This window comes from Solanum tuberosum, unplaced genomic scaffold (assembly GCF_000226075.1).
Source record: "Solanum tuberosum cultivar DM 1-3 516 R44 unplaced genomic scaffold, SolTub_3.0 scf00283, whole genome shotgun sequence".
Classification (NCBI taxonomy): domain Eukaryota; kingdom Viridiplantae; phylum Streptophyta; class Magnoliopsida; order Solanales; family Solanaceae; genus Solanum; species Solanum tuberosum.
Genome location: NW_006239207.1, coordinates 330,654 through 402,227, shown reverse-complemented (window position 1 = coordinate 402,227; position 71,574 = coordinate 330,654). Strand labels below are relative to the sequence as shown.

The following is a 71,574-nucleotide window of genomic DNA, read 5'->3' as shown; positions in this document are numbered from 1 at the left end:
TTTAAGCTCTCTGACAGAACTGAGATCCTACTTGATTTGTGGGATACGTGAAGTTTAGGTGAAGACTTAATAATTTGGTTTGGCATCTTGAGATATACCCTTCATGACTAGTGAATTCGCCAATGATCAGTTAAGGTGATTCTGAATGCAGAAAGAAGAGCTCGCTAAGTCTCCCCACACCATATTTATCTGGTTCATTATATTCACCACACGTAACTACTATAGGAAAAACATTCATGAGTTTTGTGGTTTTATTTTTCATTAGTGTTTTTATTGAGGTGATGATATGTGTTACCCGAGCTCAATTTTTCTGAATCAAAGATGTAATTCCTAAAGATCTTGAATAAGAACTGCTAAGTTCTAGGTTCAATATTGAACTTCACTTATTGGGATGAACATGGAGAAAGATATTGAAACAAGCATCCATTGATCTAGATGTCCATTTACAAACAAAATGATTATCAGCTGGCCATCTATCAAGTTTATGCAATTTCTTAGTCAATGATGTTATTAGGATGCAGTATGTATTATAGCTTGTTCTCCTCCAAGCAGGCATCACCCCACAACATTGTAACCACGAAGAGAGGCTAAAGGAGCATGTCACACGGTAATCGCATAATTGATATGGAAGCAGATCAGCAAGGTCAAGAGTTTTTTCATTCAGCACCTTGCATGTTTTATGGGAGCATAGCGACTTTACCACAGCCTACTGTTCATGCAGTAGTACCAGCTCCCGTAAATGCTGGTAATATATATTTGCACCATGTATCAGACCATCAAGAGGGTACCTTAACATATGGCTTGACACAGTTCAATGGGATTCAACATCAGCATCCTGCCAGCAATCCTGACCTAGCTATTTCTGCTTCATCAAATCATTATAATCCTTACATGGCTGTTCCATCCGCTTCTGGAGATTTCCCTATTCCAGTAAATCATGGGCCACATGATCGGCTTCATACAAGTTCTCACAACATCCTTGGAATGAATTCAGATTATGGAAGGAACAATCATTACATGGACGATGTCAGAGGCTCATTTAAGAGAAAGAATGCTGAAGGAATTCCTGCAAATCTTCAATATCATCATGCTTTGGCAGGTTCCAGTTCTTCTGTTGCTCCAATGATTGCAAGGGCACATGAATCTGATGTTTCAATGGATGCTGCATCATTTACACCACCAGATTATGGAGGCAATTCATCATCATACATTGAAGATGGAGCACTGAGAAGTATGAGTAACAGATCTGGTGCTAGTGGTCCAGAAAATATCGCACGACATAACCACAATCATTTATTTCAAGGGAACTATATAAGTCAGACCCATCAGTTGCCTGGCAATCCTTGGTTGGATCTGCAGTTCAACAGCAATGGTAGTGAGACTCAACCTTGGGCCTGGAATCAGGCTGCTCCTTTACCCTATGTACCTGGTAATTTATGTTCATTTTTTAATTGAAATTTAGGGATCTATTTTCTCTAGGTTTGCTGATCTTCTCCTTGTTTAACTTTTTCTGAAAGTCTTTTGTTTTAAGATTTGTTTTCTTACCAGCTGAACAATGAATCTTTCAGCTTCCTTTTGCCCGCTTATTTTAAATGGAAAAATCCACAGAAAACATGTCTTATTTTCCTTTTGCCTTGACTACCATTTTGTTAATTTATCTTGTATTGACAAATGACTTGAATATGTGCCCCCCTTAGTTCTATATCTCCAGTGAATCCCCCTCCCCTTCTTCAAATCTTCAAGTGATGACATTTAACTTCAGGAACTGATTGCAGCTGCTTGCTTTTCTTTATTACACTAGGTGGCATTGGGGGATGTGTAGATGCTGGAAACATGGGCTTGCGAGGTTATCATATGACATCCAGCAATGGAGGTTTGACTAGTTTTCTGCATCCACCCATTCCTCAAGGGCACCCAGGACTTCATCACCTGCCACCTAATATTCAAGGAATGAGAGGCCAGCCTATCACCTTCCCTCCGCAAATGACAGCATCATCCTCACACAGACACCTACCAAATAATTCGTCCAATATCACCACTAACCTAATGCAAGGCGTTGTAGAGGCAGGCCCCAGATATATGCCCTCCCTACCAAATGGCTTTGGGTTGTATAGACCTCATCGAAGGGCTATCGTGCTTGAAAGAAATACTAGACATCAGAACCTTCCTAACATGAGAGTTCTGCCAGAAGATGTAAACTTTTCTCTGTTTGACCATATCTCGTTACTTCCTTTGTCATCATTGTTGTCTAATTGATGCATTTGTTTGATGTTAATAGAATTGAATGCTAATGGGTTTATCTCTTCATGGTTGTTATATGTAGGGAGTGGCAATGCTGGATGTTTCGGGCTACAATGAAGTTAACAATCCCATTGATCAGCACAGAGATATGCGTTTAGACGTAGATCACATGTCCTACGAGGTGAGCAATAGGTTTCTTGATTATATTATTGTCTGATGGTTAATCAGTACTTGCGAAGTCTCTATTTTGTTTGTATGTTATTTACTAGTTCGGAGTTATTGTCTGCTCTGCAATTAATTTGCATGACATCTAATAATAAAATTTCTTCAACTTTAAAATTCTATTCCAGGAGCTTCTTGCACTGGGGGAGCAGATTGGCAATGTAACAACTGGATTGTCAGATGAAATAATCGTTAACCGTTTGAAAACAAGATCATTTTCGCCCCCCGTTATTCCTTGCACCCTGGAAACTGCTGCATGTTTGGATCACGAAGCTGATTTCTGTGTCATATGCCAGGTATTAACACTAACTTATACTTTGAGTAGGATTAGGTTTGCCTGTGACTTTTGCAGGGATCACTCCGGGGATGGCTCTACTTTAGTCTCCTTTTCTCCCGTCCATTTTTATTTTAGGTGCTGATTAAGTACACTAACCAAAACAAATCAGATGGGTGTAAGCTCTTGCTCAAACAATCGCATTAGTAGGTTTTAGTCTGTTACTTCTTCTGTTTCAGTTTGTTTGCCTTTTCTTTTTAGTCCGTTTATAAAAGAATGCCTCTTCCCTTTTTTGATAATTCTTTAATTCTAACTTTCCACATGACATATTTAAGACCACAAGATTAAAGGGCATTTTGGTACATTTTACATATCTTTAGTTTAAGACCACAAGTTTCAAAAGTCTTCTTTATTTTCTTAAACTCCGTGTCAAGTCAAAACCAAACAAATAAATTGAAACGAAGGAGTGTTAAACTTCATCCAAATAAACTTCCTAGGAAATGTTCTTATATCTCTTAATTTATGTTCTTATATCTACTAGTTATTCTTGTTTTCAGTATCTTTGATGAAGATATTTCTGTTTTAACTCTCTGATAATCGTCAATCTCTTCTATTCACACTTTTCTTTCTCGAAAATTGTTTTTTTCTCTCTTATTGTGGTTAAAGAAATTTCTTTTGATGCTTCATATAATAAGTCAAGTTTGGGAGACAATGTATTAAGCAGAAATATGAAGTTGGCACAATTGTCCCCTTATAATTCTTTCATTCTTCCTCCTAATAAAGAATTTGATAATTTTACAAATCATTCCACTTGGAAAACTTTTGCATTTGGAATTGATTTCTTTTTCTTTTCCTATATTTGTTGCAACTCTAGAAGTGACGGTATAAAATGTTATGGAGAAATAATAGGTTGACATCTAAGTATAAGAGCCATGCGTTCTCTTGGGTGGTGGTATGAATCTATTTAAGCAATAGCATAGCGTAGTCTGTCAGCTGAATTATTGACTAACAGTTTACTATTGCATTGTTTCGAAATAAACTGAGGAGGATGCTTTGGACTCCTTCCTCAATCTTTATAAGCTTAACTATCATCACAGTAGGATGCCGTCAATTATTTTTGGATTTCCACCAGGCAAAGTATTGCCTCGGCTACTAAGATGTTTCTGTCCATCTTCTTTTTTTCTGTTCACATAGAATGCTGTCTATCGTAATTTATGTTGTCTGGATTTGTAATGCATGATTATTTTCCAATTATGCGCCGTTAATGCTTTACTGTGCTTTCCTATGGAGCTACATTTCCTTGTTTTCTTTCTTTTAGTTATCCTTACATCTCTGATGGCTTGCAATGTATATTTTGCCTTCAATTTCAGACTGATTACAACAAGCAAGAAACTATCGGAACTCTTGATTGCGGGCATGAATATCACGCGGAGTGCGTAAAGAAGTGGTTGGTTGTGAAGAACACTTGCCCTATCTGCAAATCCACCGGATTGTCGGTAGAAAGAAAAGATTTGTGAATACAGGGAGTTGGTTGGTTGGTTGGTGGATGAATAATTATAAGAGTGGGACATTTTGTTCTCTTGTTAAATATTTGTTCTCTAACAAGAGGAGACCTGTATAATTATATATATATTTTGTATATACTTTGGCTAGATGTTAGCATATAACTTGGTGACCTTAATTTGTCACCTGAATTTGTACAGACCTCTTAATTTTGTTGGAACCTGTGCATGTATTGTGAATTTTGTATAGACATCTGAAATTATCTTGTTCTACCGCGCATGATTACTGTATTCTTTCTGGATTAATGTGCCATCTTTGTTCTGCAGATGGTATAACTAGTTAGTGATATTTTCTGAAGCACACAGTACATTAATGTGCTCTTTAACTTGACATCAGTTAGTATGTGTGTCCTCCAACTTTGGTTGTGCATAAGAAGGTACGAGTATTATAAAGTAGACACATGTGTCTTACACAGATTGTGTGAGATGCACACATTCTAAATGTCAAATCACATGAGATTTGTCATATAGGACGTAAGTGTCTACTTTTTCAATTTTATGATAGCGTTTAAGTGTCTATTTTTTGCACACAAAAAATTGAAGGATATAGATATAAGATGATGTTAAGTTAAAGGGCATGTTTATGTATTTTATCTTTTTATAGTGTGGAGCATGCTTATCACTGTTGGTATAGTACCACTACTTGGGAAAATATTTAGGTGTTTACACCAAACTAAGCAAATTTACTCTTAAGAGTTACAAAGTAAAGTGATGATATATAATTATGTACACATAATATGTCCTTTAATTCGATCTTAATTCAGATTTATGCTCTTCAAACTTAAACTTTTATAAAATTAAACAAATAAACACACATTCTAAACAAATCCTACATGACAATTTGAGTCTTACGTGTATTATACCATGTAAGACTCATGTGTCTACTTGTTCAACTTTGTACAAGTTTAAGTATCTACTTGTGCAGACCCAAAGTTTGAGAGCATAAATGTAAAATGAGGCCAAGTTAAATGACATATTTATGTATTATGCCTTCAAAAAACTTAAAGAAGACTCGTGTAAAAGTGAAATTAAAGAGGTTTCATAGAAAAGAAAAGAATTTTTTTAAAAAAAATAGACTTAAAAGTAAAGTAAAACAAACAAATTAAAACACAAAGCGCATAAGATAAAATGGCAACTAATTAACAATCCTAAGAGACATTATTCTTCAGAAAAAACCCAAAACCACTTGCTCTTCTACATGTCAAACATAATAACAACTAAGCTACAGTTTCAAACAAGTTGCGACGATTATATATAAATCATGTTTCTCCATTAAACTCATCTCATGCCATAAACATACCAAATAAAAATATAATGTAAAAGTATATAAATAATAGTAAAAATCTTTTCAAAGAGTCAAAAGACTAGCAAAATAGGGTACAAACTAAAGGTAAGTTAATGAAACAATACAGAGGTGGAATATTTCCTAAGATATTCAAAACTGAGAATAATCAATGCGACTATAGGAGAAGCCATTTGAAAGCTTAACTTCACTGATTTCTTGATTTTTTTAGCTTAGACAGAGCAGCAACCAACTTTTTTCACAGCTGAAACATCATCCTTGCCAACATTTATAGTCTGCCCCTTTGGCAATGTAGTAGGATCATCCCCAACTTCGAGTGCTTTCCGACAGACCACCCTGTATATCTCGGTCAATACTTCTGTAAACGCATTCTCAACATTCAAGGATTCAAGTGCTGAAGTTTCCATATAGAAGGTACTTTCTCTTTCAGCAAAGGCCTTGGCATCCTCTGTTGAAACAGCACGCAAGTGACGTAAGTCGGCCTTGTTCCCAACGAGCATTATGACTATATTTTGGTCGGTATGGTCTCGAAGTTCTTTTAACCATCTCTCAACATTTTCAAATGTGACATGTCGGGTGATATCGTACACAACCAATGCACCGACAGCCCCTCTGTAGTATGCACTTGTAATTGCACGGTACCTATTGTCCGACATGGGAAATGGAAGTTTTAATTAGTCTCCACATCTAATAAGGTGCCAATCTTACCGTGACAAAGGAGAACCAAAAAGATTTCAAACCAAAGATTTAACAGAGCTCAAACATAAGTTCCACACTTGAAATAAAAAATCAAACCCGAAAATGAACTTATCAGGAATTAGGCTAGCTGGCAGAAGAAAGTCGCAGGTTAAGCAATAAAACGGCAAAGGAGGAAAGCAAGACATATAAAACTAACCAACGAGAACCAGAACAGAAGAACTACAAGGATAAACACCCATTCTCTTTCTCTTAGGATGGCAGTTAACTATTTCGAGTACATGAGCGAAGCACATCTTTCATCCATGTATACACATCTATACTCTAGCGTCTAGTCCGAAATTTGCAACAGAACCACCACTTAAAATGGCATTATAAGGAGATTATTTCTGACACCTAAGCTGATGAAGTAGATAACAGTCAAATGTCGTGATTAATTAAGTGTGCGACAACTAATTAATGGAAAATAGTACCCATTCTTTAAAAATGTCGTGATTAATTCAGTGCATGACATTTTCCTTTCTCTTTTTGATAAGTAATACTCCCTCCGTTTCACAAAGAATGACCTGGTTTGACTTGGCACGGAGTTTAAGTAAATTAAGAAGACTTTTGAATCTTGTGGTCCTAAATTAAAGTTATGTCAAATGTACAAAATTGCCCTTAATCTTGTGGTCTTAAACATGCCACATGGAAAGCAAAAAGTAAAATGTTACCAAAAAAGGAAAGAGGTCATTCTTTTTTAAACTGACTAAAAAGGAAAGGAGGTCATTCTTTGTGAAACGGAGGGAGTAGTACCTATTCTTTAAAAAAGCCTCTAGTCTCACCTGAAAAAGAAAGTTTTCTAGCAAAAGTCAATTAGTACTTGAATGAAGTGATGTTAGCTAGGAGATAATTAATAGACTAGTACTACCATACATGCACAAGTCCAACTTTTCTAGCTAACTTGCTATAAATATATCATTGCCAACATGCCAAATTTTGGTCCTTTTTATTATAAGCAAGGAATCCACGAGGGCTAGTGGCGCACCGCTTGGAACTCAGTGGATAATGGATCCACCTCTCTACCCTTTTCCAATTGAATACAGTGTACTACGCTTTTGACTGCAGTAGGCTTTGAACCTTTGACCTGCTCCTAACCCACACATAATGCACTGCCTTCTTACCACTAGCCAAAGCCTAGGGACCACATTTGCTCCACTCCTTAGTTATCCGTTTCTTTCCTTTTCTTTAATTATATCATACCCATATTTGAAGCCTTAAAACTCACAGATTTATGAATGATCGGGAATGCCCAACAACTCAATTTATCCGGTAAACTACTAGGGGCTCATGTAGCCCATGCCGGATTAATCATATTATGGGCCGGGGCAATGAACCATCACACCTATGGAAGTTTAACGTGCAGATGTCATTTGTTTTCACCTCTAATTTACAACTTCCGAAGAAAACAAGAAGAAATCACCTTTTAGAATAAGTTAGAAGTAAATTGAGGTCTACCAGTGACAACTTGATCCATAAAATTACACTTGCTTAGACACTAATGGGAGGCATTGACCCATAGGAAAAATCCATCACTGCTAAGTGTTGTACTTGCTAGCTAACAATCGAAAGCATCTCTACAATACCAAGCAAGACAGAGCAATCCTATCCTTCACATCCTCCTTATATATACAAAAACAAAAACATACCGAATGTAATCCCACTCATGGAGTCTTGGGGAAGGTATGATGTTCACAAACCTTATCCCTACCTTTGTGAGGTAGAGAGACACGTAAGAGATAGATATATACACACAAAAACAAAGTACCACAACAACAACCACCACCACCACCACAACAACATTCCAAGTGTAATCCCACAAAAGTGCGGTCTGAGCGGATAAAATGTACACACACCTTACCACTACTTTGAAGTAGAGAGTCTGTTTCCGATATACCCCCAGCTCACAAAAACAAAGTACCACACAGACACAAAATCTAGATGGCAACATAACATACTAAGTAACACGACGCCTTCTAGCTTTTACATATCTGTAACTGAATTAGGGAACTTCATCCCTTAGCTATGAAGCAACCAATCCTTTTCAAATCTTGCCAAAAAATCAAAACTTTTTTTTGGGGGCAAGTTTATTAACTCATTAATTATCAGATTCTAGCAAAAATTGAAACAAATCCCACTTTAGAAAGTTAAATTAGCAACTTATACACAAGTTTCAAGAGTATGGGATTGCCAGATCAAACAAAATTCAATCCAATTAGCTCAAAATGTAGAAGTAAAGAGAAAAAAAACACCTTTCTTGTCCAGCAGTATCCCAAATCTGGGCCTTGACGATCTTATCATCTACCTTAATGCTACGGGTAGCGAATTCAACGCCAATAGTAGACTTTGATTCAAGATTGAACTCGTTTCTGGAGAATCGAGAAAGGAGATTGGATTTTCCGACACCAGAATCTCCAATTAGCACCAACTTGAACAGATAATCGTAATCATCCTCAGCTCTATATCCACCTGCCATCTGCGATTAATTCAACAAATTAACTATTTGGTTTACTTAAGGGGATAGTTGAGAGCTCTAAGAAAAAAAGGTTGTTGCTGCTACTACTGCTAAAGAGAGGTTGGTGGCAATAAAGGGTTCATTTGACGAAGACGAGGCAATGATAAAATCTGCGTAGATTCTGTTATCTTACATTTCTGAAATTTACCCTGTTATGTTGTTCAAGGGTGGAGCTACCTCATGGTTATTTTTACTGACGAATTATACTATTTATATTTTGAGTAGTATAATTTTTAACGTACATAGTAGATATCGAACCCGTCTCAATTAGCTCGTATGTCTATTTCTCTGAATATTGAATATTGGTGAAAATTCTGACTCCGCCACTGTTATTGTTGTTGTGAAGTCCAGTGGAGTTCAAGAAAGCTTTTACAGCAGTGAAAATGGGAGATGATGGTCACATATGAGTCTTGACACTTGGTGGATTTGGTTAATACTCAAAATGTTTTTTTTTGGGAAATAAATGGGGATTTTATTTATTTTTTAATATATTTAATAAGTAAGTAAAAAGGTATAATCTCAAAAATAATTATATGTAATTTGGAGTAGTGCATTAAAGTCACATAGGCACATACACAAATAGCAAAATAAGTTTTGAGCACATGCAGTAGCAAATCAAGAATTAGCACAACTTTTCTTTTTAAAAAAAACAACAGTGCATATAAGTCAAATAATTGTAAAAGAGTATTGTATTCACAATGCAAAATATTTACATAATCAAACTGTTAAGAAGCTAATTGCATGTAAATGACTATACTCAATATGAGTTGGTGGTAATAGAAAAAAAGTAAGCAACTTATTATAACTAATTAAACTACATAAATAATGTAAAAAGAAAAAAATCTTACTATATCCTATATGTATGTACTTATTCATATATCATGTATATGTAAATGAACATGCAATGCATAAATAGATAATAAATGGTACAATAACTAAGTTCATTTAAAGATACATGACCAAAATCCTGAAACTATTAAGGATGAATTTGAATGATTCATCTATTATACACAATATATTCATATTAAAATTGTGAATAATAATTTATGTATATAATAATTAGTATGGATTAATTAAGCTACATGAGATACATTTATAGATTCTTAATGAATCACCCACTTTTTAAGCCCTATGATCTATTGAAATACTTTACTATTGAGCATTAAAGAGTGATAATTTATGCATGTGTCGGTTGAAGTAATGATAAATGAAAAAGATTTTGACCCAATTAAAAAAACTCATTTTATATTTTGAAAATATTTATTAATAACCTAAAAAAAAATATTCCCATCATACCAAACGCACAAATTAATGTCAAGTATTATGGTTATGTTTGAAAGGTCATTTTGCAATTGGAAATTAGGGTGTAATTATATAGTTTGACGTGTTTATTTGATCAACATGACATTAAGTTTAATTGAGAAAAAATAAATCTTTTCTTTTTTTCATTTTTCATATTTCTTGTATACTCGTATATTTCTCGCACATTAAAATTTATTTTTTAAAAGAATATTATTTTCTTATATTTACTTTTTAATAAAAATAAAAGAATACTCAAACATATAATTACACCTTTTATTTTATAGCTATATATATAAACAAATAAACATGACATTTAAAGAGAATTTAAGGGCTTGTTTGGGGTTTGACTTAAGGTCGGCGGTATACATTAATAAAGGTGCAACATCGGTAGTTAGTGAACATGTGGGTGCAAAGGTCCCCTTGTCTTTGGAAATTCAGTCACATCCTTATGAATCCTTTTTCCCCACCCCAACTTTATTGTATTAAACTATTAGTCATGTGAACTTAAGCTCCAATTTTTTTTACGATTAAGACATTTAAATTTGAATAATTAACCTGTTGTATTTAGATGTGTAATATTGAATAATTAAGATTGTTTATTTTTTAGCATTTGAATATGTATACATTTATTTTTAAACATATTGAATATACAATTCAAGTAAAATAGTAATTAGATCATTATTTGATTAAAAAAAAAGGAACCATTTAAAGATATAATCGAATAGATTATGTCCACTAGTGAACAAACAATAGTTTATCGAGAATATGCAACAAAAACACTTCAATTCGTGTTAGTTGAAGAAAAATCCGTCTTTTTTTACCTACTCTTGGTGCCTAAAGGCAAAGAGCTTTTTCAATAGCCAAGTCGAGCAGTCAAGCAGCAGGTTGAAGTCTTTGACTTCATAGAGTCGATGCGCACAACACTTAGTATTCATCGTTTACAGCTAGGACTACTGGGATATCGAATCTCATTCACTCCCCTAGCTTAATACCCATAGATTCAATTGGCTTCATATAATTCAGAAAACACTAGTTTTTTCGAAACTTCTTGTTCATATCTCTCATCAAGAGGTGCTATTTGATAATGTATGTCTAATAGATATATTGATAGTTATGAAGGTGGAGATGGTTGATGTTATAGTGATTAACACGATTGTGGCAATTAGTGGTGATATCAATTGGTGATAGTTATAATGGTGGAGATGATTAATGTTCATATTTGGCAATGTTGGTTGACCATTGTGTAATTTGTGATGGACTGATGGTTGATGGATGATGTTGACGGTAGTTGGTGACAGTGATGGAGGTGATTGATAATAGAAGTTGACGGCGACGAGAAATGGTGGCAACGGCAATTGTGATACTAGTTGACAGTGAATATAAGATGGATACTCTACTATCTAATTTTAAAAAGCTAAATAAGATGGAAAATATTTTTAAGCTAAACAAGATGAAAGTTTTATTTTAAAGTTAAATAAGATGAAATTATAATTTTAAAATCACACGGCACAATCATGAAAATGCACACCCAAAAATATTTAAGCTAAATAAGATGAAAATTTTCATTTATAAGAACGAATAACTAAAACTTACATAGAAAATGTAAAAAAACAGAAAATCTAAATAAGGTGAAGGGTGTTTTTGTAAACAAACAACTTATTCTTAGAAATTATGCCATGAATATAATTTAGCGTTTGGCCATAGATTTCCAGATATATTTGGCAAATATTATTTGGATGAAAATTTGGGTGAAATTTCACTGTGTTTGGCCATAGTATTTGGAAAATATATTTCACCTTTTTAAGAAATATGATTTATACTCATAAGTTTTAAAAACTATCAAAACTAACCATAGGTTTGTGTAACATAGCACGTGACTTTGTTACCCTATGCCAATTGTTCATCATTTTCATCAATAATCATATCATCACTTTCATATTCACTTTCATATTTCATCACTATTTTGATGTTTATGTAAAAAATTATATAAAACAACGCAAACAACTACTATAGATGGTGTTCTTGTAAAACATAAAAGTTTGGTGTAGAATTTGAATTATTAAAAGTTTCCAAATAATGAGATTTGACCCAAATACTAGTTTTTCTAGTATTTGGAAATTTGGGTTATTTGCCAAATAATGACAAATTGTATGGACAAACACTATTTGCCCAATTTTTCCCCAAATTTTACTTGGGAAATCTATGGCCAAACGGGCCCTAAGTTTGAATATGACAAACCAAACAAGCAACAAAAATTAATCCTAGTATAACTTATCTCAACATAACTAATCCTACCATAACTTGTAGTCAAAACCAAACGACCCCTTATTTCTTTAAGTTGAAGTAAAATCCAGTACAACTGTTGGCATGCATGCGCAATATGGAATACAAATTCTTGTTAATTGGCTCTCCTTCCAAACACTCCCTAGCTTTCACAGCATACTTAAATTCTCGCCCATAAAGGTAACATGCCACGGCGGCCTTGTAAGTCAGCAGTTCCCAGTCACCTGCCATCAACAAGCAAATCAGAGTATTAAAATGTAAAACCTTTGCTGGAATACAAAGATTGAATAATACTCCTATATATAATAGCAATACCTAAAAAAGACCATCTAAGATGACGAACAACCGTTATAAACACCACAACAGACCCGTTTTAAAAAAAAAATAACGGGTCTGTTGTGTTTTGATAGCTTAGATTCTTTTTCCCCCTGAAATACTGTGTTTGTTCAGTAGGTTGCTTTGAAATTTCTCATTTTGTAAGGATTGGTGTAAAAATTGTAATCTTTTGGCATTCTGTCTAACTTGTACATTTAACTAGACTCAAACTTAATTGCAAGAGGCAGAGGAAACCAAATGTTAGCCTGGGTGAAGTTGGAGATATCCCTGCTGCATGTGGCATTTCTAATCTAATATATACAAGAGAGAGTTTGGTCATCACAGGTGGAAAACTGAACTTAAAGAAGGCAGCCCCGTGAACTAAGCTCCCGCTACGTGCGGGGTCGGGGAAGGGATGGATCACAAGGGTATATTGTACAGTCTTACTCTGCATTTCTGCAAGAGGCTGTTTCCACAGCTCGAACTCGTGACCTCCCGATCACATGGTATGGGCAAGAGAAAACTGAACTTCTACAAGTGTAAAGACTCAGAGAACAAGGATATTTTTTCACCCCCTCAAAATGGCCCACGCCCATATTTGGGGCCTTGGATGCAGGCATCTTGCCAAAGGCATCCATCCATAGATATGCAAGAAAACGGAGAAAACAAGAACCTAATATCAATCAAAGTCAGTTTCTAATTTGTCTAAGACCTGACACTATTAACAATGCAGTATTATGTCTTGGAACCACATGAATTTTTTAATAATTTGAATTTTAACTCTTGTACATCTATACTAGTACTAACTATTAAAGCCAATTCTTGACTTTTGCATCATATATATTAGTTTTAAGAAACTAGAAAAACTTAGAAGCTGGATCAGCAAACAGTTCTTTGTTAGGATCCATGCAGTTTTCCACACAACTGTTTTCAGGCAAATATAATTCAAGGTGGATCAGGTTCTTCAGAAATTTGTGAACAGATTATTTTCCTGCTAGAAAGTTGAGCATAAACAAACACAATAAAACTGCTACACGTCAAACGTTATGGGGAAAGATGTGGTGGGGGATCAAACCAAACAGCTAATATACAAACCTTAATCACCTCAAACCAAGATCAAGCCCACAAAGCTTTAGTATTTAGTATTTGGACCTTTGTTGTGTGGTAAACAAGTGAACTTAGTTGCATGCTAAAAAGAAAGAAATGAAGTTGTACCTGAAGCAATATCTGAAGTGAGTATATTCTGGCTGAAGTGACGAGTCAGCCACCATCTGCAACGGAGCCTCCATGATTTGTTAGACTCATAATCGCTAAATATTTTTGGAATCTGACTATTCCATTTTGAGAATTTATGCTTCTCACTATCTTCACCGTTGGAGCACACAGACATGCAATCTTCTTCACATTGAGAAAGCCTCAGGAAACAACAAGCCAACTCCTTCCATGTGTCACATTTTGCATAAGTAGCATCCAAATGCAAAGCTATCATTTCCATCAGCTTTTCAGTGCTATACTCTCCTGATGATGATATAAACCAAGCCCGAGGAAAAACAGAAAAAAACTCAATATACAATGCATAATGCATCAATTACAAAACTAAGGTATCATTTGGGGGTTCTAGACTGTTTCCTTACTAGTATTATTATTTTTCTGTTGGCATTATCTTATCCTTCGATTTTATTACAATTGTTGTTTCATTTATTTTGGCTATCTATACTATTTTATTGTCAGTACTTTTCTTTCTTCATTATTTTCATCATTGCTTTTTTACACTTGCTCATCTTTCAAGCCTGTTCTCGAGCCGAGGGTCTATCGGAAACAACTTCTCTACTCTCTCAAGGAAAGGGGTAAGGTTTGCGTACACCTCACCCTCCCCAGACTCCACTCTGTGGGACTATGCTGGGTATGTTGTTGCATCTCCTAAACTCAACAAATCTAAAACTAGGGTAGTATCTTGCAAGCATAGGTCCTAAGAACTTCCAGTAAATAAGCTAAGCTAGTTTCCTTCTATTTTGAGATCTGGAACTCGCTGGTATATACATATTTTTGCTTTTTGTAATTCCAATGCAGATTGTTCAGTTCTCCAGGGGGTACATCAATAGGCCGAGCACATTGCCTCTAACTTCAAATTTCCTGATTTGCTTGTCTTAAGAGTTGGGACTGTGAAGGCAACCTTGTAGCAATAGCTCCTGTTTATATGGTTGACCAGGGTTCGAATCTTGGACCCAACATCTCCAATGAGGAGGCAAGGCTGCTACATTTGCCACCCCCAAGCCTGTCTGAGCAAGTGCCTTTGGAAGATACAGCAATAAAATAAAGACACTTCGATTTTGATCACAAATAATCAAAAGAAAAAGTAAAAAGCTTGTTGATCCCCCCAAAAAAGGGAAAAGAAAGACCAATGATCCAAAAAGACAAGAAAAAGTCTTGAGAAAGAGAGGAAAAACTAGAAGAGCAACAAAAAAAAGGAATGAAAAAACAAAACTAAATGAGCCATTTGAAGGCATTTAACCGACTGAAAAGAACTGTGAAATACACATTGTGCCATGTCAAGGCATCGTGCTTAATAGGCATAGCCTTAAGAAGTCCCACATCGGTAGAGAGATGAGAAATTGGTCTCCTTATATGGACTTGGACAAACCTCCCCCCCAATGAGCTAGTTTTTGGGGTTGAGTTAGGCCAGGTACTATATCTTTCCATGGTATCAGAGCAGGATCTATCTCACCCAATGTTGGGGCCCCCAAAATCAAAAATTGCCCACGCACCAAATGCTAAGCACTGGACGTGTGGTGGGGTGTTAAAGAATGACAAAAGTCCCACATTGGTGGTTAATGAGATGGGTGGACTCCTTATAAGACTTGGGAAATCCTCCTCCCTTTGAGCTAGCTTTTGAGGTGTAAGTTAGGCCCAAGACCTAATTTAACATTTCTTATAAGGCTTGGGCAATCCTCCTCCCTTCGAGCTAACTTTTGGGGTGTGAGTTAGACCTAAGACCTAATTTAACATGATATCAGAGTCAGGTTCATCCCAATTTGTTGTTCACCGATGTTGGGCCCCCATTTATAAGTGTCCACGCTCCAGTTGGGGTCTGGGCGTGCGGAGGAGTGTTAAGAAGTCTCACATCGATAGAGGGATGAGAAATTGGTCTCCTTATATGAACTTGGACAAACCTCCCCCAAATGAGCTAGCTTTTAGGGTTGAGTTAGGCCATGGTACTATATTTTTGTAGTTTTCATAAACATCAGGTGTTCGACAGAAGCCATGTCATTAATTGAGGTATCTAAATGGAAATCCCGAGCAAGAACTCAGATGTGCAGAAGATGCGGATGTTGAGATGGATGTGCGAGTATACTAAAAGCAATAAGATTAGGAATGAGGTTATCTGATATAAGGTGGGAGTGGCTTTTGTGACAGACAAAATGAGGGAAGCAAGATTGAGATGGTTTGAGCATGTGCAGAGGAAGTGTGTTGATGCCCCAATGAGGAGGTGTGAGGGGCTGGTTGTAGAGGGCACGCGCAGGGGTAGAGGTAGGCCGAAGAAATACTGGGAAAGGTGATTAGGCAAGACTTGGCGCAACTTCATATTACCGAGGACATGGCTCTAGATAGGAAGGAGTGGAGGCCGCATATTAGGGTAGAGGGATAGTAGTCGTAGTACTAGTCATACTCTTATAGTTCTTGCCACATGTGGTTTATTGTGTTTTCGATTATCACACTATTTTGATGTTTGATAGTATTCCTTTCTTGTAGACTTGACATTACTTTTCTTATTAATGACTATGCTTTCTTCATTGTATTCTTCTCCCTCTACTTGGATTTGATAGACTTGAACCGAGGGTCTTTCGGAAAACAACCTCTCTATCTCCATGAGGTAGTGATAAGGTCTACGTACACTCTACCATCTCCAAACCCCACTTATTGTGATTTCCCTGGGTATGTTGTAGTAATTTAAAATTTTAGAAGGTTAAGCGTCCACATTGGTTAGGGAGGAATGGGTTGTGTTGTCTCCTTATACGGTCTTGGACACGTCACATTTCATGATTTACCTTTTGGGGTAGATTTACGTCCAAGGTTCAATATCAAGATCAAGTTCATCCTTATTCGTGGTCTATCCAATATTGAGCCCACATAACGCTCCAAATGTCCAAGCTTGGATGTGTGAGGTTATGTTCAAGTGGTCCCCATTGGTTGAGATAATGGGTTGCTTTTTCCTTAAATGGCCACCTCATGAGTCAAGAGCTCGCTTTTGGAGTTGAATTAGACAAGATTCATTTCTTGACAAAATAGATAGTTTTGTTTAAGCCAATTATTGAACATTATTTCTTGCATGTCCTTAAGACAATACTTCGGAGTGATGCGAACCTTGAGGAAGTACTAAGATTTTGTCTCTCTCATCTCATCAGGATGAAGTGAATAAATGATTTTTCAGGTTAGGATGTACCCCTTCTATGCAAGCTGATGAGTCTCCCCAATGAGTGGCTACATGTAGGATCCTTCTCCAAATTTTCCTCATGGATTGCTGAAAGTTTGACATAGTTACTGCTGTCAAAATGCTCCAAGATAGTAGCTTTCAACCTGCATGCCACATGATAAAGAACAAAGAAACCAGAAGAAATTAGACATAGTAAGTAAGACCGGAGAAAAAGAAATAATGATCAGTTGTACAGCAAGCACTCAACTAATGACACGCCAAGAAACTCATTACGGAAAATTGTCATATGTTACTGAACAATCTCTTGTAAATTTTGGATAGATACCTATGATTTCTGTTATCAAAACAAACACTAAGGTGGAATTGAAGAAAATGGAATATAGCTTGTATATAGAAATTCCTATGTCAGTCCTTTCCTTTTTATCTCCTTTTTGAAATTCTGCTCGGAATACCTTGTAAGCTTTCCACATAATGTCTCATAATTTAGAATATAACTCTAATTTTAGATATTTAAATTATTTTTAACCGAATCCTCACACCTATATACTTACCTAGATTCGTACCCTCGAATCTTAAAATTTAGATCATAAAGGATCTGACCTCTAGATCCACACCTGTATCAGACACCCACACCCGAGTCCGGGAAACTTGGATAAAAAAGAACTAAACATAAGGCATACCGACCTTTTGAACATAACCATTGAAAGTGTTACCAGGACAGAGATCTGTCACAAATGATCAATACACGAAATTCCAGTTAAATTCTTTTAAGAATTGGGGGCTTGATATTGATACAGATAAAGTTAGCATTGGAATCATATCTTTTCATGTAAATACTGTGTCAAATGCATCTTGATTTAAGAATTGGAGCTTCACTTGATAGATATAGATATTAGTGTTAGTTAAGAGAAACTAGAAGGTTATCATTCCATAAAAGATCGCTAGTAAATAGTGAAGAAAAGTTTAAGTGGCAACATCTATAAGTAGTCTGTCACTTCAATCTTTGATCATTCCCTTCACATCAAAAATCTTGATATACTAGTAACCAACACTGTTTTATCAGAGAAGTTCAAAACTCATCATGGTTATTATCTTTTAGGTTTATATTCAACTTTTTTCATAAGGAAGAAGCAGCTACCTCAACTGAAATGATGTGTTGGAGTATGGAGTAAATTTTTCCACCTCATCAAGAGCCTCCTTTACCTGATCCCCGAGCAGCAGCATCTGCTAAGATATTAACTTTCAAGTACATGAAAAGCATATTATATATTAACTTAAATATATCACTCAACACCTGATAGAATCAATGGCGGACCTATGATTTTGAAGTAATGGGTGCTCCATTACAATTAACATACAGTTGCTACAACCATCAAATATAAGTGCACAACTATTTGAATATTGAAGGTAAAATTATTTAACAAGTAAAACTATAATAAATATTCATTTAAAATTGTCATTCTATTCACAATTATTCTAGACACTTTTCATATTATTCAAACAATGAATAATAGCATCCATTGCTTACTAGATTTATTTCCAAAAATATTCAGTGTGAGATTAGCCTTAGATTTGAATATTTTGATTTTAATTACACAAAATTAATAAACAAAAAAAGTTACATAAGATGCTAATCTGAAAAGTCATATGAGAAAAAGAAAATTGTAAGGGTGTCCTGGAGAATGGATAGAAAGTACAAATGGAAAAGAGAGAATAAAAGGAAATGTAAACAAATAAGAAAATAAACGGAAATAGAAAATGAACATCAAAGTAAGAGCTTTTATGAGTGAGAACAAAAAAAGAATTCCTTCTGTTTTGGAGGAAGATGAAGTTTTTTTAGGAGGGGAAGTAAAAAGAACTAGAGTTCTTTGTTCTGGAAGAGAATGTATTGTCTGGAAAATGGATGGAAAGTAAAAATGGCAAAAAGAGAGTAAAAAGGAAAGGAAGACAAATAAGAAAATAACAACATTACCAGTTTCAGAAATAAACTGAGAAGAAAATAAAAGGAAAAAGAAATGAACATCATCAGAATAAGAAAAAATTGTAGAAAATGAGAATCGAACTTGAGTCACGGAGGATTTGGTCAACATTTCACCTGCCATTCAACTGAAGCACCCAGTGACATTTTGAGTCTGTCGATGCTAACTGATGAAGTTTAACCTTTTCTACAAATTGTCAATGTAAATAGAGTATCTAGATCCCAACTTGGAAGTAATGGGTGCTCGAGTACCCACAAGATCCAACGTAGGTCCGCCTCCGCATAGAATAAATAAGATGGAATATTTGCAAAGATATTCTTGAAGTATATATTTACAAAACATTCATAAATATTAGAATTTTTAACATTCTTGAACACAAACAACTTGAGATGAAACAAATTTGAGGTGGTGCGTTTAATATACCAGCTTAATTTCGAGCTCAAGCTGTGTTCAACAACTTGACTCATTATGAGCCCTAGGGTTAGGTTTCTCACAAAAAGGAGTTCTCCTCTATTGGTTTTACCTGATGAAGCTAACACAACGATCAGCATGCAGAAAATAGAGATACACAAACAGATACATGTAACCAACCAATATGAGGTTACGGAGTCCTCTTTCAAGAGCTGGGGATAATGTGAACATGCATGAACTTCCTAGCACATCTACAAAAAGCAGTTCTAAATACAATTTGAAAAATTCTGTGTGAATTCTTTCTTGGACATAAGCAATTACCTGTATTAAAGGATGAAAAGCCTCGAGCACTGGTGGACTCGAATGCAGAGCATGCCGTAAATACTTTATTGCATTCTTATAGTGGTCATTACGCAGGGTCCGATGCCTATTGAGATCATCCTCTAAATTTTCATTTGAGGAAGGCAATTGTAAAGGCAATAACCACAGTGGAAGACCTACATTTGAATAGAGTAAGAAATATATCATGATTAAATCTAATCAGCATGAAGAACATGACGTATATTATATTATTGTTGGGAGCTGGGAGGTGGCAGTTATTTTGTGGAATTAGTCGAGTTACGCGTATGCTGGCCCGGATACCGTAGTTATCTAAAAATAAAGGACATAATGTATCTCAATTGGACCTCAACAAAACCGGAACCTAGTTGAATGCACAATACCCACCTTCACAAGGATTAAAGGGCTTAGAAATTCAATATTCTATACACCTCATGTCAACTGCCTTTTCATCCTTTTGAGAATATTCCAAGAGGACGTTCTCTCTCCTAAAGTAGTAGCTTCCTCATCTTCACATCATCCCTTCAAAAAACTGAAGCATATACTCCAGGCACATTTTTCCACCATCAAAAGAATTAAAAATTTAAGAAGTCCACACTTTTTTCCCATGTTCCTTGCAGGTATGACAAAATGAGGGGAAGCTTGGCTGCTGTTGCCATTAGCCAGCTGCTGCTCCTCCCACTCATTTTTTTTGAAACAAGTAACATTTGTATTTCATTTAGTACTTAGGTAGTACTGAAAAACCATATTTACAAAAGCAGAAAGGAGTAAAATCTATCCAAAAACTGAACCAAATCTAAATGGATCCTAAAACATCTATGATTGACTCAGTTTCATTGGAGTAGACATTTGTACACCAAAAGCAGAACAACAAAATGCACTTAAGCTTTACTTCCTGCAAGTTGTTGTTCCTATTCTCAAAACATCTCTCGTTTCTCTCCCTCCATATAGTCCACCAAATACTAGCAGGGATCATCCTCCATCTTTCTCTGTTTGTAGCCCCAACTCCAGCCATCTCCCAACTGAATAGAGTCTCATCAATCTTGCTAGGCATACACCAAGATATGCCTCTGAGATTAAGGAAAATCTGCCACAGCTGCTCAGTAAAGTTGCAATGTAAGAAGAGATGTCTCACTGTCTCATTAGCCTTACCACATAAGGAACATCTGTTACATAGAGAGATTCCTCTCTTGGCCACATTATCCAACGTCAAAACTGCTTTATTGGCTAGTAGCCATGTAAAGCATGCCACTTTGTGTGGCACTTTGTTCCTCCAGATTTGCTTCCAAGGCCATTTGAAGTCTTGAATGCCACCAGTACTTATCATGGCACTTTGTTCCTCCAGATTTGCTTCCAAGGCCATTTGAAGTCTTGAATGCCACCAGTACTTATCATGGCACTTTGTTCCTCCAGATTTGCTTCCAAGGCCATTTGAAGTCTTGAATGCCACCAGTACTTATCATGGCACTTTGTTCCTCCAGATTTGCTTCCAAGGCCATTTGAAGTCTTGAATGCCACCAGTACTTATCATGGCACTTTGTTCCTCCAGATTTGCTTCCAAGGCCATTTGAAGTCTTGAATGCCACCAGTACTTATCTGTTTGTATCCTTCTTTCACCTTGTAACTACCTTTGTTGTGCCCTTGCCACCATAAATAATCCTCGCCTGTTTGTATACCTTGAAAATTCTCCAGAACCTTAAACAATTCAAGTATTCTGGGAATTTCCCAGTCATTCAGATTTCTTCTGAGGATCAGATCCCAGCCTTGTTGTGTCCACATTTCAGCGACAGTCTTCTGTTGGTGTTGAACCAATGTAAAGATGTCAGGAAAACGATCTTTGAGGCTCATACCATCCGACCATTTATCAAACCAAAAACTAGTTTTTCTTCCATTTTGTACCTTGACAGTAGACTGATTACTGAGAAAAGGCCAAAATATTCTGATGGATTTCCAAAGGCTAATCCCATGGGGGGTATTTACCTCTTTGGTTACCCATTTATTTAGCTCCTCATACTTGTTGTTGATCACCCTATACCATAGTGCTTGGTCCTCCTGATGGTACCTCCATAACCATTTCACCTTCAGAGCTTTGCTATGGTTTTTGAGATTCTTGATACCTAATCCACCTTGCGTCTTACTTCTGATGATGTTCTTCCACTTGACTAAGTGAAAGCCTTTTCTTTCCTTATTTCCTTGCCACAAGAAGTTTCTTCTAATTTTGTCCAAACTCTGAACTACTGATTGGGGAATATGGAAGATAGATAGCATATATGTAGGGAGAGCATCCAGAACAGAGTTTATCAGAGTTAATCTACCTCCCAAGGAGAGGTACTGTGATCTCCATCTGGCTAGTTTCTTTTCACATTTCTCCAATATTGGGTTCCAAATGTCTATGGCTCCAGACTTTGCCCTGGAGAGTTCTTGGAAGAATGCTAGTGCCATTCATTTTAAATTGAACAAAGAAGTCCCAGACAATACGTGCTATAACTACATGCCTATGCAATTATATGTAACTTTTTTTTTTGGCTAAAGTATACCCTATGCTAATACTTGTAACTTACCTAAACCCAAAGCAAAATTAGAGGCTAAATTCATATTATAGAATGACCAGTACAAACTAAAGGTAATTATTCAAATGATATATGAACATGTTCATTCTTGAAATCAACAATATTCAGTCACCAATAGCCCCAACTTCAATTAAGACAAGGAGATAAAGGGTCTCGTCTGACCCCTTCTCATAAGAGAGAAGGAAAAAGAGAAGTGAACTTGTTTTTTCAGCCCATACTACTTATTGTACCTCAAGTCCAAATCCAATTGCCATAAACCAGGCTCTAGGGTTTTCTGCAAGTAAAAGCAAAATTTGCTACTCTTTTGAATTCATTTTTGACTATACAGCAACATAGACAAATCTTTAAGCCATGAGTAACACTCACCACGATTGCAGAATATGGAATGATAGGGAACATCACCACTCTGATCCATAGAAGAACCTTCATGATCACTTCTTTCAGCAGAATTCAAGTAAAAGTCTTGTGGCTGAAAATTGTCATTTTGTGTTTCTCCCAGCACATTATCATCATTGACCATGGCGACTTCTCTCTGTTGACTGACATCAACTCCCAAGATCTCTTTATCGTTCCTAATAGAGGTGTTTGAATCACAATGGAATGGAGAATTAGTCTCTTGGCCTTCAACAGCATCATGCCCCTCTGAATTTAAAATGGACATAAATATTCTGTCCTCAAAGGTCTCTGACTGCACCGTGCTATCAAATCTGTCCAACTCTTGCAACTGCAACTCCTTTGGGATAGTAGAATACCATAACTGATAAAAGGCTAAGCCCACAACTAAATTAGAGACTGGATCACTACCAAAACCACGTTGCTGCATGAGCCTGATACAAATCACAGCCAGGGGAGGTAACATTAAGCCTTTGGAATTTCATATACAAAAATGCTACCCCAGACCCCACATGTGTGTTTTCACTGGGTGTGTTGTTGTTACATAAAAATGTTATACTAGAATTACATTCCAATAGAGCATTCATCCTAAAAGAGAAGATTTTGCATAGCCAGTTTTGCCACCAAAATTTGACTGATTATCATTGCCTACAATTTTGTCCAATAAATTTTTATACTAAACATTGATAACAGCACAGAGAGGATTATCATTATGCAACTCATATTTACTTGGTTTAAAGTTGGACATTCGGATAAAAAGAAGAACGTGATATTTCTCAATTTTGCCTGATCAGCCTGTCATGGACACATTTAAGATTAACATATCCACCAAGTTTCGCAAAGGCAAATTTCTGATTCATCTAAATCCAGATGAAATATATAACAAGCGTAGGTTGTATCTTCCGAAGTGTAATGGCTAGGCAATCCAAACCACACTTGTCAGGCCAACCATTTTCAAAAATCAAACAAGTATAATTTTCCAAATTTCAAGAGTAGCAATTATCAACCACCGTCCCTGAAGAAACACCATCTAGCTTATACGCAGTAACAACAACAACATACCCAGAGTAATCCCACAAATGGGAATTGGGGAGGGTAGGATGTAAGCAAACTTTACCTCTACCTTGTATCTACGGTTAAAATTCAGTTTACTAATTCCAAGAGTAGCAATTATCAACCCCAGCCCCCAAAGAAACACCATCTAGTTTATATACAACAACAACAACATACATAGTGTAATGCCAAAGTGCAGTTTGGAGAGGATAGGATGTGGTGAGGTAAGGTATGCGTACATCTTACTCTCCCCAACCACTTGTGGGATTACACTAGGTATATTGTCGTTGTTGATGTTATAGAAGAAAAAGAAACAACGTTTGGTAACACTCGGCTACCTACTAACCCAATCCCCAACCTCCCCACCTTCCTATCTAGGATCATATCCTCAGTAAGCTGTAGTTGTGCTCCTGTATAATCACCTCCCTCAGGTTTCTCTTCGGCCTACCTCTACCTCTCTCGACTCCTGTTACCGCAACCTCTTCCTACCTTGACTCATGTTACCACCAACCTCTCACACATTCTCACTGGCACATCCACACACTTCCTCTTCACATGCCCAAACCATCTTAGTCTTGCCTCCCACAACTGTCTGCCACGGGGGCAACGACCACTTCCACCTTGCCCCCTATAACTTTGTTCCTAATCATATCTCTCCTAGTGGTCCACACATCCATCTGAGCATCATCATCTCTACTACATTCATCTTTGAACGTGGACGTTCTTGACTGGCTAACACTCTACCCCCTACAACAAGGTCGGTTTAGCCACCACTCTATAGAAACCATTTAGTTTATACGATTATGATAATTGGTGTCATCCTAAAATCTGGAACAAGTTTGATGCACCCTGAACGCATAAACAGTCATCTTATTTCATGCGACATAGTACATACGTCTACTAATTGGATTATTCTGGCCTGTCCATGTGTCACCCTTGTTCTCCACTATTCTACTCTTTATGAGAAGGTGAGTTCTTATTTTTCAATAAACTGTGACAACTGGGGGTGGAGTACAGGCAGGATTATTCTCTTACTCTTTTGATGACATTAAGCACCACAAAATATTAAAAGATCCAGCTCCTTTGCAGTGCTAACCACACTACTGTAATGATCTAGTTTACGAAAATCACACCAATAAGCAAATAGTGTTGCAGCTTCTTAAACAAAGTTGCAAACAGATTTATTATTCTGATTGTTAATTAGGAGTCTCTCTCCAAGAAAATGTCACTTTACTTTGCAGGTAACAGTACAATACTTTAGTTAACAATATTGACACCATTAGAAAGTGTCGGACTTAGCACAATAAAAAAGATTACCGCTCTGGACCCTTTTTTATAACTTCAGTTCTTTTCGCAAAAAGTAAATAAAACTTTCTTCCATTAATTGGCAATTGATTTCCGCCAACCTACATGAGAAAGATAAATCATTAATTATTAAATGCCAAGAACTTACGATAAGGCACCCTGATGTGCATCCTGTGTGTTCCCGCGTTTGAGACAGAAAAGGATGTTTTCCAAATGAACAGCAAAACGGTCCTGCCACAATTCAAACTTCACAATGAGCTACCACAAAGGTGAAACCGATTATCTCTTTCATAAAGTTTGGAACACAAAATCATGCTGACATCACCAATTTACCACTATCACTTACAAACGCAATGTTTTTAAAAGTGAGTACCAAACATCAATGAATACTAACTTTAGCATCAAATTTGTGACAATTAATCCAACTCCTCAAAATTGCGGTTCAAATAACATCAGATATACAAATTCAATCTCAAACTTCATTATCAGTAGAACCTTGTGACTTACTTAGTTACACTACATAATACAAAGACATAAATCCATTTATAAACATGATAATCAATGGCAATTTTTCCCTCAGCGTCCTGAAAAGCTCCAAGGTTTTTTTTTTTGATGAGGTAAAGCTCTAAGGCTTTCTTAACTATACAATGTCTCGCATCTTCATCAAATGTTGTTACGGAGGCCATATATTTATGTCACTAGTATTTTAACCGCCTTGAACTACATATTCCTAAAATATGTAGAAAAATCAAACTTTCTGTTTGATGTTGCGATCTAACAACAAAAATAATAAGTCAATAATCTTAGCATCTCAAGGAAAAGGAAATTTTGTTCTTTAGAACTATTTATGGGTTACTGAAAGTAAATATACTAATACATTGCATATAAAAGGTACCTGACAAGGAAATAGTAAATGTTATAGGGAACACTTGAAAAAAGGCACCATGGAGAAGTACAAAGCTAATGAATAACACATTATCAAAAAAAAAAGAAGCTAATGAACAACAACAACAATAGTCAATAAACTTAGGACTCGTTTGGTTTGAATTCAAGTTATGATGGGATTAGTTATGATGGGATAAATTATGATGAGATTAGTTATGATGGGATAAGCTATGATAAGATTATTTTTTATTGAGTGTTTGGAACAATTTATTTGTTTACAAAAATGCCCTTCATGAATGTAAAAGGTGATGTATAAAAAAGGTTTAGAGAGACATTTTTGTCATTTCTTATTTTATCCCGGGATAAGTTATCCCAGGATTACTATACCACCCAAGGGAGGGATAACTTATCCCCATCGGATAAGTTATCCCGAACTTGCCAACCAAACAACAAACTAAGTGGCACTATAATTTAATCTCAGGACTATTTGGTATTATCCCTCACCCCAAACAACCCCTTAGTATTTCCACGAAAAGAAGATCTTGTTCTTTAGAACTTCTTTTGGGCTAATGAAGACGTAAATTTACTAGTAATATATTGCATATAAAAGGTACTTTGCAGGAAAATAGTAAATGTTACAGAAAACTTGAAAAGAGCAACTTGGAGATATACATAACTAATGAACAAACATATAAGCAAATACTTTATATATTTTTAAATTGTTACCTTCAGGGGCCAGTTTTTCATAGGTCCAAGCTTCTTCATCCAAAGTTCATAAATATTTCGTATCCTCATTGAACTGATAGTGTCACCTTTTATATGCTCAATGAGCTCCAAAGCTGCCTAAAATGTTAGAAATCATGTCAAAAATGACTATTCTTGTTGGATAAAACTTTTTTAGAAAAACAAGCCATAATACATAAACAGACTCTCAAATTTGGGCACAACTGCCAAGTAAACAATCCAATTTTGAGTAGCCACATCTAGACACCTTAACTCGTCTACTCGGTGTCATTATGAACACTCCAGCTAACAACATGATCATCTACGCACTACCAGAATTTATGTTACACATCAGGTTAGTGTGTCCATGAGACACAATAGAGACAAATTGGAGTGTTTAGTTGCTAGCTGAAACCAAAGTGAGCTCTCTAGATGTGCAATTTGCCAATTGAGGTGAAATTTGAGTGATCAAATTAAGCTAGAAACACGAAGTACAAAAATAAAATAAAGTAATTAGATTAAATTGAATAGATTAGTACCATAAACTTTGTGCGAGTTTTGAATACGGCTGCTTCTTTTGTTGTTCCTTTGAGAAGAACACTCAATACACCACTAGCCTCAGCATATTTATGTTGCCGCATCAATTTTTTCAGCATATGTCGAAGTCTTCCCCGATGTTCAGACTGTAAACTCCGACGATCTTTGTGTAAACTCCCGATTCCCCGTTTTAGACAAAAACTTGGTTTAGTATTTGCTAATATGACTGAGTTTATCCTTCTAGCTTCAGCGGATGGGCTAATCCCACAATCATAATCGTCTTCGGGATTATTACGTTTCCTGGGACGGGATTTTCGGGCCATTGATGCATCTTCTTCAATATCCATTGATGGGCTTTGTTTGGAGGTTAAAGCTTTACTTCGATTTTTTCGGGGTTTAAGAAGAAGAAGAAATTGGGGGTTTTAGAGAGAGGAAAAGACTTAAATAGCCACTTAACTTTTTTGGGTCATTCGCGCCCTTCTGTAACTAATTTTTAAGTAATAAAAACTCGGAAGAAATACACTTCATAGTAAAAAAGAAAAATTAAAATTAAATTCTTAAGTAAATATAAAGTCTAGACAAATTAAAAAAATTAAATATTAATATAATATTAACATAATTTTAAATATGCTTAAAAAACATCAAGCAAATTTATAGTGTTGTGCATGCGTTCAATATTTATTCACAAATTTATTTTTTAGTGGTGTTAATTAAATGATATTAAATTATTTCATTAAGTATAAAATAAATAATTGATAGGTGTTGTTAATATTAATAAATTTTGAGTAAATTTTTATTTTAAAATAAATTATAATATATATTTATGTAGTGTGAAGAAACCTACCATGTTATAATATATCTGAATCTAAACATGTGTATGTAGTGTGACTGACATTACAAGAAAAGTTACGAACCAAAGACAAACTAAACTAAAGAGATGCTTGTTGAAGGCAAAATTAGCTATAATTGTCTATATTATATGGATTGAGAGAAATGAAATAGTATTCCAACAGAAGGCTAGGAGCATGAAGGAGCTCTACCACACACTGCAAACTAATCTATTATTAGAGTTAGAGATAATATAAGGTTGTATTATCATATATGTAATTTGTAGCTTGCTTTTTAGAGTTTCGCTAGATATTGTTAGAGTCTTAGGTAGATGAGGTTGTGAATTAAGATAGAGACAAATCTGATATAATTATTCCTTAATTTGTAATGTCGATCCGATAATTAATAAAAATCTATTAATTTCTTGAAGAAAAAATTTTAAAAATATGAATTTAAAATCAAAAGGCGTAATTAAAACGGATCCCATGATTTAAAAAAATATATAAACTAATTAAATTGAAATAGAATAAATAAATAGATTTTTTTTTCGAAAGTGCCCTTATCTAAGTAGGCATGTCGACAGGACCTGTCTGCTTTTGCCTCAAATTCTCTCTTATATAATATGTAAGAAAAAAATGACATAACTAAAGCAGTCTCATAATATTATATATATACTACTTATATATAAGGGTGGATAACCACACATGTGACGGTAAACATGTTTGTATTCAGAGGCGTATCCAGAATTTTGAGATGGTGGATGCACTGTTATAAAAATGTTGATTTATGATATAAATTTGATCGGTTCGACATTTAAGTTTTTACTACTGCAAACCGTTAAAATTTTAAAATTATAGGTCTAAAATTAATTCATATATATATATAGCAATTACCACTTAGAGAAGTGTTATCTAATTTTAGAAAGAAAATAAAATAAGATAAATATAAAATTCAAATTTCTAACCTCGCGGAGAGAGATGCACCCAGTCATAATCGCATTATGTGATACTTCAAGTGTGGGTTCACATATCTATATTTCAATATTTTTTTAAAATATAACACTATTATATATGATTTCGGGAGGGGGCCATGGGTTCACGTGAACCCGGTGACCCTCCCTTAGATATGCCTCTGTTTGTATCACCTGTGTGGTTCCACACTTACATATACATTTGCCTATTTTTTTCTCCGTTTTAATTTGTTTATCTTATTTTTAAATTCTATATATTTAAAAATTACATAAAAAAATACTACAAATCATTCTAATTGACAGCTTAAAATATTTTTGCAAAAACATATAAAAAATTTGATTGCTTATAAAAAAATCGATTGATTCATAAAATTAATCTATTCGTGTCACATAAAATGGACAAAAGAAGTAGCATGTATTATTTAATTTGGAAACTACGTAAAAAGTATTGTAAATCTCAATAATTAACAACATATTGACTCTTGAAATTCTAATACGTGCTACATATATATTGGGACAAGGAAAGTAATCTATGTTATTTTAAAATTACGCAAAAAGTGCTATAAATTACAATAATTAACAACTTAAAATATTTAAAAATCATATTTGTTGACTCTTTAATTTTTATCTATATCACATAAAGTGAGGCAAAAAAGAGCAGATATTGGGTCCGTGCCAGCACGAGCACTTGTGTCTAGTATATACATATATATATATATATATATATATATATATATAAATAAATGTACATACATACATAATATATTATTTTTATAAACAATTTTAAATATCTTATATGTGTTTTCATTAAAACTTATTTATAATTTATTCATGGCGAAATGGTCTGATAGACCATTATACTTGTATACGTTTATATTCTGAACCCTTCTACTAAACACTTTGTCAACTAGACTCTTAAACACATTAAAACACAACATTTTAAACCTAATCTCATCAGATCACTGTGTGTGTAATCCAACCTCTTACATGTGTAATTCCACGTCATTTTTCAATGACACATGAGAAATTAAATATTAAAAAAATAGAAAAAACAAATATTTAACTTTTGGAAATTTTTAAATAGCCATGTTCTTCAACCTCCATATATGCTCACAATTTGAGCACCAAATTCATGTCAAATAGATGAAATTTTTTCTTTATTTGACTTGAAATTTCAACTAGAAGTTCATAAACACAAATCCTACTAGCCACAATCATAAATTTGAATTAATTTTACAAATTCATAAGACCCATTTGTTGTTCTTCAAGTTTTTTCAAACTTATCAATGGAGTTTTCAACTTTTTCAATACCCACCATCACTCTTTACGTTAATTGATATCATACCTTTTCTTTAAATTCAACACAAATAATGATTTCAACTTTTAAAATAAAAAACACTAAATAATTAGATAAAGGGGGCTGGGGAAAAAAAATTAGGAGCGGGGTTTGATTTGTTGCAAAGAGGAGAGTGGGTTGAAGAAGAAGAAGAAAAAAAAGTATATGACGGGTGATTTGGAAAAAAAATAAAATGGATGTGGTGGGTTATTTTGTTGAAGAAGAAGAGAAGAAAGTTTAAGGTTATTGGTGGGAAGAGTGGTGGAGAAGAAAAGAAATTGGTGTGGGGGTGGGGTGGGAGAGGGTTAATGAAGAAATATTTTTTTTTAATTAAAAAAATATTATTTTCCAAAAAAAATTAATGTTTTAAAATAGGAAATAGTGTATTGACGCGTTTGGAAGCGAGTGCATTTACACATTTTTCCAACTCAGCAATATTTATGTCACATAGGTTTGGTCAATGGTCAGCGGGTTTCGAATATTGCATTTTAATAAGTTTAAGGGTCCAGTTGATAAAGTATAAAGTAAGAGGGTTCAGAATACAAACTCATACAAGTATAAGAGTCTATTAAACCATTTTGTCTTTATTTATTAAAGCAAAAAATATTTAGAGCATTTATAATAAATTTTACGAGAAAATAAGTGAAAGAAATAAATTTGACTATCAAAATAATGAATTCAAATTAGTCGATGAATAAAAATAGTCAAAAGAAAAAAAATGTGTGAGAAGGATCAATATAGCTTAATATGAATTATCTCATTTTTAATAAAAAAATTAAAAATTATTTCTTTCACGGTAAAGTATATATAAGCTCTAAATAAAAAAATTGTGAAATATTATACGTGAATATTTTTATTTGACATTTTAGCCGCAAAAGGACGAGGAAAGAAGAGAGAGAAAACAGTTGCATACGAATAAGACATAAAACGCATTCGTGGAATGCGATTTATGAAGAACATCAATACATGTGTTTTGCACCTTCTCCGTTACCTATATTAGATTTTTATTATTATTTTATTGTAATCTAGTTTTTATTAAAACTTATTTATAATTAATTTTAAATATCTTATATGTGTTTTTATTAAAACTTATTTATAATGTATTTATGAAAGCAAAATCGTTCAAGACTAGAACATTTATCTTATTGGTGTTATGTGTATGAGTGTCGGTGACAATTCTTGGTGGTCACTATTTTCTTTACCAATATTAATACTCTTATTATAATAATTACTAGGGGTGGTCACTGCTTAGATAAAAACCGAAAAATATACCTTAATATGAATTATCTTTTTTATAAAAAAAAAAAAAAAAAAAAAAAAAAATTCACTGTAAAGTATATATAAGCCCTAAATAACAAAATTACGAAATATTATAAGTAAATATTTTTATTTCACATTTTAACTGCGGAAGGAAGAGAAAAGAAGAGAGAGAAAACAATTGCATCCGAATAAGGCATAAAAAGCATTCATGGAAAGCGATTTATGAAGAACATCAGTAGTGGAATTTTGCACCTTCTCCTTTACCAATATTAATACTCTTATAATAATAATAATAATAATAATAATAATAATAATAATAATAATAATAATAATAATAATAATAATAATAATAATAATAATAATAATAATAATAATAATAATAATAATAAGGGGTTGTCACGTTTTAGATGAAAAATTGATTCAAATTGAAAAATTGAACCAAATCGATTAAATAAATTGATTTTATTTGTGTTTTATTTGGTTTGATTTTAGATGTTTAAAAATAAATAGTATTTGGTTTGAGTCTGATTTTGTTTAGATAATCGAAGAAACAATCAAACCGAACTGACAAATATATATATATGAGTTTGAGTGTGGCATATTGATATTAGCAACAAGAGTATGATATCTCCTCAACTTTTAGAGTTGATATAACCCTCGTTACAAAAGTGGCTCAATATATCCTTACTGTTACAAAAAAATGACTCACATATACCATTATCATTACAAATGTTGCTCACATAATATATCCCTCCCGTTATAAAAGTGATTTTTTTAAAATTATTTTAAAAAATATATGTATTTGATCTTTTTCACACAAATTATTTTCTAACTTCTTTGCTATTTATTGTTTGAGTTTTTTGTTTTTATTTTATTTTTTCTTTCATTGTTTAGTGGAAGAGATATAAAAAAGTGTGAATGGAAAAAGATTAAAAGTTTGAAAAAAATAATAATTATTTTTTTGGGGCTATATTGTAATTTAGTTTTGATATCCATATAAAAAAAATATTTGGGGCATCTATAATAAATTTTACAAGAAAATAAGTGGAAGAAATAAATTTTACCATTAAAATTATAAATTCAAATTAGTCGATGAATAAAAATAGTCAAAAGAAGAAAAAAACGTGTGAGAAGGATCAATATACCCTAATATGAATTATTATTTTTTAATTAAAAAATTAAAATTATTTTCACGGTAAAGTATATATAAGCTCTAAATAACAAAATTGTGAAATATTATAAGTACATATTTTTATTTCACATTTTAGCAGCAGAAGGAAGAGAAAAGAAGAGAGAAAATAGTTGCATCCGGATAAGGCATAAAACTCATTCATTGAATGCGATTTATGAAGAACATCAATAGTGGAGTTTTGAGCATTTTCCTTTACCAATGTTAGTACTCTTATTATAATAATAATAATAATAATAATAATAACTAGGGGTGGTCATTGTTTAGATTAAAACTGATTAAGTAAATCAATTTTATTTGGGTTTGATTTGGTTTGGTTTTAGATTTTAAAAAATTTAGAATATTTGGTTTGATTTTGGTTATGTTAAGAAGAGTCGAACCGAACCGTTTTAAAAAAAATAAATATATATATATATATATTATTGTTGTTGTTGTTATTATTATTATTATTATTATTATGTACTCTTTATAGATAATGCTGGTTTCAATTTTAGAATGCAAATGGATGATGCAAAGAGTGAAGATTTTAAAATTAAATTAGAACAAAAAAAAGAACATGAAAACAAGTCAAAAATATATATTAGAAAATAAAAGAAATTTTCTTTTAATAAAAATGATAAGCTCTGCATCCAAGTGTCATTTACTGATCAATGAAGTGAACTAAGAATATAAGATATCATGTTTAAATAATAACAGAGATAAAAATACTAGATGATATCATATATCTTAACTTTACCATATATAATTTACTACTAATATTTATTGCTAGTGGACAATAGGTCATAGAATTAATTAAGATATGTGAAATGATGTGCTTAATTAATTACTAATTCCGTCCACTTTTAATTTTTATGATTATTTTTTAAAGTTAAACTATAAGAACTTTGAATAATGTATGTTTTCATCATATTGACATGCAAAAAAATTGCAATTTATAGTACTTTTCGTATAGTTTTTGAATATCTAAATTTTTTTGTTTAAAATATCAAATTAATGTAATCTAATTTAACATTAAAAATTAGTCAAATTGACTTTCAAAAATCGAAACATGACAATTAAAAATGAACAAAAGAAGTATTAAAAATGGTCAGGTAGAGTCATTTTTATAACATTCTTCATCTCATAGACATAATTATCTCAAATATTTTATCATACATTTAATTAAGAGTTTTTTAATGTACTCAATAATTTAATTATAAAACTAGCGAAGTTTATTAATTTTAATGAAGCTATGGAGTCTTGATTCAATGACAATTCAGAATAAATAATTAAGAGTCATTTGGAAGCTGATTTGGAGAATGAAAATAGGTTATACAAGTACTAATCCTATATACTCTCTCCATTTTTAATTGTCCTGTTGCACTTTTCAAAAGTCAATTTAACTAATTATCAAAGTTAAATTAGATTACAATAATTCGATATGTTAAACAAATTTAGATTTCAAAAACTATTCAAAAAATACTATAAATTGCAAGTTTTTACATATCAATATGATGAAAAAATATATCATAAAATGTTTGTCAAAGTTCTTATAGTTTGAATCTAAAAAACAAAATCATGACAATTAAAAGTGGACGAGGATAGTAATTAATATCATATTTGATAGATGGTTGGAAGGTAAGTTAGTTATTCACGTATAAAATCAATATGATATTTAATTTGTAATTTAGAATCCACATTTATATATTGTTTTATATATAAAAGATGAAATAACTAATACATAAATAACTAAATCGTAATAATACATAACTTTTTTCGTAACTAATTTTTACATTCAAAATATCTAAATAACTCTAACCAGCTAGTAAATAACCCTTCTCATTTAGAGATACCAAATTTAATTTTAGAATAAATTTATTTTATATTTAATTAAAATAAAATTACAAATTAACTTATTTCAAAATTATAATATTATTTTTAATAACTTATTTTCCAACCAAACGGCGTTGCTGTCATGAACCTGATTGGCGTAACAAATTAGGACATGTGAAACGCAGTTCCTCAAACAAACACGCCTCTGTCAAGGATCATCGTGCCACGACAGCACCGTTTCGTTTTCTTCTTCTTCTCTCCCTTTTTGGACATAAAAATGTTCATCTCTCTGCAAAGCTAAAAAAATATACTAGCAGTGTTTGGTGTGTCAAAGAAATGGAGTGCAGCAGCAGAAGTTCCAATTTTCCTTCTGATTTGGAGTACCAAACAGGATTTGGGAATCATTTCTCATCTGAAGCTATAGTTGGAGCTCTACCTCAAGGTCAAAATAGTCCTCTTATTTGCCCCTTTGGCCTTTATGCTGAGCAGATCTCTGGCACCTCTTTTACTTCCCCTCGCAAACTTAATCAACGCAGGTACATACCTTCATTTGCTTACTTACCTGATATAACAAGTAAGTGACTGTAACTAAGTCTGTTGGAGAATCCGCCTAATCATCTTCTTTTATCATCTTGTTTGCTAATTCTGAATTAGGCATATTGTTCAAAGTCATCGCAGCTTAATTAGTTAGGCATTTGGATAATATAATCTTTGGTGCAAGGGATAAAGAATAAATAGTCCTGGCATAAACAAAAAATAGTCCGGGATAAGAGTTTGGTGTCTTGTTTGGTTGCCATGTTTGGATAACTTATCCCATCATTTTCCCACCATTTATACCATAGTGATGGGATAAGTTATCGCATGTATATGGTGGGATAAGTTATTCCAGGATAATTAATCGGGAATAACTTGTTCCCAACCAAACGACATATTAGGAAGTGTTTTGGTTGGATGTGAAATTCATAAGTTTTTTGATATTTTGTAAATATTTCAGATAATGAAACTGATTGCCTAACTTCAGTGACTTTGGCCATTTCCAGAAATGAACAGTTTTCACTCTTCCATATAAAAATGTGTTAGCTAATTAAAATGAGAATTTTTCATTCTTTTGTTAATGGATTTTGAGGATTTGATTAATGATCATTTAGGATGGAGGTATAATTGATGGATAGGTTGGTTATGTTACTGAAGGAATCTTTTGTTTGTGCAGTTGGCTATATCGTATTAAGCCATCGGTTACACATGAACCATTTAGACCAAGAATGCCAAGACATGAAAAGCTTGTGAGTGAATTCAACCAGTCAAACAGTTCTGCTACACCAACTCAACTAAGGTGGAAGCCTGTCGAGATCCCAGAAACACCGACTGATTTCATTGATGGTTTGTATACTATATGTGGGGCTGGCAGCTCATATCTCCGACATGGTTTTGCAATTCACATGTAATTGGTATTTCAAACTTGCTCTAGTATTGTCGTCACCACGTCCTTCTGATGGAGTTCGGGATATTGTTGTTACTTTCTTGTTTATGTTTTGTTCTTGTTAAATTATAATTAGGATTGAGATTTGTTATGCTTTGGATATAAACATTGGCTTCAAATTCTGTTGCTATTTGCTTTCAAGCTGAGAGTATATCGTATCTCCTTAACATCATGGACTATAATTCTGCTAAAATGAATTTCTCTTGTGAGACAATGATGTGTATTGAATATCAACTCAGCACAACACCTATTACAAAGTTCAGTAGATCAAGTGATAATGTGTGTTTTGTGGAAAATGCAGGTATACTGCCAACAAATCAATGGAGAACTCTGCCTTCTGCAATGCTGATGGTGACTTTCTGATTGTTCCTCAAAAAGGAAGTAAGTGTCAATCATTCAGGCGTCATCTGTCTGTTCATATTCAGCGTCAAATATTTTGACATGTGCTTTGAAACTCTTTCTTACTCTCTGTTTGTACTGTAGGGCTGTGGATTACTACTGAATGCGGAAGATTGCAGGTATGTCCTGGTGAAATTGTGATTTTGCCTCAAGGATATCGATTTGCTGTTGACCTTCCAGATGGACCTTCACGTGGTTATGTCGCTGAAACTTTTGGAACTCATCTTCAACTTCCTGATCTGGGGCCAATAGGTGCTTTAGAAAGTGGAAAACTACTTGCTATTTAAACAACTGATGTTATTTGCTGATAATATGCATTTGAATATGTATTTAGGTGCAAATGGTCTGGCTGCTCCGAGGGATTTTCTTGTTCCTGTTGCCTGGTATGAAGATGGCTCCCGTCCAGGTTACACTATTGTGCAGAAGTATGGAGGTGAACTCTTCACTGCAAAGCAGGACTTCTCTCCTTTTAATGTGGTCGCTTGGCATGGCAATTATGTTCCTTATAAGGCGGGTATCTCTCTATATTTCAATCTCTCATAATATGAGTGCCTTGTGCACATTTTATCCAATTTACTTTGCTACATGGAAACTCGATGCTGTTTGTCTCCTTAGTCCCTGACGTAATATATTTCCTCAATTTGCAGTATGATTTAAGCAAGTTCTGCCCTTACAATACAGTATTGATGGACCACAGTGATCCTTCAATTAACACAGGTTGGTTAGGTTTAAATATCAGCATTTCATCTATTAATTGTCATCAATCTGTGTGAATTTTGTTTTTTTTTATTGTCGGTGTCGCTATTTACAATTGCTCTAGTTTCTTAAATCAATGCAGTTTTGACAGCACCAACAGATAAACCTGGTGTGGCGTTGCTTGACTTTGTCATTTTCCCTCCCCGGTGGTTGGTTGCTGAACACACCTTCCGTCCTCCATATTATCATCGCAATTGTATGAGTGAATTTATGGGTCTAATCAATGGGGGATACGAGGTTGTTTATCTCGCTCTTGCATGAAGTCAATGTCAATTCTGGGGTTATTTCATACAATTTTTAACGCGGTTAGGCTTGTTTCAGGCAAAAGCTGATGGTTTTCATCCTGGCGGGGCAAGCCTTCACAGCTGCATGACTCCTCATGGCCCTGATACCAAAACATATGAGGTACAAGTACTGCTCTATTCCTCCCTTCTCTATGGTCATGTGTCTTTCCCCTTCCCACATATGCGGCTTTATTTATAAGGAAATTTGTGCCTTTTAGTCCCTCAAATGTCAACAAAATTCTGATGATAGAGCACATTTAATCATAAGTAATATGTGCCCTTTTGATCCTCCACTTCCGAATCTTCACAAATTTAACGATTTCTTAAGTGCTAAACTATTTAATTGTTGATATGTTATCTTAAATTTGTATTGTTACTCCACATTTGAGGGTAAAATTCTAAAAAAAAGTATTGACAGGCAACCATTGCACTTGGAAATGAAGCTGGTCCACATAGAATAGCTGATACCATGGCTTTTATGTTTGAGTCTTGCCTAATACCCCGAGTCTGTCCGTGGGCACTTGAATCTCCGTTTATGGATCACGATTATTACCAATGCTGGATTGGCTTGAAGTCTCACTTCTCAGGACTATCTATGAACGAAGACAACGTTGATTTGCAGAAAGGAAAACCTATAGAAAGGTGAAATGCTCATTGTTCAGCTAGCTCCTGTAGTTCCTCTTAAAGTGACTTGGCTTGTACATAAGGAGTCACGGGCATGTAAAACATAAAATAAACCCTATGTTAGTATCAGATTGAAAGATTAGGGAGACGATCCAAGCGCGGATACAGTGGTAAGATGAAACCAATGTTCTATGAAATTACGACGTAAGTAGAAATGTGTTACCGTGATGATGTTGTAGAGTTGTAGTTTATGGTGTATTGTATGTATATATATAAAGATGGAACTATCATGGAATACTTGTTGCAATTACAAGAGCAATGAATTATGATTTATGTGGCAATAGCTTACTCTTACTACTATTTAGTCAATGTTTGATATTAAGGGTGTGTTTTCAATATTATTATGTTTGGTTGGATCACAGGTTTTAAAAAATATTTTTTAATTGATTCATTTTCCTCAAATTTAAGGAAAATGATTTTCCTAAAGTGGATAATATTTTTCAAAACTCTGTTTCAACCTCACCACCAGGAAATCCTTATAGCTCAATTGGTTGACGGTCTAAACTCATACCTTATTGGTAAGTTTTTTTTTTTTAATTTATTGATAAATGTTTGATTCCCCATATTGTAAGCCCCTCTATTTCCACTTCCCTGCCCCATTTTAAAATAAAATAAAATAAAAACACTGCACTACGACCTAGAAATGGGACCCAACTCCCAACCCTGATTCGACCCCAATTTGGAAACCAACTCCTAACACCGATCTATGACTTGACCTTGATGTCACCTCGTCTCTCGCCCCAATCCCAATTTGAAACTTGGAACCTGATTTTGAATTACAACTCTAACCTTAACCTAGTACCCAACTAGTAAATTGGATCCCAACTTCCAAAGTTGACCCAAGATCCGACTTCCAACATCGACTCAGGTTGGAGTGCACTGATGGGAGTGCTTCACCCTTAACTAGAGCTCTCGGGTTCGAGCCTTGGATATGGAGAAAATCCTATTGGGAACGCCACCCCCGAATGGGCCCTGCAAAGCGCGATCCGGATTTAGTCGGAGCTCTAATGTGGGCTCCGAACACCGGGTGGGAAACCAAAAAAAAAAAAAAACACCAATTCTAACTTAAGACTGTACTCTTGACACCAACTCAGTACTCGATCCTTGTAAGGGAAGTGAGTCAGTGACTCCTAACCCCGATTTATGACTCAACATATGCCAACACCCAACTCTCGACCACGATCCCGACCTGGGACATACTCTGATCTCGAATTGAGACCTGACCCAAGACCTAACTCTTGTTCTAGATTGTAACTTACAATAAATATAATCTTAAAAATAAAAAAACAAACATAATACTAAGATCTAAATGATTAAAGATTAGAACATTCTTTCTATTTAAATTTTGGACCCCAACATTTTATTTAAATTTCAAATAATACTCTTTTTTCCCGTCAACTTAAATATTGGTCCAAACATGTATTTTCAGTACCAAAGACCGAAACTCCCGCATTTCTCATGCGAAAAACAAGTACGTAAAATCCATTTTCAGAAAAGCTCCAAAACTTTCCTACCGACCAACTCCGATGGCATCTATGGCCTTTACTAATATTTTATTAAAACAAATAATGATTCAAATGAATAAATAATTAGTGACCGACTCCAATTTTCACTCTCAAAACAGTAAGATCTCTTCATAATCATGTTTTTGTAATTATTTTAGCACCATAATTACGAAAAATGTCTCTCAAAGTTTTTTTTCTCACTTTCATCATCCTACTGGTATTATCCGGCGCCGTTAACGGCCGCCGCTTCATCAGTGACTCCGGTGGACTAATTTCAGATGGTGTTCACAGTGAGATCGGTCGGGATTTGGAAATTCTCCGGCTGGATCGGGATTTCGCCGGCGGTGAGGAAGAGAGTTGTGAACAGAGTTATGGATTTATGCCTTGTACTAAAACTGCTCTCGGAAATGTTTTTCTCATTTTGGTTTATGGTTACCTTATGTTCCTTGGTGCTACGTATCTCTCTTCGGGTAGTGAACTGTTGCTTGAGATTTTAGGGCCTGGTATTATTGGTGGACTTTTTCTTCCTGTGCTTGGTGCTCTTCCGGATGCTATGCTTATTCTCGGTACGATTATTATAATAGTTCTCTGATTTTGGTTCACTGATTGATTAATTTGTTTTACCTGTTAGTAATTGTAGTATCATCCTAACCATGTCTCGAAGCCTGCATGCTGGATTTTGGGAGATACTAGTTTAAAACCTTATGAATATGATCCTTTGATCTTGAAGGGAAACAAATGATGTGAGTAGGAATCAATTCTCACTTGTTTTCAAGATCTAATATGTCGATTGAACTAATTGAAGGATTAGGGGATTGATGCAATCTTAGTTGATTAAGAAATAGTGTTTTACTACGAGTAAATTTCACTTTGTGTGGTCAGTATAATGTGTTGAGAGTCATGAGATCTGAGCTTCAAATTCCAGTAGAGCAGTTTATGGAATTAGTAGAGGTGCCCGAGAGCTTACGTGGTATCTATTGCGGGTGGGAGGTGACAGATATCCTATGGAATTAGTGAGGTGGGCGAAAGTTGGCCATGATACCATGGTTATTAAAAAACAATAAATAAATAAATTTCTCTTTGTCCCCTAGATTGCAGCATCTAATCCATGACTTCAGTCTAGTAGCTAGTAGTAAGAGCGAAGCTTGTGATGTGTGGGTTAGGGGCACATCCTAGGTTTGAACCTTTCTGCGTACAAGGGCCTGGTATTAAGTAGAGAAGAGTAGAGGGGGCCCCATTATCCACGCTTCGAACCGTGCGCTATGGCCCTCGTGAGTTTCTCGGTTTTTAAGAAAAAATTGTTAATGTGGATGCCTACTATATCAGTCAAAGACCATATATTACAAGCCATAATGAACGTGTCCCAAGTTTCTTACTACTTTGAACTTTATTGTTTCAGTATCGGGGATATCTGGAAGTACTGCAGCTGCTCAGAGCCAGGTCTCTGTAGGAATGGGATTGCTAGCTGGGTCAACTGTGATGCTTATAACTATTATTTGGGGAACCTGTTGCATTGTTGGCAAGTGCGATATACAAAATTCTGTTGCTGTAGACATGAAAGACACTAGAGGATTCAGCTTGACGGGTTTGCATCTCAACTCTTAGAATATGTATACAGAAACGTATACAAGCTCCTTCTTGTTCTTTACTACTTTTGTCTTTCCCGAAATATGTTGCTATAGATCCTTTTCAGCTTTATTTCACCCTCTGCCCTTGTTTGGACTAAATATGCTCTAGTCTTTGAAATCATTGGGCCACCAGGAGGATTTTGTGTACTTGTGCAAGTGATATTCCTGCTAGTATATGGCCAGATTTTGTGTATCAAGATGCTTCTACTCAATGAGTGGCTGTCAATGTAGGTTCTGGTGTTAGTACTGACATCTGGACAAGCCATGCTGCAACGATAATGGCAGCGTCTGTAACACCATTTCTTGTTGTCCAATTGCCACAGCTCCTCCATTCAACTTCAGGAAGACATTTATCTGTCTTGATTGGTCTTATCATTTCACTTTCACTGCTTGTTTCTTATTGCGTCTATCAGGTACTGTGACATTGCCCATGTGTTTTTTTCTTTTATTCACTGTGGGTAATCTAATTTTCTTTCAAACTGCAATGACGTATCTGCAGAGATTTGCATTGACAACACTCTTTGGAGATAAATATCAATTTTTACAGTTTCTAGCTGAATTTTCAAATAGGCAATAACAACATTGCCTATGATTAACCGGGCTTTAAATAGTTTTTATCCCCACATATGCTGGATAATGGACTTTCCACATAACCGCCTGAGTTCAAATTGAACTTGTATCTGAAGACAACCTGATGACTCCTGTATACCTCTTCCTCTTTCAACAAGATGAAACAAATAAATATAAATCTTTGTCATTCTTTATACTAGGCTGGTTAATAAATTCACCTTTTTAGTGTTTGAGATCACGAGGCCTGTTTCTTATCTTCTATAATGAAGTCGTTCTGAACTTCTAACTTATAATGCAGGTCTTTCAGCCTTGGATACAGAGTAGACGTCTTGCTTATGTAAAACATAAGCATGTTATATCAGGAGTTTTGAAACAGTTAAGAATGCGTGCATTGGGGAGGCTTTGCACAGACCAGGGAGCACCAAATATAGAAGTTTTAGAAAAGTAAGTTTGAAATGATTTCTGCACAGTTTTAATCACTTTTAGAATCTTGATCAATATGATGAAGGATTGCATGACAGGCTATTCAAGGCAATTGATGAAAATGAGGATGGGTATCTTTCCCGCGCTGAATTAAAAGCTCTGGTAGTAGGAATCCGTTTGGAGGAGATAAACTTACATGAGAATGATGCTATAGAAAAACTGATGAAAGACTTCGATACTTCACATGATCATCGAATTGAAATGTCCGAGTTCATTGCTGGAGTTACAAAATGGCTTACTGAGGCCAGGGGTTCCGAGGCTTCTTCTCCTGAAGCTGGTCCTGATACAATGAAGTACCTCGATGACTTGCATGAGGTTTGTTTGAGTGTTGTGACCTTTTCTAGATAGTTCATTGTCGTGACGATAGTGATAAAATATAAACGTGCTTGCAGCAAACAAGGAGAGAACACCATTTCTTAGGGGATCAAAGTGACGAAAGTGTTGAGACTGTTGAGAATCCTCGATCAACTGTAATTAAGGCTGTTCTACTGCTGTTGCTGGGTACTGTCATTGCCGCCGTGTTTGCTGATCCTCTGGTTGATGCTGTCAATAATTTCTCTAGTGCCACAAGCATTCCTTCTTTCTTCATCTCATTCATTGCTCTGCCACTGGCGACCAACTCCAGTGAGGCGGTGTCAGCTATTATCTTTGCTAGCCGGAAAAAGTTGAGGTCTGCGTCATTAACATTTTCTGAGGTTTGTTTTCCTCTAGCTTTGTGCTTTTATGTAGTATAATTTGTGGGTTTTCTACCCCTTGCATCAATGAACCTGGAAGATCATTAATGAAAATCAAGAGGCAGACTTGATCTGAGGTTTCCCAATTGTCAAATCCCTTACGATCATTTCTGTATGCAGGATGAGATAAATGGTTGGAGGGGATTTAATGTAGGACAGTTGATCCTCAAGCTAGTTGGAATCAACTCTATTAATCCTCAATATCCATTTTGCTCCATTTTAACCTCTTTTGTTTAAACATTCAATAATTTAGATTTGAGCAGTTTGATCGCGTGTATCACTGATACAATTGCCTTTGTTTGATAACATTTGTGATGGTACCTTGCAGTTGTATGGAGCAGTGACTATGAACAATCTCCTTTGTCTATCCGTCTTCCTGGCTCTCGTCTATATCAGAGGATTGACATGGGACTTCTCGTCTGAAGTCTTGGTTATTCTAATTGTCTGTGTTGTCGTGGGGGTCTTTGCAAGCGTTCGTAGCACCTTTCCTCTTTGGACTTCCTTGCTAGCTTTTCTACTTTACCCCTTCTCTCTTGTACTTGTATATGTTCTTGACTACAAATTTGGTTGGTCTTAGACGACTCTTTTTGTTGAACTTGTATGCGTCTTTTGAGCTACGGCACACTTAAGGCGCTGTTGGACGTGTTAGTAGAACTTCAGTAACTTGAAAACTTAAGTGATTTGGTTGTATTTATTTACTTACAATTTCCCACTGCTGTTTATTGGTTACAGGTTTTGACTGTTCTCTCTAGTCAATCATATCATTATTGTTGAGCAGACTGCTTCTGCGTTTCCATATATCTCTTATGCAGTTTTTATGTACTTTTCTGCTACGCACACTTGTTTTTTACCCCTCTCAAGGAGGAGTTTCCATCTTTTTGCTCCCTTGGACTCAGACTCACAATTTTCGAGGTTGAAGTGAGGAGTGCTTACGTCCTGTTTTGCATACTTCTTCCAAAACGGTTAAATCGCTGGTACTCCACCAAAACTTGACTTCCACTCATACACCTAGTTTTTTTTAATTTTAATTTTATAATGTTATATACTGTGTTAAGATGGAATATGTGGGTGTAATATGAACTATGTAGATGTAGTTATTTTTATTAAATTGTATATTTTTGTAAAAATTCCAAGTTAATAATAGATAGGTCATTAACCTGATAAAAGTTATCTGAATTGTACTAGGCTAGAATAGAATGGACAAAACAATGGGTCATTGTCCAAACCACCTAATTTTTTCTAATTTTTAATTTATTTCCTTGATTTTTATAACAGTTTAATCACCTAAGTAATCTTTTTGTTTATGGTTGTACATAATATACATCTAATGAAAAAAAGTCCTTTTAAAATATTTCAACAAAATTTCTCATAGGTCATTAGAATGATATATCAGCCCAACCTTGGATGGATTGCATTGGCAGATCAAATGGACCGAGTTAATAAATGAACAAGTCATTAGCTCACCAAACTTGAGTAAGTCATATTTTTATGGGTTAATTTTGCTACATGTGACCTGTAGGCAAGGCTCAATCATTTAGGCACCTAATTTTCTGCCTATTCTAAACAGACATAGACACAGTAAGTTCATAACATAATTTGTTCAATACTTGATTTAAACAAGTTACTACAGCCAGAATTCTCAACATTTCACTTGCCTTATGGAACTGAAGACATGTGAAAATATATAGCCAAAAGAATCTAACTCGCCACACATAAGAGAGTAACAGTTTACAGAAGTTTAAGAACTAAGAACCAATGGTAACAGAAAGACCTGAATCCAGACATCCTAGTTGAAAAATCCAATCAAAATCTCACTCGTCATCTCATCATGGACCCGGAGGTTAATTTAACCCTCTCTTGTATGAGGCATATTTTTCATGCTCTGACTTACATGTGAGGCTCAACTACAAATGGTAAAGATATTCATCAGAAGGAACGTTGTTCTACCACAGAGTGGAATGAAAGCCCTGCAGAAACAAACATCTTAGGACTTGAACTAGCCATCTCACGAAGAGATACACAGAAATTCTCCCGGAAGAAGCACAACCAAGTGTAATGACTAACTTCTACAGCTTCAGATTGAGATCAACATTTCCTCCTACTTCAACGTGGCAATTGCGTTTGTTTGTTCCTTCTTGGCTGATTTGTACCTTGGCAGTTGGGAAGAATCCATAGATGGATTCTTGAACTGATTTGCTTAGGGCTGAGCTTGTTGTAGCAGGTTCTTCAGCAACTCCCTGTGGATTTAACAAAGGCAAGAAGATCGTTACACCAAATTCGGGATACCAATAGATAAAGGCATCAGAACATAAAAATGGTAGACCTTTTGTTCTCACCTGACAAGGCACTGATTCCAACGTAAATCTCTCTCGACTCTGAAGGTTTGAATTAGATGAATGCTGATATGGAGAAGCAGCTGTAGGAGGAGCCAACGTGAGAAAATCTCCATTGAGAGCTTTATTTTGTCTGACAACATCCCTTGGTTTGGACTCGGATAGAGTCCTTGATCCTGAAGGAGCTTCTCTGGAGAAAAGTGCCAAAAAAAGTCTAAGCAGGTATTTTAAGCACTACAACTATGAAATGATCATTCAAGATATCAAACCTTTTGAGCAGATTTCCTGATTCTAAACTGGCTGCACATTCATTGCTGCAGGAAGCTGATTCAGGTGATCTCGATGCAAGGTTAACATAGGCTGGAGGAAATTTGCAGTGAAATGTAGGGACTGGTGGAAACTCTGGAGTGAAGGGGTATGGTCTCTTCATGCCAACCATCTACAAATACATCATCAGTAATCAAAGTTGTAGCCGTCAACCAAAAAACTTAAAGTAAAACAATCTTCTTCTTTTTTTGATAAGCCAAGGTTTCCTGAGCAGCTTACGCGCACCTCGACTGATTCCACGGGAAACCTGCCACCTCTCACTAGCAACAGGTATCAGGCAATTTTGTCCACCAAGGGTAGGGCATATGGGAAGAAATCACCTAGTGTTTTTTGTCTCTGTTGAGATTTGCATCTAAAACCTCATGGTTCTCAACCTACTTCATTGACCACTAGGTGACACCCTTGAGTTCAAAGATAAACCATCTAGATACCTAGTTTTGGGTCTTTAGTTGTGAGTTCCACTTTGACGCACTGAAATAATGGTTGGAGACATGTTATCTCACATTTGTGAATTGTGATTGTGACATGTCTCTTGGTTTTTAAATCATTATCCTCGGATAGCTTGTTTAGATGAAAGAACACGAACTGTTTGAGCAAAAAAGGGGCAACTATGGAGCTATCCTACATTTTGTGGGGAGTGGAGGGTGTAACCTGAGCTGAGTGAGCATCTCTTCTGGCTTTTAAGATGCTCTTTTCATCAAGTATCTGAATATTAGTTAAGGTCACAAAGAGAAGTTCCTTTACCTTTTTTTGGCAGTAGAAGTTGTGTACTAAAGTTTTCTACTATCAAGTTCGAAGAAAAAAGATGTTCAACACATTGGATGTAAATGACATGTCTCCATCTTTATAATTCAAAGAACTTTTCACGTAATGGTTCTGTACAAACTAAGATCCTCACTAGAATCAATAGGATATCCAGGTAAACTGTGTTTCAGCCTTTTGACAGAAGAGAGCATTATGAAAATTGATTTCTATTTAATAGTGACTAACAGGAAGAATAAAAGAAATTACCTTCACATCTTCAGGCCACAGAGGTAAATAATTACACGAATAATAATTTTGGTTTGAAGGGGGCTCCATCTGATAATTTAGTACAGATGATGATGAAATCCCTGATGAGATATTCATCTGCAATTACCACAAAGTGATTTAATCAGAGCATTTCAAACACATCAAAACAAAATTCTAGACTTGACAATCCAACGATGATACATAACATTGCAACTAAATTAATAAACTTGCTTACCATTGATGAAGAACAAGAAGGTTGCTGATATTGTTGTGATCTTTGCAACACACTGGGTAGAGGTAAAATGGGGTTATGCAGTTCATTCGGCAAATCTACATTAGCCCCGAAAACAACGCCATGGCGATTTCCCTGTTGGCTTTCTCTTTCAGGACTATACTCACAACTCCACAATTTAGGACATTTATCACTCCCTGAACCTGAAACAGACGACCAACTTAACTCCCCTCCACCCATGTTCATTGGTTTTGATGATTGTAAAGTCTTCGGACGGAAACCATCAAGAACTAAGGCAGACAGATTTGGTCTAAAGACACTATTTTTCGAAAGCAGATCCATTGTTGATGGTGGTGGTAAAGTGATTGAACTAGGCCTAAAACTAGAACCTTCAACAGCTAAGCATTTCGACATAGTTTTGGTGGAATGAACTGAATTTGGTACCAAAACATTAGGTGTTTGAAAGTTTGCATCTTTTTCATGTTTTTTCTCCCCTTCCATTCTAATCCTTTCAAGTTGAGCAACACCAAGCCCTCTTTGTGGGATTTTTTTCTGCTTCACTTTTTTCGATGCTCTACTCGTAGCACCACCACCACTACCACTTGAACCACCACCGCCGCCACCAACACCCCCATCCCCACCACCACCACCACTACTATTACTACACTTACGGGTATGCTCCTCTATCACCATTATGTTTGTCTTTGTCTTCATAGATCAAGAAAAAAAACTATACACTACTACTTAAAAGTAAAACCTAAAGGACAAATATATATATAGACATTGAATCCATCCACCACATTATAACCATATAAATTCCTCTAAACAATACAATTAATCTTGAGGGTTTGGAAAGAAAACCCCAAATGGAAAAATTCAATGAAAATACAGAAAGAAGCCAAATTCAAGGAGAAGAAAAAAAAACCCAATTCCCCATTTGTACGTTACATGAAATCTTGTAGGTCATCAAGTCAAGATCTGCAACTTATATGGAGATAAATATAAATAAATAAATGTACACCAAAAAACCCATAATTCAGCAAACAAATCTATATAAAATTGGATCTTATTTACACAAAAATGTACAAATACAGATACAGTTAAAGCAAGCTATAAAGAGCAAAGGAAGAGTATCTGAGATATTCGGATTTTTCTCATAACCAGTTGTCTGTAAATAGATCAGATCAGTAAAAATAAGAAAAAATAATAAATTTTTTTTCAAAATTTTCAAAATGGAAATCTAAAGGAAGCTAAAAATGCGGAATTTGTGAGAGTAAGATTCAGGCAATCAAATTTATCGGCCAAAATTATCGGTCGACTCCACATTTTCCGACTCTCAAGTACTCTTCTTTCTCTTTTCCTCTAAATCTCTCATCAAATTCTCTGTTTTTTTTTTCTCTCTTACAAATAAAGACAATGCCGCGCTCTAAGCTTTTTATTACACAGTAAAAAAACTGAATTATTGTTACTCACTTTGTTTACTATCGATCTTGACTTTGACACACGTCTTAAAAGATTTGATATATAAAAGAATTAAAAAAAAAATTCAAATATGTTATTGAAATAGATTCGAATAAATGAGCCAAAATTTTAATATATTTGAATTTTTCTCAAAGTTTGATTAACATATTTGAGCCTAAATAAGTACTTTCTTTGCTTTAATTTATGCCAATTAGTTTGACTTGATATGAATTTTTTTTTAAATGAAAAAAGATTTTTGAAATTTATGTTCTAAAATAAGTTATATGTAGCTATAAATGTATATTTTAAAGTTAAATTGTTAGTACTAATTATATTTATTTATAATAGTTACTTATTATTACAAGTAATTTTATATTTCTTTGTTAAATAATTTAGTATGAATGTATGATCGTGTTAAAATATTATACTATTATCAACTCACAAAGATTTTTTCTTTCGTAAAACTTGTTGTGTTTCTTTCTTATACGGTGTTTCAAAAAATCACCATTATGAAATCTCATTCAATGCATATATATTTAAAAAAATTCACTAGATATTTGATATCTATATTAAAGTATATGATTAAATTTGAATTCATGCATTATAAATTTATTTTTAAAGACGATGCTACTAATAAGATTTTTTCATTCATCACAGCCAGCAAATACTCTCTCTATTGTGTATTATACACCGTGCGTAAAGCAAAAATATTATACGATCTTTAATAAAAGATCTTAATGTACAAGATTTGTTCAATATAAATAGTAATAAATACTTGGAAAGATTCTTAACAAATATTCTCCCTGCTCATTTTAATTTCCCACTTCAGCCAAAAAGAAAAATTGATCTAAAATATTTGTCATTTAGAAAATTAATAAAGTATTCTCCTTATTTCATTTTATATGTGGTATAGTATGTTTGTCCAAATTTCGGAAAAATCAAAATTATTTGAGGTTTTAATTCAGAAATTATACGTGTTTTTGAGTAGAAGTAGGAATAATTTTATTATTGTTTGAAGAGACGCTATAAATTTCTGCTTCACACAAAAAGTAAAAGAAGATTTTTTTCTTCGTGATAAAATATCCTTACTAGAAATTTTTATTTTTCCAAATTATTAATCTTTATACATATTTCAAAAAGTGTATACAACACTCTTCTCTTATTTCCCTTTTGATTTGACTATATTGGTATTGATTAACAATCTTAATATATACTTTCATCTTATGTTATAAATTTTAACTAAATAAAAACAAAAATTTAATTAGAGTCTTTTATATAATAAAATTATTTCTTTATTTTGTTAATACTAATTGTAAAATGAACCACAAAATTCTATAATCTTTTTTTGTAATTTGACAATCAAAAGTATTTTGGTGAACAAATTGGTCAGCCACTATTTGTTTACCAAATACTAAAAGTAATAGTACTAAAATAAATTGATAATATGAACGGCTTCTCTCCAAAGTACTTTTGGAAAGCTAATTTAACCAACAAATAATATTTTTCAAAATAAGTAGTTTTTAAAAGTTTGACCAAAATAGCTTGACTAACATCGTATTTACGAAAATATATAAGGTTTTTTAATTATGTGATCTTACACTAAAATTATGCATAATGTATTGAAATGTCATTTATATCTTATGGTATTAAATGTGTATATTGGAATTTTGTACTTAATACAATGCTTGATACACTTTTCACATTTATTGAATGCTCCTCCACAATATTTTTCTTCAACAATTGGAATATTGTGCTAGGTTTCCATGTATGGATACTTTCCAAGCTATACCATATTATTCAATTATAATATCTATTCTACTTAATTAACTTTAATTTGTGCAAAGATTAATTACTTGTTTTGACTAAAAGATTGTAAGGATATTTTGTATGTGAACAACCATTTAATTATATCCTCTTTAGTCCATATGAGATGGATTTGTTGAAGCAATTTATTAAAGCCCATCCCAAGTTGTTTAGCAATTTTGAGCAAAGATTACATTGTAGAAAACTTTCTATATATGGAAATAATGCATTCTCTTGTGGATTCTTTCAAAACCCAAAACCAACTACTTTGGGCTTCCCTTTTTCTCTATTTACATAAAATACAAAGTAACCAAAAGGACATCAAATCCAAGTGAGGTAAAGGGTATATAAAAGGGGTGAAACGAAAATTGAGAGGTGAAGGGTTTGTCTGACCCCATAGAGTCATCAAGTGGGTCCTATCTTCGTCAGATATTTCGAGTTTGAACTCTGAAAATAAAAATATGTTTACTCTCCTTAATAAATTTATCCAATATGGTACAAAATTAGTCAGACAGTATGTTTCATGTACCGAATATCAAAAAAAAATATTTCAGAAATATTCGACAATAAAAAATATTTACAACTGATTAGCCTAACAATCTTATTTACAAGTGACTAACCTAACAATTTAATCATTGTTTTTTTTTTAGTGTGTGTGGGTGAAATTCATTGAAAAATTGATAACCTTCTATTAGACTATATACAAAATTTGAGGAAGACTGAAGTTGATTTGAATTGATATGAAAAATATCATTGTATATTATGTACATAACAATAAACAAATACCACTAATATATTTGATATACACGAGATACACAAATATACATGGATGATATATAAAAAGAACGCTTCAATTCGTCTTTTAATGCATCAACTCAAAATTTTGACTAGAAAATCTCAAATCAACCCCAAATGGGTTCAAATTTTTTGTACAAGCTTCATATAGACACCCGTTTCAAATTATAACACTTGTACAATTTCGATTTTTTAAATATGAGAGGTTCAAGCTCAACAATATCGGATTTCAAAATCTTCTTCTTCTAAATTCATTGAGTTCAGTAGGTTTTCGATAGTATTTCAGCAACTAAAAGCAATAGTGATAATGATGGTGGTACTATCTGATGGAAAAATAGCGAACAACTATGTAAAAGGTAAAAAACCAAAATTGATACTATAATAATTTGGTTTGATTGACACAAAAAATGTAATTTTTCTCATAAGGAAAAAAATACCAAAAAATAGAGTCATGAAGATCTTTATTGTGATATACCATTGGATTTTGGCTTTCAAAATGGGCCACCTTAGGCTCAACAAACTATCTATGAGTAAAAGGAAACAAAACAAAAAAGTGTGTGTGGAAGAGGGGCCAATACAAACAAGAAGCCACATTCAATGGGCCCCATTTAATGACACATGACCATCTGTTTTGGTATTTATGGTGTGAAGATTTTGTTAGATATGCAATATATTGCATCTATGCACAAGATTCTCTATTTACTACCTATACAATATTCCCATACTTATGTCCTTATTCTACTTTTTATAATTAAATTATTGAGACTTTGATAACCACACTTTGTTTCGATTTATTTGTGTTATTTTTCATTTTAATTTGTTTAAAAATTAATATTTCTTTTATCTTTTTTACAGTATTTTTTATACTAATTTCTTTCTACATGATATGTTTAAGAGTCTGTTTTGGGTAAATTAAAAAAAAAACATTTATAAGTACTTAATTTTATGCTAAATAGATAAAAATAAATCAAATCCATAAGTCAAACCAAACAGACTCTAAGATCATAAGATTAAAAGGTTTTTTTTAATACATTCTACGTATTTTTAGTTTATGAATGCATAATTCAGAAATTCTTTTTACTTTTTTAAACTCTAACTATATTAAATTAATACCAGACAAATAAATTGAAATAGTGAGAGTATTAACAAACTTATTTTCTTCATCTTTGGTAGTGCTTAGAATATTTTCAAGGAAGGTTAGTTTTTTTTATTTTTTTAAAAAAATAACTAGAAAGAAATTTAGTTGGATATGACATAACAACAAGTCAACAACTATAAAATGTTAGCAACTGGCTAGGGTAGTAATTACCAAGATTAGATCTAATTATTTTTCTAATATTTTTGAATTGACATGAATTAACCTTTCTTGTTGTATGATCTTCTTCGAAAAGAATGATACAATTAAAATAATAAGTTTAATAATCTCTTTCGATAGATATATTTTAGTCCAAACACTAATATTCACTTGTGCTATCAATAGAGTTACCGAAATCCTTTTTTGGCAGAAAAAAGTGAATCAATACAATTTCTAAAATTTTAAAATCAAATAGCGAAAATACGACCTTTTATTCTATAATAACAATTGACAGCTAAGTCGTCTAGATTAATTTTTGTAATAACTAGCTATTGTATTCTCACATTTCGAAGAACACCAATCACAGTTACCACATGTTTTGATATACCACTTTTTATTTTATGATAACAATTACTAACAGTTAAATCTAGAATCAACTTTTATAATAGCTAGCTATTGTACTCTCACATTCCGAAGAACTTGACTGATGAGATGTCAACTGCAGTTACCACGTGTTAAGAAACAAAATACACATGATAATTATTGACGTATTTTGGCTAAGATTAAAAATTGATTACCTCCATGTGTGATATTCTTAATTTTATAAAATTAATAAATTTTATGACTCTAATGAGAGCATATAAGGTCCTGTAGCTCAGTTGGTTAGAGCGTTGGTCTTATGAGCCGAAGGTCGCGGGTTCGAGCCCCGCCAGGACCAAAATATACAATTTTGTTTTTTTTTGTTACAAGTTTCGCAAGTCTTTCTTTTGGTTCACCCGCTTGCTCGAAGATGAAGGGGAAGAAAAGGATAACCGGAGGGGGCATGAAATGAACCAGGATTCAAAGTCCCGAACCGTAGTCTGGAACATTGACATACAATCTTTCTGTATTAAGGTAGCCTTTTCCGAACCCAATAGGACCAAATATACAATTTTGTTTTTTTTTGTTACAAGTTTCGCAAGTCTTTCTTTTGGTTCACCCGCTTGCTCGAAGATGAAGGGGAAGAAAAGGATAACCGGAGGGGGCATGAAATGAACCAGGATTCAAAGTCCCGAACCATAGCCTGGAACATTGACATACAATCTTTCTGTATTAAGGTAGCCTTTTCCGAACCCAATAGGACCAAATATACAATTTTGTTTTTTTTTGTTACAAGTTTCATAAGTCTTTCTTTGGTTCACCCACTTGCTCGAAGATGAAGGGAAAGAAAAGGATAACCGGAGGGGGCATGAAATGAACCAGGATTCAAAGTCCCGAACCATAGCCTGGAACATTGACATACAATCTTTCTGGATTAAGGTAGCCTTTTCCGAACACAACAGTTTTCCAATAGTTTTGGTCCAAATCATATATATATATTAAAGTTTTCATTAAATTTTAAACCTAGTTCTAGCATTTGAGATCGCTATATTAAAGTTCAGAACTTGAAAAGTTCAAATCATGAATTTGCGTCTATACTTAAATTCCGTATTATCGACATATTCAAACACCGTTACATAAACTAAGATGGATGGAGTAATAGTTGAGTGAAATTTCTTTTAATTAATTTATTTAGTGGTGTGAGGGTAAGACATTGATTTTTTGACCGAAATTGAATAGAGCAAAGCCACCAACATTGTGAATAAAATGAAGCAACCTCCTAAAAAATTGACTACTCAACTATCTAGTTGGCATGTAGTTTTTGAGTGACAAAAGTAGTACATTTTACATTTCTTTCTACTCCATATCTTTTTTTATAAAAAAAATAAAAAAAATAAAATAATATATATATATATATATATAAATAAGATCACGCAATTGAAATCTTACTAAATAACGACAAAAATAAAATAATTAATTGAAAAAAGATTCAAGAAACATATTTAAAATAAAAAATAAAATTCAATTTTTCCTGCTGTTTTGGTCCAAATCATATATATATATTAAAGTTTTCATTAAATTTTAAACCTAGTTCTAGCATTTGAGATCGCTATATTAAAGTTCAGAACTTGAAAAGTTCAAATCATGAATTTGCGTCTATACTTAAATTCCGTATTATCGACATATTCAAACACCGTTACATAAACTAAGATGGATGGAGTAATAGTTGAGTGAAATTTCTTTTAATTAATTTATTTAGTGGTGTGAGGGTAAGACATTGATTTTTTGACCGAAATTGAATAGAGCAAAGCCACCAACATTGTGAATAAAATGAAGCAACCTCCTAAAAAATTGACTACTCAACTATCTAGTTGGCATGTAGTTTTTGAGTGACAAAAGTAGTACATTTTACATTTCTTTCTACTCCATATCTTTTTTTATAAAAAAAATAAAAAAAATAAAATAATATATATATATATATATATATATATATATAAATAAATTGAAGAAAAGAAAAGATCACCTACCTCCTTTCTAATTTATTTCAATTTCACCACAAAAAAATTGAGAATTAAAAAACTTGAACTCAACCAAAGATCTTTATGATATGCTTATTATAAGTTCTGAAGTATGAAACTATATGTTATATTCTGAATTTTGATCATTCAATATTATATACTATGGGTTTTTGCTTGAAAACAATTATTGGGCTAAAGAGGAACAAAAGAAGAAAATCAAAACAGCTCAAGGTACCTACATTTCTCTCTATTCACTTCCCTGCATTTTCAAAAAAACCTAGCAAAATTGTCTCGATTTCGAGTAGTTCAAGGGTAAAATTGATTTATTTCTCCTTATTTCGGAATAATTGTTAGTAGAGAAAGTATTTTTGAACTACTTCCCTAGTTGGATGACATTTTCAAACTAGTTGGCTAATGTCGAGTGTATTTTTGCCAAAACATAATAGAAGGTTAAAATTGACCTATTTTGGATAGTTCAGAAATATTTTTACCCCCTCTCCCCTCCAGGGAAATAAAAGAATATCGATATATCATTACCAGTCTATCGTTACTATGTTAAAGAACCAAGATTTTTCACTAAGAAAAACTTACATATGAATAAATAAACATACCAAGAAATTAGCTAACAAAGGTTGTGATGGAGTGATTAGTACTCCTTCATTCTTAATCAGAGGTCTTGGGTTAGAGTCCCCCTGAGTACGGAGTCTTCAGGGAGCACTTTACCCCCAATGTAGGACTTCCCAGTGTACTATGTATACGTATCGAACAAATTTTCACAAAAATAAAAGTTAGATTGATATATTTGACATTTAATTTGCAGGTTACAAGTACTAGTACATCTGATGAGCCAAATGGAGAAGTTCAAGTTCCTAGTGCTCATTATTCAAATGGAACTTCATCTTCAAAAAAGATTACTCGTAAGACTAAATTTACTCACAACACTGCTGCCACTAAAATTCAGACTGCCTTCAGAGCTCATTTGGTAACTATTCTTTATATAATCCGTCCGTTCCAAAATAATTGTCACGTTTCATTTTATGAGAGTCATACTACATAAATTTTGATTAATAAGATGTATAGGTGCATCTTTCATAATATGCCTTTATGACATACTTCCATCCCACATAGTGCAATGTGACCCACGACTGCACGTCTAGGCCAACAGACAATGTCGTTGGGTGCTGGCCTAATGTAGTATTTTTCGTACAGTTCTTGAATATTTAATATTAATGTGAAGTGCAATTAATTGTGTAGGCAAGAAAAGCTCTACGGCGCGTTAGGGGTGCAGTGAGATTTCAAGGTGTAATTGAAGGGCTAAGTGTAAATAACCAAATAGCAGGGACTTTGAAGCAAATACATTGTTGGAGCAAAATACAATCAGAGATTAGAGCACGACGACTCAATATGGTGACTCAAGGCCACAATAAACAGAAGAAAATTCAAAATCAACAAAAACTTGAGGCTAAGCTTCACGAGCTTGAGGTAACTGTTAAAGTTATTGTCGTATGACCAAGAGTTTATAGATCCAAACTGAGGAATCAATCAACATGCAACAAACAAACAAACAAAAAATTCCAAAAAGCTAGTTCAAGACCTAAGAATTGTTCAAGTCCTTATAAAAATACCATCCATCCCTTTTTCATCTAACGTGTGACTCTTCAACACCTCATTTCACGTCTAAGACTGAACATCTGGTGCCTGAACAATTTAAACTAAGGGCCCCATCATTGTTAAACATTAATTGGGCTGGATCCCATTCTACTATGATACCATACGAAGATATAAATCTTGAGCTTAACTCCATCCCAAAAATTTTCATGTGACGTGAGGTATATCTTTGGGGTATACAATTCACATTTTGTATACTTCAACAATAAAAATAACTAAAACATATTGTTTATATACACGGAAGGTATACAACTTGCTTACGTGCCGGGTATTTTGCAAATATTTTTTTTCCTAAATAAAGTATAGAGCGTAATATTTTACTTTTGTATCTGTTAAATCCGTTTTTGAAATCATTTTTCTTAAATCGCTGGTCAATCGAAAACAACCTCTTAACATTCAGAAGGATAAAGTCTGTGTACACCTCATCCTTCTCATACTCCACTTATAAGATAATACTGATTATAATATTATTAAAGTATAAAGAATAATATTTATTAAAAGCATATTTTGCGTAAAGTTTTTTTGGTTCCTTTATTAATCATGCTTGTACTTATCAAATAGTTATATACCACCTTCATTTTGTGGGGGGGGGGGGGGACTATAATGTGTTTTATAGCTTTTTTAGAAGATTTGTGACTTGTGAGTTAAATTAAACTTAATTGTTTCATGAAAGAACACCTTATAATACTAAAGACTTGTTCAACTTCAATTTTGTCTTGCCACCTTTTGCAAAAGAATGTTCAAAATTTCAACTTAAATAATTGCCCATTTAAGGCATGAAAAGACAACAACCAACAAAATAATTAACATCCTTACAATAATTGATATTCCTATAGGCTATATCAATCACTTTCTTTTTTTTTTGAATTATGTGGCTGTTTCTATTAAGCTTACCTGGTTTCTCTTGTTTCTTTTTGGCCTACTTCTTTTTCCTTTTTCATATTATCATTGTTAATTAGGGAGATATTTGTTAAGCTATTTTTTTTTTCAACAGGCACATATATTTAATTAAGCAATATTTGAAATTCATTGGTTTGATTAATTTTAGTTTACATCCCATCAAGGGGTTATTATCAGATTTTTTTTTTGTTTTCATTGTTCAAATATTTAATTAAAGATGAAAAAATTTCAACCGTTAAATAATACATCAAATAACAACCCAACTTCAATTCATTCTATTCAAAGTTTATCCTCTTTTTAGAGTAATTTTTTCTAGGGATTAGAGAGAATCTGCAACAATCATAACTTAAATAATCAATTGTCAAATTTTTTCAGATAAATTTCATGTGTCCATAATCTAAATATTATTTAAGTTATACAAACCCTAGTCATCATATTACGATGGAAAAATTATATTTTTCACTATTTATAACGATGTATTTGTAATATATCGATAGGATTTAAGAGAAAGACAAACTAATGAAACTAATAAATTGAGTATCATCACTTATGAATAGACCTGACCCAATGTTTCTCAATTATGCTACTGAATTTTCTGTCATCTCCCACACATCCCATCAATTGATCAAAATCTTGTCTTGTTATAATAACCTCCCTTTCACTTCCCACTCCTGCATATTGTCTTGTTCACAACACAACCATACCCCCCTTGCCTGTCCCATTTATTACAACAACCAATAAGTTATCACATTCTTAGGGTGTCATCATGTGGATTGCAAGTTAAGTTTGCGTTTAATATACGATATCAGAGACGAATTCAAAATTTAGTTTAAATATGAGTTTTAAGATAAATTTAAAATAATAATAATGAAATAAGGCTCTAGCTGAATTCGGACCCAAGTCATCATGCAGGTAGTTTCTTTGGCTTGTACCAGCAATACACTTGCACTCCTATGCTCCTCATGGATACACTGTTAATTATATTCTAATTTCTATTAATTTCTCAAGATAGATATACATATATACACATGATTTTTCCTGAAGTTTAGTCATGATTTTAAAATTATGTATATTTTAGAAGTTATTTTAAATATTACTGTTGATTAGTGAACTTCTATAATTTTTTGTATATTATTGAAAAACACTTTCGAGAGAAATACACTTTAAAATATTTTTTTAAAACTTAACCAAACACTAATTGTTGCTCATAAAAACTTTTTAAATTTATTACTCAAACACAAATTGTTTCTCACCAAAAGTATTTGCATAAGCAGGTTTTAAAAATTTGGCCAAACAGACTAAAAATTCAATTCAGATCAACCGTAGAGCATTGACTCATATGATGTCTCATTAAGAAGTTAAGTAGTTGCTTTGGAGATAGTTAGTGACAAAGTCAAAAATTCCGTTAAAGAATTTTCAATGTATAATATATGTAAATTTTACTTTGACATGTGTATATAATAAATTTCCTAATGAGGAGTGTTTAACTAATCATCCTGAACTGCTTATGACTACGCCAACGTCACTTAGATGGTCACTCAATTTTAATTTAATAAATAGGTGGAATGGAGTAGTAGTGCTGAAACCATAGAAGAAATACTACAGAAATTACAACAAAGAGAAGAAGCTGCAATTAAGAGGGAGAGGGCAATGGCATATGCATTTTCTCATCAGGCAAGTTAGCTATGACCCCTTTTTAATTTGTCTATCATGATTTTCTTATCATATTTAATATATATTTTTATTAAAGAAAAATAATATGTTTATCAAAATTGATTTTTATCTTTCTAAGTCAAGAAATATAAAAATCTATTGTATTCGTCTTTTTCCTTTCTTGGCAAGACTTTTTCTTTTTCACTTAGTAAGGTCCACTATGTAGACTTTCAAATATAGAGAACTAATATTCGCGCCCGCGCGTTGCGCGGAGATTATTAAATAAAAAACAATATTTTAAATTAGATTATAACTTTTTTTTTTGTATTTTTCATTTAATTCAGTTTATTTAAAATGTTATTGTTCTGTTTTATCTGAAGGTTATCATAATATAACAAATATCAACTTCTATACATGTTTGAATAAGTGACAAATGTTTATTTATCACTCAATCAAAATGTATAATGATTTGTAGAAAAATATTTATGCTTTGTGAACTCTTTGAGAATGAATTTTATGAGGGTATTCTCTGAATTTTATATTGTCTTTCATATTATTTAAAAGATATATAGTGGATAACTGATCATCTTCTGGTTGTAGATTAATTGACTGAAACACGTTAAATTTGTCTTTCTCCTTTAGTATATTTCTCTCATGATCTATCATCATTATCTAATATTTGAGTCGTTTCTGCATGATATCTGATCATTTTGATTCCAACATTATACATGTTTCAGTGGAGAGCCAATTCGAATCAATATTTTGGACAAGCATATTATGATCTTGGCAAGGAGAGTTGGGGTTGGAGTTGGATGGAACGTTGGATCGCGGTTCGACCATGGGAGACTAGAGTTCAAACAAACCCTATTGTTCCAAAAATCTCTCACTCTCAACAAGTTGCCAAGATAACTAGTAAAGCTACAAACTTGGGACCTATGAAACTAGTTGTATCAATTAAAAATCTATCCATTTCCAATGGAAAAGAATCTACAAAAGGAAGAAAGTTGTCCATCACTACTAATGAAAATCAAGTTTCTCAAGAGACTAATATTTGATTGGCAAACTCAACTTACTTATTACTACTTGAATATCTATACTCTTTTGGTTGATTGACATGTTTATTATTAATTTGGCTTTGTATATTTTAGTGTGGTGATGGAAACTTTGTTTTATGTAATTTTTGGTTTATGCTGTTTTTATGTGACAATTCATATTGGTGATGACTCCATTATACAAGCATTACAATTTCTCAATTGTCCATTTTGATACCAACAAATGTATGACATCCCAAGCACTTGCACTATAATAATCTTAGTACTTATAATTATATTTTATTGCTATATGAAGAGAAAAATTGTCCTCCCAAAGACTATAAGAGTATAATATTTGTGTTGCTTTCATGTTGAAAAACTATTTCACTAGCTACTTGAAGCATATGATTACTGGCAAGATCAATCAAGTAGCATTTTTCACTGGGGTCAACTTTACATGGACTTGACCAACCCAAAAAGGTACGATCAAATTCAAGACGAGCACGACGATCATTTATTTATAAGGAGGCAATAAAGACCTCATGCCCATTGAGTTAATTGAATATGAGGGTTTGAGTGTCTAGTCATGGACAACACTATCACACGACATGTATGTTTATAGGGACTTATAGCCCGTTTGAATTGATTTAAAAAAAGTAGCTTTTAAGTCAAAAATAAAAAGTCAAATGACTTTTAAATCAAAAAAATAAACAGTAAGGGAAGACTTACTTTTGGTTTTTGACTTATTTTAAGTCATTTTTACCTTGCCAAATACTTCCCAACTTATTTTAAGTCATTTTTGACTTATTTTAAATTATTTTTTATATTTGACGAACACTTTCAGAAGTCAAAAACTGACTTAAAAGTAGGTTTGACCAACTTTTAAGTCAATCCAAACAGGCTCTAAATTTATCCGAATAGCCAATAGGTAGTTTAAATTTTTTACATAATATAACGATAGTTTGAGACTTTTATAGCAGATATACACAAATACAGTTAGACAGAGATAATATATATGCAGATAATGTATTTCTTTATTGTTACGCACACATATACAATGTATTCTACTATAAAAATATTATATACATATTAATACAATGCACATTTTACTATTATTATGCACGTACATATAATGTATTTCACTTGCGCACAAATACAATATAGTTACACGTTTCATAAATATACAAACTATCGATATGTTAAGTAATTAGGTGTGGAACTATTGGTATACATGAAATTTTCTCATATTAGAAATCTAAGTTAATCATGCTCAAGCTTTAAAACTAAAACAATACAAATTTCAATTCTCAAGAATATATATATATATATATATATATATATATAAAAGCATCATTCTTGCCTTATGACTAATATTGCCTCCGTCCATACTAGTCGATCATTATACTAAAAATAAATTGTTCCATATTAGTTGTCTACCCTACTAAATTAACAAAGCATTAATTAGAATTTTCTTATATTATCTCTGTAATTAATTTTTTTGTAAAATTTTAATTATTTTTTTTAGTTATGATTTCTTAAACATCATATAAAATGAAAAATGATCAACTAATATGGAACGGATGATGTAACTTATCAATCATCATAAATAAGAGACAACAACCATTAAGCAATGGTCACTATCTTGATAGAAGTCATGAGTTCTAAGTGAATTTAATTTTTCCTGTAAAGAGACAAACAATAACAAATAATTAAAAAAAAAGAAGAGGAATGACATACAGCTAGACAGATTTTTTTATGACACTAATGAGCTGTGCAGTATAATAAAGGGCAACAAAAAAATTCATTGCAGAGTACCATGCTTTTGGTGGTATCTGCCTCTCTAGTTTCTTCACTATAAAAACTTATGTTTCATCTTTTTTAAAAGAAATTGATTGCATTCCTTCACTCTCTCATTCTCTTTCAATTCTAGCTAGCCCCACTTAATTCTACCACCAATTAACACAAATACCGAATAACTCTATTTATTAATATTGATATGTCTCAATATCACATATATCAAATAACTCAATATTTACTGGGGTTCAATGACCTCGACTAATTTATCTCATACATGCAACCTCTTAACAACGCAAATATTGAATAACTTTGTTTATTGATGTTTGAGTCAATTTGAATTGATCTTGATTAATTTACTTCATACCAACATATCTCAATAACACATATATCAAATAATTCTATTTACTGATATTTGATGACCTCGACTAATTTATCTCATATATGCTAGTATATCTCCTAATAACACAAATTATATATATAACTTTATTCTGAATCAACGTACACTGACCTCAATTAATTTACATGATACCTCTCAGTACTCCTCAAAAATACATAAAGTGTGTAACTCTGCTAATTGTATTTTATTCATATCAATTTATACTAACCTTGATTAATTTACGTGATGCCTTTTATCTTTTAATTAATAACCTCGATTATTTTACGTGATACTTGTTATCTCTCAACACTACAATAAATATCTCTATCTACCAATTTTTTAAAAGTAAATAAGAAGGAATTAATTGCCCATATTTTGTTTTTGTCTCTACTAGATATTAACTGACACTAGGCCACACACTTGGCTGATCTACTACAACCTTCTATCCACGTGCAGTGGCTGACCCCACTATTGAAGAATTGGAGGACATGTTGCTGTTACAAATTGATGTAAAATAAGACCCTCTATTTTCCATCACATCATAAGGTTTTCCAATTGACAACTAGAGAATTCTCATTCCACATATTTTGCCTTTACTCTTAACTGATATTTATACTCTCCAACTCGTATAAAGTTTAATAATTAAGCACAAACATTTTACTAGAACATCACATAGGAGGTATGTGTCTACTTATTCAACTTACGCTTCAAAATTTGAGGATGTAAATGTCAGATGATGCCAAATTAGAGGGCATAACAAATATGTAGACTTTGCAAGTATGAGGTGGGAAAGCATTTCAGTTTATGGTTAAGAGAATAAGTTACTTCAATAAGAAATTTAGAGAAGAAGCTAGCTATAAGACAAGTCTTGTAAAACCACACCTTAATTACTTTAACTGTTCACAGAAAATGACTTTACACTTTTAATACTCTCACAAAACTCCATGCAATGCAGTGATAGGGATGTTAAAAGATTAAGGTAACTTACAGTTCCTTTTAGAGGACTTAAAGAAGTCATTGAAACATGAACTATTTCAGTAAGAATGTTGTAAAACAACAATCAATCAATCAATCAAAAGAAAGAACGCTTTGTCATGATATGTTGCTTAGACTCTTCAAAAATATCGATGAATGAGTGTCTAATCCTCTAAAAGTAGCAAACTTTTAAAGGATCTGACACGAAGGGTCTGAGCAACATAGCCGTTCCATAAGCATCTCATATTTTGAAACTTAATAGGGCACAATCAACTTCAATGCATACCAAAGCAGTAAGGTTGACAAGAATTGGCATTCAAGATTTAATAGAAACATTCAAGAGAAAATTACTTGTTCTAATGAACTGAAGATAATAAGCAAACAACAACAACAACAACTTGGCAACAGAATTACATAAGCAATCCTAAATTAGCAGTTGAGGTAGAAAAATCACACTTATACATGAATACTACACCGCGATTTAATCTTTAAAAAAAACCTGAAACTATGCTCAGGATTCTTCTTCCGCAATGCATTGCCACTGAATCAGACTTGATAAATGAATTATCGCCCTTTCTCTGACTTGTCCTTTCTCATTTCCATCTTGATGTATAGTACTTTTTCCTGAAAATGAAGCTCAATGTAACAGTAAACAACGTTTCAAGAATGCTGGTAGAATACAATGGAATTTGAAATGGTGAAGTGATTTACCTGTCAGGTGATAAAGGGAGAGTGTGTTGTCGAGCTAATTCAATGGCGAGAATCAGAGGATGGTTTGTCGGAAGTACCATCATGCTCCTCTATTTCACCTTGGATTCGTGTAGGAATGCGAAAGCCAGAGAATCCGCCTACTTCTGAGGCGAATCCAATACCAGAAACTGATGTTGAATACATAGGCAACACATGGTGTTGGTGGTGATGAATTGGATCAGCTGTGGCAATAGCAATCGCTGATGGATCTATCCATGCACGAATCGAAGGTGAGTAACTGGACTGAAGGGGTCCCCTCTGAGACAAAAACTGATTTTGGCTGAACAATTGTTGTAGTAGTGGCGGGGCAGGCTGAGAGTTAAACAAGTAACTATTTGCTCCAGCAATTGCCCCGCCACCAAAAGCCATGCCAGTGTATCCACCGGCACCACGAGCAGCAGCCAATCGACCGAGTTCCACTGGCTGCTGCTGGTGTTGAGTCTGAGGCTGAGGCCAGACTGAAGCATCAAATCCGATAAGTGGGGTGCTTCCAGTAAAGAAATTTGATGCTTGAAACTGAGCTTGTGATTGTTCTATTTGGTGGTTATGAAGCAAAACAGGATCTTGAAAAGACTGTAAAGAGAGCTTCAAATCTTGGCTTTGGCTACTTGTTGTTGACAACAAGTTATGTTCTTGGAAACTCTGGAACTGCATACCTGAAGAATTACCTTCAGTTGAACCACCACCCATTGGGAAAAAAGACTTAATAGTATCAGAAATGGCATCAGAATCTAAAGAATGAGGCAAAAAATTACTTCCATTTGCATTTTCACCACTTGAGCTAGCACTATTATTCTGGCCTAACATTATCATTGAACTTTTACTAGTTGTCCCAACAAAATGACCATTATTGTCATCGTCTTCAACATCTTTTTCTTGATCAAAGGTTGTAACACCAGTGGTTGGTTTCCAAGGGGGCAATTCAGCTAGCTCATCTATAGAAGCTTTAGCCTTTTTAATAAGCCAATCCACAGCTTTACTTGGCCTGTCATAGCCAAGTCGATCTTGTACATCATAAAATTGAATAGCTGTATGAGCAGCAAGACGCACACGCCTGTCCCTTGGACCTTTAGCTGTACACACCTTGCTGTGTCTGTCTTTTCGACCAATTGACCTTATGATATGACCACCTTGTACTTCAACAATCTCTCCACCACCAAATCTTGACGATGTTCCCACTTTTTGCTTCGGACGAGGAAGAGGAGGAACATAAGAACGTTTCTTGGATTGAGCTTGTTGTTTGATCTTATCTAAATCTTGATACATAAAATGATCATGATGAGAAAAAGGTTGTTGAAATTGAAAAACTTGTTCTTGATTTTTTTCTTTTTCTTCTTCATCTTCTTCTACATTTTGATAATGATTCTTCTTCTTATGAGGATCCAGACTCAAAACCTTATTATATTCCAGCTTTGTGTTGCTAAAACAAAAAAAAATCAAGAAAAAACAAGAATAGATAGCCTAACCCATTCTGTTTTTCTTTTTAACAGAATTTTTGATGTCGACTTTCTATGAATTTCTGTAATTTGTACTTAAGTTAAAACAGCATAACTATAATGAGAAATACAATTTTTTTGCTAGTAATAGTACTAATAAACAAAAGTTAACTTTGAAAATAATGAAGAAGGCTTAAGAGACAGAGACAGAGACAGAGACAAGGACAAGACAAGAGTGAATAAGGATGGGTGCCTTCTTTGTTGTTGATATATATAAGAGACCTTGATGTTTGTTTTGTGTATTGATATTTGAAAATTTATTGATCCGATTAATTTGAATTTACGTCCTCCTAAGAAAAGGAAAAACATTTTTATAGTATTCAGATTTGGAATCTCTAATTAAGAAGTTAGAAACGTAGATGGTCATTTAACTTTGGATAATGCGTGTTAAATTTTGAAGATGAGAGTTCAAGTAATATTTTTTAAAAGAAGTTTCTCACGAGAAGTAAATGTACTATGTTTTTAGAAATATAATGACACAACAAATATGACCAAATAAAAAGTTAAAATAGATACAATATATCAATAGCCCTTAATTTCATCACTAAATTTTATTTAAATTTTTGAATAACAATATGTATCAGTTCTTATTATACACTTTAATACATGATAAAGTGTTCTTATTATACGCTTCGAACAAAAAATTATTGTACATTATGTTACTTTACTCATTCTCAAATCTCATACATAGTCAACATCAAAAAATGTGATGTAGTGGATAATGCTACTCGTACCTAATTAGAGATTTCAAACTTGAACCTCAGATATAGAATTTTTTTTGACAAGAAACGTTTTTATCCAAATGAAACTTTACATGATATAAATTCAAATCAACGAAACTTCAACGCAAATATTGAACCCAAAAAAATTCTCACACATACTTATTAAAGGTAAGAGCTCTTGATGCCCCACTGCTAGATTAAAAGCCTTTGTGACCTCATCAATATTACTGCCACCTCTTTTTCTCTTTATGCTGCACCTGCTGCCTCTTGTGTATAGCCCACAAAGCACAAAATCATCAATCCAAAAACTCTTTTACCTTTTTCTCCTTTTAATAACAATCTAACATTAAAAGTTCAACGGTTGATTAATCTAAATTCACGATATATAAAGTAAGATGAAAATATGAAAGAAACTTTACCACAAACTTCTCTTTTTCCTATAAATTGAACTTTGATTAATGATAAAGAAATCTCATTTATCGCACTGCATCGTTTCATGGTTGTTTTACTTTTCCCTTCCAGCCAGAATTGACCTAATTCAATTTTTATTTTTCTCTTTATTAATTTCATCATTTTTTTTCTCCTGTCTCCTACTATTGTGTCCCACTTGATGTTTGTTGTCTAAAGATTTTTTTTCTGTTCAACTTGTTAGATACAAGTTAGTAACTGTTTGATTAAGAGCTGAAAATAACATGATTTAAACTTCTTTCTTTGTTGATAATGACCCTTTATAACATAAAAAATATTACTTTCATTATTTAACTTTATTTGTTCTATTTTGACTTGACATAAAATTAAGAAAATTAAAAAAAATTGAATCTCGGAGGAGATTCACGTATCACTTGATACATACGACTACTGTTTTTCCGTCGGACTACGGTCTTGACCTTCATCGAGCTACAAACACGAGTAGTTAGGTGGTTAGGGGAGAGGGTTGGCTGAACCTTCCTTTTCAATCAATCTCCGGTTGCTCAGTGTTGCTATTAGTGCGAGTTGTAAGGAGTCTTGAACTCGAGTCAAAATAGAGCATCATTTCATTCTTGTAACGAAAATGAGTGCATCACAAGACCACAAATTTCAAAAAAATCTATTTTTCTTAAATTACATATCAAATAAAGCTACCTCACATAAAATTAAGACAAGAATATGTAACTTAAATTGAACAAGAAAATTGAGAAGTGATGGGACCTAGCAAAGATAAATGCAATTGGAAGGACATTGAGAGAGCCATAATATAATTAAATTTTTATGAACAAATAAAGCATTGAAGTGTGATTGACATATTGTAATGTTCCCTCCTTTGCAAAATTAGTAGCTATCACCAAAGAGAGGGACGTGACATCTTGCCCACGTTACATAAATGGGATTATGGATTTTTGCAACGATAATATCTACGGTAGTGTCTAATATAAGCATTAGTGTTTGCTTTCACAAATTTGACTCAAACTCATAACCTATAGATCATACGAAGATAACTTTAATCATATTAAAAGTTTTCTAGCAACTTTGAAATCTATCCTCAACTAGTAGATATTATTACTTATATGGATCATTATCTTACATTAATTCCAGATATTTATTGGTCTTTCTAGATAACTTTCTTTTATTTGATCTTTTAAGTCTATCAAATTCTCTTGTAACATTTTCACTTTTCATAGTTTCACATCTACAAATTAGTGCATCTAAAGGTCGGTAGAGCATGTCCAAACCATTAGAGCAATATTTGCGCATTGTATCTCTATTTTATGTGCACACATCTATCTTAACATTTACATGTCATACTCTTACTGGTTCTCTTTCACTTTTGTCTTGTTTTTATGTCTACATTCCATCTAGGGGTGTACAAAATCAAATCGAAAATTGAATCAAACTGCAAATCGAGTCAAACCGAGAAAAAAAACCCGACTAGTGATTGGTTTGACTTGGTTTGGTAATTGAAAAAAAAACCCGACTATATTTGGGTTGGTTTGGTTTAAACTAAAAAAAAACAACACGAGACCAAACCAACCCGATGTTATATATATAATTTAAATTTTTTATTTATACATAAAAATAATTTACTTTTGTATATAATTTTTTAAAATTAATTTCTTTATACTTTTTCTATAGTTTTTATCTTTTAATATATTATTATTTCAAGTTTGAAACTTAGAAATTCTAAAATGGTTCAATAAAGATTATAGTCCACAGATATTGGTAATTATAATAAAGCTTAAATCAAAATTAAATTAATACTAAAGGACAAAAATAATCAATTCAACACCAAGAATGACAATAATATTGAATATTTGTTCTATGGTTTTACATTGGTTTATTAAAATACATAATCTAATTTTATTTCCTTTAATATTTAGTCATGTAACTAATACTTATTAAATTTATTTTAGCATGATTTAGTACTTTTAAATTATGATCATTTTCATTATGACTTGTTAATTTGCAATATTTGTTTTACGCGATTTCATTATTATTATTATTATTTTTTGTTGGATATTTTAGTATCATTACTCATATAATATTTTGTATTATTTTCTTAAGAAACACCTTAGATAGTTGTATTTTGGTAGGACTAAAGAAATATTTTAACACAAGTAAATTATATGTTTGTATGAATACTTTTCCAGAAAAAACCCGAAGTTGAAAAACCCGAGTTTTATTGGTTTGGTTTGATTTATAGATTTAAAAATCCGACACAAATGGTTTGGTTTGATATTTAAAAAAACCCGAACCAACCCGGCCATGTACACCCCTAATTCCATCACTTTTCCTAGATTTTAATCATATGACTCACAGATTTAATATCATGATAGTTCACATAACTTTGAATAACTCATTTGTTCTTATAAATCAAACTCAGGATACTCTTTCTTCACTCATCAAACATTCTACCACTTCTTAATACTACTATATCATTTAATATATAACTTGGTTTATCATTTCATTATATTCCTATATCTCCAAGAAACTTCCAAATATTTATAAGGATATATAATATCAGGACCACAAGCTTTATATATTTTTCATAATATCATTTATCTATGTCGATCCAATTCTACAAGTGCATCTAAAGTTTCTATTGACACGCGGAAGTCTAAAAAAATGTTATTCTCCTTGTTTGAGTTGAATAATTTGTCAAAATAGTTTTTCTATCTCTTATTGATCTCATTATCTCTTGTCAAGATTTAAATTCTAACATTTCCTTTAATAGGATGTCTCCATCTCCTTTTAAGTTGCAATTAAGTTTCATTACTATAGTTTTCCTTAATCTACTCTTAAGGATATCTAAAATTAATGATCTATTCTTGACCTCGATATTCTCCTTTTTAGGCTCATATTCTCGGTGAACGGTAAATATGTCATGTCTTTTCTAATTATCTCTTATCAATACTTCTTCGGTCCACCTCTACTTCTCTTCATATCTACCATATCCAACCTATTAGAAATTACAATTCACTAGTAAGTTAAAAAATTCACACTGAAAAATACTACTTCTCTTATTTTTATTTTTATTTTTTTTGTTGTCTGCAAAAAAACTTTCTCAATAATACTATTCTAGAATAAAGAGCAAGAGGACAACAAAATAAATAAGGACTATGAAATGAATTGATTAGGCTCCTAAAATTATACCATCATGAGTTGTATTACACCACCTTTGATCTTTATTAATTAAAGGTTTCAAATTTGAACTTCTAACAAAAAAAAAAAAAAAAGTTAAAAGCGTCAGTCCCCTATAATGAATTTTATATGCATGAATTTAAATTTAATCGATTTTCAATATAAATATTAAATATTGGGTGGAAAGTCAAAATACAAATTCTTAAAATTATCACCCACACGCCATACTAATCAAATAATTCAACAGAATCGTCCTTTTTGATCTTCGTTTATTTATTTTATAATTATTATAGTATCTGTCCTTTTTTAAAAAATTTAAAAACAAAAGATGTTGCATTATTTAGCTTCTAAATGATATAGCTAATTTAACTATTAATAAGCCGGCTGTGATTAATAATTTAATTGTACATGATCAAATTTATTTTTTCTTTTTGCGGCTATTAATTCTTTCTTATGATTATATAAATCCTTTTTTTTGTTTCGTTTTTAAAATCCAAAAATGGCTCTATAATTATGATAGAGACGAGTCAACCCACAAAACTTGAGGTAAATTAATTTAATTTGCAGTGACAAGGATCCCCAAAAGATTTGTACCGTTACAGAAATATAATTTTATTAGTAGATAATTTACATTTGTTTTCTTCTGTTATTGATGAATTTTGATTTTGGTCAGGTTGATTGAGTACATTTAACGTTCAATTAATTAAAATATATATCCTTGGTCATTTTATATAGGAAATTATGGAATTTAAAACATTATAATTTGTCACAACTACTCGAGGACTAACACTACAACAAATAAAAATTTTTGTGGCAATTATTTAGCAATAATATTATTATTTAGGGATAATAATAAATATGAATATTTATAATCAATAGTATTCCATGTAAAAAATACCGCTAAAGACTTAAGCAACTTTAAATACAATAACTTTAACTCAATTACCGCTAAATATTTTCGCTCCAATACTACAATATCTATTGCCACTAATGTTTTTTTTTTTTTTTTTTAATTGTAGTAGTACTAATGCCATTTTTTTTAATTGTTCAACTTCATTTTTTTATATATATATTAATTCAATCAAATATCATCCAAACGTCTACTTCATTCTATAAGTAATACTTCAGACTGTCTTCTTTTATTCTATAAATAACTTGTCTTGTTTAAAAATAAAATTAATGAAATTGAAAAGGACAAGACTTTGAGGTACAACAACATGGAGGTGTCAAAGACAAAAATCCAAGCGTTGAGTTGCTTTCAACATACATGCAATGATTAATGAACTTGTCGAGATATTATGATTCTTAATTAATTAAGTTTTAAATTGCTAATTAATCAGGATACACTATTAATACTTCATTAGTTTCAAATTATCTATCGTGATTCTTAAAAATAATTATCTCAAATTATTTGTCATTTTAGAAGTTCAATATATATATATATTATTTTTATTTATTTTTTATTTATTTTTTAACTTTAATTAATACTCCATAATTGTTTTTGAAGAATATAGACATTTCAATTATGACTTATGAGGCGATGACACATAGATAGAGTAATGAAGAGATATTATGTCTGAAATATATATATAAATAAGGGTAAAACAATTAAAATTCCTCAAAATTACTGTTTTTAAGGAATATGTAAAAAAAATATGAT

At 33.1% G+C, this 71,574-nt stretch overlaps 8 protein-coding genes and 1 non-coding gene across 12 annotated transcripts in view; 5 read left to right on the top strand and 4 right to left on the bottom strand.

The window, feature by feature from the left end:
* The window catches only part of LOC102580795 (probable E3 ubiquitin-protein ligase HIP1), a 5,941-nt gene extending 1,422 nt beyond the window's left edge, over positions 1-4,519 (top strand). For 3 of the 4 annotated variants that reach the window (XM_006358897.2, XM_015314196.1, XM_015314195.1), the window contains exons 3-7: positions 553-1,429; positions 1,802-2,193; positions 2,324-2,422; positions 2,592-2,759; positions 4,108-4,519. In XM_006358897.2, the coding sequence (XP_006358959.1) occupies positions 598-1,429; positions 1,802-2,193; positions 2,324-2,422; positions 2,592-2,759; positions 4,108-4,254 (1,638 nt within the window). In that variant the 5' untranslated portion in view covers positions 553-597 and the 3' untranslated portion in view covers positions 4,255-4,519. Of the gene's footprint in view, positions 1-514; positions 1,430-1,801; positions 2,194-2,323; positions 2,423-2,591; positions 2,760-4,107 lie in introns of all 4 variants that reach the window. The other variant, XM_015314197.1, reaches the window with a different exon arrangement.
* A 1,052-nt stretch (positions 4,520-5,571) lies between these two features.
* On the bottom strand, positions 5,572-9,037 carry LOC102580452 (ras-related protein Rab11B). The gene is made up of 2 exons (XM_006358896.1): positions 8,590-9,037; positions 5,572-6,244 (listed from the first exon to the last, which is right to left on the bottom strand). Exons 1-2 carry the CDS (start codon positions 8,811-8,813, stop codon positions 5,815-5,817), a joined length of 654 nt encoding a protein of 217 aa, XP_006358958.1. The 5' UTR covers positions 8,814-9,037; the 3' UTR covers positions 5,572-5,814.
* Positions 9,038-12,464: 3,427 nt separating this feature from the next.
* On the bottom strand, positions 12,465-27,796 carry LOC102580117 (uncharacterized). Its single transcript, XM_006358895.2, has 9 exons — positions 27,382-27,796; positions 26,846-26,962; positions 25,383-25,465; positions 22,850-23,310; positions 19,896-20,071; positions 18,323-18,408; positions 17,194-17,327; positions 13,968-14,270; positions 12,465-12,661 (listed from the first exon to the last, which is right to left on the bottom strand). The coding sequence occupies exons 1-9, from the start codon at positions 27,724-27,726 to the stop codon at positions 12,480-12,482; spliced, it is 1,887 nt and encodes a 628-aa protein (XP_006358957.1). The 5' UTR covers positions 27,727-27,796; the 3' UTR covers positions 12,465-12,479.
* A 7,187-nt stretch (positions 27,797-34,983) lies between these two features.
* LOC102579798 (homogentisate 1,2-dioxygenase) lies at positions 34,984-38,658 on the top strand. Its single transcript, XM_006358894.2, is given in 10 exon segments — positions 34,984-35,310; positions 35,985-36,215; positions 36,556-36,635; positions 36,738-36,905; positions 36,988-37,163; positions 37,301-37,370; positions 37,492-37,646; positions 37,731-37,814; positions 38,112-38,329; positions 38,331-38,658. Coding segments are annotated over 10 exon segments (1,476 nt in total). The 5' UTR covers positions 34,984-35,110; the 3' UTR covers positions 38,425-38,658.
* Positions 38,659-39,804: 1,146 nt separating this feature from the next.
* LOC102579474 (uncharacterized) lies at positions 39,805-44,074 on the top strand. The gene is made up of 7 exons (XM_006358893.2): positions 39,805-40,448; positions 41,282-41,467; positions 41,742-41,923; positions 42,379-42,524; positions 42,602-42,878; positions 42,956-43,258; positions 43,626-44,074. The coding sequence occupies exons 1-7, from the start codon at positions 40,058-40,060 to the stop codon at positions 43,872-43,874; spliced, it is 1,734 nt and encodes a 577-aa protein (XP_006358955.1). The 5' UTR covers positions 39,805-40,057; the 3' UTR covers positions 43,875-44,074.
* Positions 44,075-44,880: 806 nt separating this feature from the next.
* LOC102579150 (uncharacterized) lies at positions 44,881-48,632 on the bottom strand. The gene is made up of 5 exons (XM_006358892.2): positions 47,204-48,632; positions 46,969-47,085; positions 45,900-46,069; positions 45,634-45,820; positions 44,881-45,534 (listed from the first exon to the last, which is right to left on the bottom strand). The coding sequence occupies exons 1-5, from the start codon at positions 47,912-47,914 to the stop codon at positions 45,364-45,366; spliced, it is 1,356 nt and encodes a 451-aa protein (XP_006358954.1). The 5' UTR covers positions 47,915-48,632; the 3' UTR covers positions 44,881-45,363.
* Positions 48,633-53,197: 4,565 nt separating this feature from the next.
* Positions 53,198-53,271, top strand: TRNAI-UAU (transfer RNA isoleucine (anticodon UAU)). The gene has a single exon. It is a non-coding gene; the product is annotated as a tRNA-Ile (tRNA).
* Positions 53,272-54,947: 1,676 nt separating this feature from the next.
* On the top strand, positions 54,948-60,516 carry LOC102592955 (protein IQ-DOMAIN 1). Its single transcript, XM_006358931.2, has 5 exons — positions 54,948-55,162; positions 55,752-55,913; positions 56,186-56,413; positions 59,060-59,173; positions 59,890-60,516. Exons 1-5 carry the CDS (start codon positions 55,094-55,096, stop codon positions 60,205-60,207), a joined length of 891 nt encoding a protein of 296 aa, XP_006358993.1. The 5' UTR covers positions 54,948-55,093; the 3' UTR covers positions 60,208-60,516.
* A 3,097-nt stretch (positions 60,517-63,613) lies between these two features.
* LOC102578818 (transcription factor TCP4-like) lies at positions 63,614-65,694 on the bottom strand. The gene is made up of 2 exons (XM_006358891.2): positions 64,043-65,694; positions 63,614-63,955 (listed from the first exon to the last, which is right to left on the bottom strand). The coding sequence occupies exon 1, from the start codon at positions 65,345-65,347 to the stop codon at positions 64,082-64,084; it is 1,266 nt and encodes a 421-aa protein (XP_006358953.1). The 5' UTR covers positions 65,348-65,694; the 3' UTR covers positions 63,614-63,955; positions 64,043-64,081.
* Between the last annotated feature and the right edge of the window lie 5,880 nt (positions 65,695-71,574).

What these genes read in the sequence shown, in the direction of transcription:
- LOC102580452 (XM_006358896.1), bottom strand. Translation starts at nt 8,813, where the DNA reads ATGGCAGGTGGATATAGAGCTGAGGATGATTACGATTATCTGTTCAAG. An exon ending in GATACTGCTGGACAAGAAAG is followed by an intron (nt 6,245 to 8,589) that starts GTGTTTTTTTTC and finishes GTCGGACAATAG; the next exon opens with GTACCGTGCAATTACAAGTG.
- LOC102580117 (XM_006358895.2), bottom strand. Translation starts at nt 27,726, where the DNA reads ATGGATATTGAAGAAGATGCATCAATGGCCCGAAAATCCCGTCCCAGG. An exon ending in TGAAAAACTGGCCCCTGAAG is followed by an intron (nt 25,466 to 26,845) that starts GTAACAATTTAA and finishes GAATTGTGGCAG; the next exon opens with GACCGTTTTGCTGTTCATTT. An exon ending in CACTTCAGATATTGCTTCAG is followed by an intron (nt 12,662 to 13,967) that starts GTACAACTTCAT and finishes TGTTGATGGCAG; the next exon opens with GTGACTGGGAACTGCTGACT.
- LOC102579474 (XM_006358893.2), top strand. Translation starts at nt 40,058, where the DNA reads ATGTCTCTCAAAGTTTTTTTTCTCACTTTCATCATCCTACTGGTATTA. An exon ending in GGATGCTATGCTTATTCTCG is followed by an intron (nt 40,449 to 41,281) that starts GTACGATTATTA and finishes TTATTGTTTCAG; the next exon opens with TATCGGGGATATCTGGAAGT. An exon ending in TAGAGGATTCAGCTTGACGG is followed by an intron (nt 41,468 to 41,741) that starts GTTTGCATCTCA and finishes CTGTCAATGTAG; the next exon opens with GTTCTGGTGTTAGTACTGAC.
- LOC102579150 (XM_006358892.2), bottom strand. Translation starts at nt 47,914, where the DNA reads ATGAAGACAAAGACAAACATAATGGTGATAGAGGAGCATACCCGTAAG. An exon ending in CTTCTTGTTCTTCATCAATG is followed by an intron (nt 47,086 to 47,203) that starts GTAAGCAAGTTT and finishes TGGTAATTGCAG; the next exon opens with ATGAATATCTCATCAGGGAT. An exon ending in TGTGGCCTGAAGATGTGAAG is followed by an intron (nt 46,070 to 46,968) that starts GTAATTTCTTTT and finishes ATGTATTTGTAG; the next exon opens with ATGGTTGGCATGAAGAGACC.
- LOC102592955 (XM_006358931.2), top strand. Translation starts at nt 55,094, where the DNA reads ATGGGTTTTTGCTTGAAAACAATTATTGGGCTAAAGAGGAACAAAAGA. An exon ending in CTAAGCTTCACGAGCTTGAG is followed by an intron (nt 56,414 to 59,059) that starts GTAACTGTTAAA and finishes TTTAATAAATAG; the next exon opens with GTGGAATGGAGTAGTAGTGC. An exon ending in CATATGCATTTTCTCATCAG is followed by an intron (nt 59,174 to 59,889) that starts GCAAGTTAGCTA and finishes TACATGTTTCAG; the next exon opens with TGGAGAGCCAATTCGAATCA.
- LOC102578818 (XM_006358891.2), bottom strand. Translation starts at nt 65,347, where the DNA reads ATGTATCAAGATTTAGATAAGATCAAACAACAAGCTCAATCCAAGAAA.